The sequence below is a fragment of the Phyllobates terribilis genome, unplaced genomic scaffold (genome assembly GCF_046119375.1).
Source record: "Phyllobates terribilis strain yellow unplaced genomic scaffold, ASM4611937v1 Scaffold_5__5_contigs__length_657084704, whole genome shotgun sequence".
Classification (NCBI taxonomy): Eukaryota; Metazoa; Chordata; class Amphibia; order Anura; family Dendrobatidae; genus Phyllobates; species Phyllobates terribilis.
Window position 1 is genome coordinate 634,748,174 of NW_027362765.1, and position 72,089 is coordinate 634,820,262.

The window sequence follows — 72,089 nt, forward strand, 5'->3', positions numbered from 1 at the left end:
TTGTTATACTTTGTTATGTTTTTCTAAATGTGTTTAGTCCCGGAGTACTAAATTTCACTAGGGGGAATGTGACACCCCAGGGGTCTGGTTGCCACAGTGATAGAGATATTATGTCTGAGAGCAGGTGGGAGGTCCTTTGGTCAGGGATCCTGTGCATGCCACACCTCCTGCCCAGTCTGGGGAGGGGAAGAACTTCCCCTGTTTAAACCCGGGGCTGAGGCAGGGTGAGTCAGACAAGGAGAGTGGAGAAGAGAAGCAGCATAGGAAACAGCAGAGTTACAAGGAGTCAGGGGCTGGCAGCTACAGAGCTCGCCCTGACTAAGAAGATTCTTTACCGGACCCGGAGTCCGAGGCTGTGGGGACTAAATCCTACCCAGCAGCAGAATCCGTCGGGCAGGGGATTTCAGGTCCTCTGGCCCAGAAGCCTGAAGGCACGGTCACACGCGTGGGACCAGCACCGCCATCGTGGAGCGGAAGCCATTAGAAGGCCCCGAGTCACCGGCCATACGGGTGAGCACCACACGGTACACTCAGGGACGTGGGCTACTTACATCAGCTTCTAGCAAGGTAGCCAGAAGAGTACAGTCAGTTTGGGAGGCCTACAACTACGCCTGGCCAGGGGAGATCCCATCTGCTCAAAGACTGACCAGGCCCCGTTTGCTAGCAAGTACTCCGGGAGGGTCTGTCGTTGTTACCAGTAAAGACCCTGAACTACACCGTACCGTCTCTGAGTGGTTCCTGCTACCCCCATCATCCACGTCGGCTGCCCTGAGGCCATACCCCTCCCGTTGGGGGTTATCCTATCACGCTGCACAATCCTACCACCGGCCTCAGCGGTCTGCCCTGCAGCAGCAGCTTCCTGGCTGCACTCAACGGGTGGCGTAGTCATCAACTATTTACTACTAATAGACTGCCGTCTAGTTTGACTCCCTGGGCACGGACCGGGTCACCGCCACGAGATTACAACCCTCCACGGATCCGGCTCCGGGTAAGCTCCCGCGTGCGCACCGCAGCGCGACACAGGCCCAGGGGCGCGTCACTGGCATCCACCTTTATGGTTACCAGCGGATTCTGGATCCATGGTACTCATCTGTTCATATTTTTTCCGTTCAGCCACCAGAATAGAGAAGTCCTTTCTCGCCGTGGTATAGGGATTCTCCTGTTCAGAGACCGTGGAGATCCGTCCCAATTCGTAAGGATGTGGGTCTGTAATGTTCGGGTGTGTGCCTGAGCCCAGGCCAACATCTGAATACAGGAAGTCATAGACCCGAGGACCGACATGGCGTTTCTTAATGATACTGATCTTCTGCTCCTCAGGACATTGATTTTTGCTATTATCATGACCTGTTTTTGTTTGGGCAGGAATGACATCTGGCTGTGAGAATCTAATAGTCATTGAGGTATGGTACTATTGAAATGTTCTGACCCCTGATATAAGCCATGACTTTTGTAAATATTCGCGGGGCTGATGAAATTCCAAATGGGAGAACATTGAATTGATAGTGGACTATTTGATCCCCTTGAGCCACTTCAAATCTTAGGAACCTCCTGTGAAGTGGATGTATGGGGATGTGGTAATATGCATCCTGGAGGTCGATTGTGGCCATGACATGGTCCTGCCCTATCAGAGGGACCGTTGACCTGATGGATTCCATCTTGAATCATTGGTAGTGGATATACTGATTCAGTGAACTTAGATTGATTATAAGTCGGTGTGAGACATTTGGTTTTTTTATTAGGAAGAGCCTGGAATAATGTCCTATGCCTATCTCTCTTGTAGGAACCAGGGATATCACCCCTGAGGACAATAGGTTTGTAAGACCGGATATCAGGGTGGCCTGACGACTTTGAGAGGAGAGCGGTGTTAACCTTATCCTCTCTGGAGGATAGGAGGAGAAATGTATTTTTACTCCAAACTCAACAACCCTCAGGACCCATGGGTCTGAGCAGATTTCTTTCCACTAAGGGAGAAAATTCGAGATGCGGCTCCCAACTGTCCTGACGTCATAGTCTGTTCTGACGTTGGTTTTGGGAGAGAAAAAGATTTTTACCTCCTCTAACTTTTGGGTAGCTTCATCGTCCTGTTTTGCCTTTACCCCTATATTGAGGAGGGACGAAAAGGCCTCTTCCTCACATTCCTAGGTTCCGGGAGGGCCTTCTTCTTGTCTGAGGCCTTCTCTAGAAGATCATCTAGGGCTGGCCCGAACATGTATTTTCCCCTTAAAGGGGATGGAACACAACTTCATTTTTGAGGCCACGTCGCCGTTCCAGGATTTCAACCATAGGGCCCTTCTTACAGAGCTTGATAGCCCAGATGCTCTTGCTGCCACTCTCACGGATTCTGCAGAGGCATCTGCTAAAAGCCCCATAGCCTTCTGTAGAAGTGGTAGGGATGCCAAGATGTCTTCTCTGGGGGTGCCTGAAACTAGGTGTTCCTCCAGTTGATCTAGCCAACAAGCCATTGATCGAGCTACGCCCGTAGAGACTGCGTTGGTGCTCAATAGTGTTGCCGAGGTCTCCCAAGATTTCCTGAGTAGTCCCTCCATTTTGCGTTCCAAGGTGTCTTTTAATTGAGAGAAATCTTCAAAGGGCAGTGTGGTTTTCTTTGCTACTCGTGCAATTTGGATATCCACTCTTGGGACTTCAGACCAGCATTCTGCAGTCTCATTGTCCACAGGAAATCTATCCCTTAACTCTGTAGGGGTATTTAATCTCTTTTTTGGAGATTCCCACTCCTCTAAGACTAAGTCCCTAATACTCTGGTGTATAGGGAGCAATTTTTTCCTAGAACGTAGCCCCCCAAACATCTGATCCTGTACTGTTTGGGGCACTGTTTCTTCCTCAACCTACATAGTTTTCCTTACTGCCATGATGAGTTCCTCCAAACTATCTGATGGAAAATAATATCTCTCTCGTTGGGAGTTATCAGGGGTTGGACTTAGTTCACCTTCCTCTGGAAGATCTTCCGAGATATATATCTCCTCTTGAGAGTCTTTCTCCCCTCTCTCTGGTGAGCTAATCTTCCTCTTTTTGGCTGCTGAGGGAGTAGATGTAGAACCCTGACTAGGTGAGGGCGTAGGGAGAGTGACTGAGGCTAAGGAGGATTTGATCTCCTGGCGTACAATCCCCTTTATCTCCTCCATTAAGGAAGGTTGTTCCTGCCTGATAATCTTCTCCATACAGTCCTTGCATAGGGGCTTTCTATGGGAGGACGATAGTTTTTTTGTACAGATGGGACATCTGCGTGACGGTTTAACTTTTTCTCTAGATGCAGGTTCCTTGTCCCCCTACAAGAGAGGGCAGAAGGGGAGGGGAGCTATAATCACTATTTCCTGCATCTGGGAGATGGACTACCATTGCCATACTTACTGGGACCGGACCGGCGCTGGGCTCTACAGATACAGAGCGAGAAGCTTCAACAGACATGGTTTTGTCTTACCTGTAGATGTCATCCTGTCCAGGGCTTGTTTTATGGGCGACGGGACCAGTGGCTCCCTCTGTTTAGAGGGCTCCTCCCCCGGTGTCAAGGTGAAGATTTCTGATCACCGGCGGCATTCTGCTCTTCTTCACCCATAGTTTTTTGATGCGGTTCACAGTGGAACGCAACTGTCAGAAGTGACGTCATCATCCACCACCCGGCGTCCGACGTCACTTCCGGCGCCACGGCGTGCACTCCACATCCAGGAGGCGGCATCGTCCACGCATACAGAGGGGGAGAGGAGGAGGAGATGGACCGGAGAGCTCAGAGAGGCCTCCGGTCAGAAGATCCTGCAGACCTTGCCCGAGAGCGCGGACTGCAGGAGGGGGTCCCGAATCCGGAGGAGATGGGAGCAGGGCCCTGAGGAGGAGAGGTAAAGACCGCTCGATTATCCCCTGCCCGGCTAGTAGTTTTCCTCCAGTGCCTGTCGGCGGCCCAGCACACCGGGGATGACCTCTTCATCCCTGATAGGGACAGGAAATAACACTGGAGGGAGGATGTGGGAGGGGCTATTTAAAGCTCTTCGTATTTCCTGTCCCTATTAGGGTGGGGTTACATCCTCCTGTGTGCTGTCGTGGGGGGTTATTAGAGGAAATATAATAAAACCATACACTTGGCACAAACACAGTTTAAAGAGGGAGAGGCATATGACAGCCCCTGTCACACCCTTACATCTACTGAGAGGATACTGTAGATTGGGCGTCATTATACTTTCCAACAGGATACTGATCCTAAGCATACCTCCAAGTCCACCAAGGTTTGGTTTCAGAAGAACTCCTGGAATATTCTGAAGTGACCGTCAGTCGCCAAACTTAAACCCCATAAAAAAATCTTTGGTGATATTTGAGCAGACAGTTGCCGTATACCCAAGAATATTAGTGATGTGAAGGCTATTGCCCATGAGGAATCAGGCAAGAGTTCTCAGGAATGCTCAAATCCCACCGTGGACAACATCTGCAAGAAATTTGTATGTTCTCCCCATGTTTGTGTGGGTTTCTTACCACACTCCACAGACATGTAGATTGTTAGTCCCTATGGGGACAGTGCCGATAATGTCTGTAAAGTGCTGTGGAATTAATGGCTCTATATAAGTGAGTAAATTAAATAAATAAAAATAAAGACATCAACTTTGTAGGCGATACTTCAGTAAAAATTGGACGTGGCAAATTTGGAGAAACCACTTGTTATATTAGTAGTGTTCAGCTATGTACAGTAGTTGTTTGGTTTATTTCAAACAGCAAAAAGTTTTAAAATGTAGCTTTTAAACTTAATTTAAAGGGGTGCTGAATAATTTTGATTGTGTTGTGTATTCATCTATAATTTGCTAAACATTTGTGTAAAAATATATTGAAATAGTACAAAGCTAGACAAATTAACACAAGCTATATCAATTCTGTACTAAATATTTTTCAATTCATATTGTTTTATATGCTATTAAAATATGTTTAGCCATCAACTCTATGGAGAACATCTCCCAAAATATATGACAACTATCTATTTCTAGTTAATAATAAGCTACTTCTATAAACAGTCTTATTTAACATACATAAAGAAGATTTGTACTTATGTTTCCATTAGTAGGCAGTAAAATACCTGTGGTAATGGTTTTAGTGTTAACTGATAAAGATTAGTAATGGACCTTCTGAGCAATGAATGAAGCCTTATCTTGAAGGTGGAATATGTTCACGTCACAAACTAGGAAAATTAATTAACGGTGAAGGGTGGAGTTTTAGAGTTAAATACTCACTGAAAACTATTAGGACACAGATCCTCTAGGTATTCCTCAGTGCTCCCATACAAGGTACGCTCAACTTTTTTTCTTATATATCTACACTGATGAGTACCGTAAATCTTTTTTGTGCTACCTTCCCGGAAAAACACTTGGTTCTTCTGTTTAGACTGTTCATTATCGTTTCAGGAACCACACTTATGGCTTTCCCTGCAACAAATGAAGTCTTTATTGTGGGCTCACAGGAAAATACTGTAAGCCTCCCAGTAGAACATATACAAACACCACCATATCATCAAACCTTCTTCAAAGGACAACCAAAAGCTCTAGGGGTGAGTTTACTGATTCCAGTTTAATATTTACCCCTCTCTCACACACACATATACACATTGTATATATCTATTGTAACTTAGTGACTAAACCTGAAAAAGCCTTAGGCTGAGTTCACACGATGCGTTTTTCATGCGTTTCCGCGGCGTTTTTGCAGTTGCGTAAACGCCGCGGAAACGCATGAAAAACGCATGGTAGAAGGGCAGCAATGTTCCCCAATGGAAATCCGCATGTGCTGTGCCCATGATGCGGATTTTTCCGCAGCGTAAACGCTGCGGTCAAAAATCCGCAGCATGTCAATTAATTTTGCGGAAACGCTGCTCTTTTGCCGCCATTGACTTGCATTAGACCGCATGGAATCCGCATCACTGTATATGTTGATGCGCTTTTCATGCGGTCTAATGTGCGGATGGTACCCGGGTGTGGATGAGAGGACTCGCATCCAGACCCAGGTACCATTAAAAAAAAAAGAATAAAATAAAAAATATATATATTCTCACCTTCTGACGGCCCGCGCAGCGCTCCTGCTTGATTCCCCGCACTTCGCGGTTGAATGAAGGACCTTCGCTGACATCAGAGTCATGTGACGGGTCACGTGACGCTGACGTCGGAAGGTCCTACAGTCTTCACTGCCGGCAGCCGGGACCGATGAAGCAGGACACCGGGGGCCATCAGAGGGTAAAGTATAGATTTATTTTTTATTTTTTGACATTCACACACTATATAAATCCATGCCGGCTGCATGGATTTATATAGTGTGAAGTTGACAAGCACTTTCCAAGTGATGCTAAAATCGCTTGGGAAGCGCTTGTCAACCCGCATGCGGAAATGAAAGTGAAGACCGCTTCATTTCCGCATGTCCCTGGCAGGAAACCGCATGTACAATCCGCATACGTTTTTTCCTGCCAGAGAGATGCAGAAACGCTCAGGAAAAAATCCTGAGCATTTCTGCATCGTGTGCACATACCCTTAGTCACCATCCAGTTGTTTGGGGGGTATGCCTAATCTCCTTTCAATAGCCATACTCATGTAATGTAGTGATATATATATATATATATATATATATATATATATATATATATATATATATATACATATACACATACATACATACATACACATACATAGTGGTGTGAAAAAGTGTTTCAGGTCACAAAACAAATGTAAATATTAGACAAAGGTAACACAAGTAAACACAGAATGCAGTTTTTAAATGAAGTTCTTTATTATTAAGGGAAAAAGAAAGCTGTTTGTTTTCATTTATTACTATTTATATCTCACACTAAGTAGACTGTTTACTGAATTCTTCAGATTATTATGGTTATATGGTTATGGTTACCTATTAATGTGTAGGTTTTTGTTTTTAGTTATGTATGTAATAAAATGTGTTTTATATGGAATTATTATTTTTTTTTTGTAATGGGGACTTTTTCCTTTTTTTTTTTTTTTTTTTTTTTACTTATTTTTCGATTCATTTTCGCTGATGTTTTTGACATTATACAAAAATATGTTTTCCATAATTTGTTTCTTAACAGAACATAAAAATTATCTGGGGAATATTTTTTTCTTTTATGCTCATTTTTTCGGTGTAACTAGGGCATAGATACAGGGCTGATTTGGGCCTACCAGTAACCAGCAGCTCTGCAATGCTGGGCAGAGTCTCAGCGTTCATGTGATTTCCATGTCCTATAGAAGCATCGGCAGTGCCAATGCTTCCGTTTATTGCATAGCGCTCACTGAGAAGAGAGCTCTAAGAGAAGACAGAAGTGGTGATAAACTGCTTCTATCTTCTTCCCAAGGTTCCCAGCGGTGTCTGAAGATTGGGGACCAGACCTGCACCTGCTAGATTGCAGGAGCTTTAGCCCTGCACTGTAAATTTACAATGGATGGGTTAAAGCCCAGGACCAAGCTCTGTAAATGTATGGTACCTGGTCGTTATTGAGTTAAAGAAGATACAGTTTTGCTTCATTTCTCAGTTTTGTTGTCATCAGTAAGAAAAAGCCAATACAAAAATAGTGGGCATAAATAATGAGTAAAATAGTATAGACTTTGTTAGAGGTTTGTTCTGTTTTTTATATGCAATGTATCTATGTAAGGATAAAAACATTTAAAGCCAAAGAAAATCTATTACTAGTAGTCACATAAGAATGATGTTAACTGGACCCATGGTCCATGAACCACTATGATGTTAGCAAAATGCAAGAATTACGAAAAGGTGAATTATTTGGGAAGAAAGATATTAAAGTGAACCTGTCACTTCCGCCATGCCCTCCAACCCAGCAGCATTCACTTATTTATGAGTAAATTCCCTTACTAACCAGTCCTGTATAACATTTTTCTGTAAAAATGAGGTTTAAAAAAGCATTTATATTGTCCCCATTTCCTATGCTAAAGAAGGCTTTGACTAGTCGCTGGGGTGTTAGTTGCCCCAGACTAGTCAGCCCTCTTTCCATGTTATCACACCCCTGTGGGCGTGCTAACATAGTTTGCAGGAGCTGTCACCATCATCAGCTCTTGCAAATCTTGGGCACGTGCGCCTCACATTTTGGCAACGTCACTGCAGTCAGGTGTACGCTTCTCGGCTTAAGAGGCGCACTGCGCATGACCGGAAGCCATCTTCTGAACTTCCGATCATGCTCAGTGCGCCTCTGAACCCCGTGATGACATGGAAAGAGGGCTGACTAATCAGGGGTACATACAATGTTTTGATCGCCTCTTATTGCATTTTTTTGCAATGTTGCGACGGACAAAAAAACATAATTCTGGTGTTCTGATTCTTTTTTGTGTTGCGTCATTTCCCGATCTGATTAACTGCTTTTATATTTTGATAGATCGGACATTTCTGAACGCAGCAATACCAAATATGTGTATTTTTTTTATTGTTTTATTTTCAATGGTGCAAAAGGGGGGTGATTTGAACTTTTTTTTATTTTTTTCATATTTTTAAATATTTTTTTTCACAATTTTTACTGACCTCAATAGTCTCCTTAGAAGAGACTATTGCAATTGCTTGTGCTATACATAGAAGCACTGCCACGAGCCAGTGTTCACAGGTAATTCACAATGACAGGCATGGGGGTCTTTTGCAGACCCCCGGTTGTCATGACAGCCCATCGGCGCCCTGCAATCACGTGACAGGGGCACTTATGGGCAGAATTTGTGACGTGCTTCTGACACGTGTTAAATCCCACTGTCAGTGAGGAGCACCGGTGTCAGGAGGAGCACAGCTCTACCCACAGCTGTTAAAGGCATTTCATGGCTGATTAAATCAATGTTGGAGCCAGTATCAAAGGCAGGGTCACGACCTTTGAAGTAAAAATACGTCAAAGGTTGTGAAGGGGTTAAGTCCTCAAAGGCTACATTCCCACAATGAACTTGTGAGTTTTTGATGTTCCAGAATTTCTGCACCTATTATGTAAATTAGCTTACTCACGTTTTTTTTCACTGCGTTTTTTAGTGCGTTTTTTACATGCGTTTTAATCCCATTTTTGACATTGCGATTTTTGTCTCTTGCTGGTGTGTCAGGCTTTAAATAAAGCTGTTTTCTTTTTGATACTCCCTGGTATTTAGCTTTGACAAAACTTTATCGATACAGTCATGTTCAGATTACATGCGTTTTTGGTGCATTTCTGCAGCAGAAACACACTAAAAACAGATATGCTTTTTTTTTTCTTTTAAATATCTTTTTATTCAAGCTTTTAATTTAACATTGAAACAAAATACAAAGTACAGTTTAGTACATCAGCTGATGTTGTGAATGTAGAAGAACACTATAGCCTGAGCACAACTTGCTAAATCAACTGAACTTCTGAACATGAAAATACATTATAACCTGTTACATCAGAAGAGGAAAGGGTGGAAGGAGAAGAGAGAGGAAAAAAATGAGGGGGGGGGGAGAATACTTTATTTTCCATACATTTATTAATTCATGAACATTCCATACATTTTTATGAATTTTACAGGCATGTATAATCCATCATCCAGAAAGTGGTACTTTAAAAATCCCTAAAGTACCCCCAAGATGTTCTAGACAATATCATTCTGTGTGTTGAAACGGCCTAACAAGGTTTATTATTTCATCAGAATCATAATGAAAAGCAATAAGTCTTTTCCAGAGCAGGAAATATGCATTTTTTTACCTGCAGATTTTCCACATTTAATACAATTCTATGGTTAAAAACTCCACTTAAAACTCAGACTACCGACAAGAGTAACTGACATGTTGGGCACAGTGGGCAGGAGATTTCTATAAATCCCATCCACTTTGCTGGAACTGTAAGGTGCTGTATTTTTTACAGTAAAAATATGCAGTATCAAAAACTCAACAAAAAAACTCACCATGGGCACACCGCCTTAGGAGACTATCAAATAATGTAAAAAAAAAAAAGAAACATATAAAAATACAAAAATTGGAATTGCCACCTTTTTTCCATTTCATATTAATACATATATAGGTATTTGTTTTCTCGATGTCCATAAACGTCTGATCAATGAAAATCTATAAATAATTAACTCGATCGTTAAATGATGTAATGAGAAAAAAATCGAAATGCCAGAATTATGGATTTTTTTGATCCCCACAACTCCACAAAAAATGCAGTAAGAAGGAAACAAAACACTGTATCTACCCCAAACTGATATCAATTAAAACTTCAGCCACAAAAACCAAGACCTTCCACGGTTCCATCATCCGAAAAAAAAGAGAAAACTTTAGAGGTCTTGGAACAAAGCGGCAAAAGTAAAAAAATATTTAAGGATATCAGAATTTTTCTTTTACCACTTAAATAAAAGAAAAGATATACAAATTTGTTGTTGCTATAATCCTAGTGACCTCATGAATCATATTGCCAGGTTATGACACAATGATTTTACGACACAATGATTGCCATAAAAACGAATCCAAAAGGCAATAGCAGAATTGCGGGGCGGGGGGATGTGGGAGAGGGTATATGCAATTTCATCCGCACCTGGATTTTTTTCCCATATTCAAGACCTTCAATGGTAAAATGAATGGATTCAAAACTATAATTTGTCAAACAAAAAACAAATACTAATATGACTAAGCGGATGAAAAAATATGCATGTATCAGCCACTATTTGTAGTATCCCAGGCAGGTATGTTTGACTCTGAAATGCTGCAGGGTTTTCAGAAAAAAATACACTTTTAAAAGCTGCCGGAGACTGAGCCGCACTATAGACTAGTCGGACAGGCGGGTTCCTGACATCTTCCCCCTGCCATTGACACTGACTGACAGGTCTCTGCCTGCATGCACGTATACCTGTCACTTCAGATCAGCAGGATTGGAGAAGCCTCCAGCGAGCATGTATCAGATGTCAGGTTCCCTTTAACCCTTTCACGACATATGACATATCTATACTTCTTATGTCATGTCTCACCATTGATGCAGGCTCTGGCACTGAACCCACATTTTTTCTGGCATGAGAGCTGATATGATCAACTGTCATGTGCCCCTAACAGCCGCGGATGGAATCATGATCCACCCGCTGCTGTTAACTAGTTAAATGCTGCTGTCAATCTCTTTAACTCGCTCTTACCGGAAGCGCTTCACTAATCGCGCCCATTGGCGCCCCTGTCACATGATCATGGGGCGGCGATGGGTTGGCATGACAACCTAGGGTCTGCAGGAGAAGTCTATGGATCTCATTGCCGATCTGCTATGAGCGCCACCCCATGGCCGGTGCTCATAGCAGATGATTAATTCTGCCACACATAGCAGGGGTGAAGCCCTGCTATGTGTAGCACAAGCGATCAGAAGATCTCAGCTTCACGTCTCTAATGGAGAATATTGAAGCAAGTGAAAAGTAAAAAAAAAAATGTTATTTAAAAATGAAAAAATATAAAAGTTCAAATCACCCTTCTTTTGCTCCATTCAAAATGAAACAATAAAAAAATACACATATTTGGCATCGGCGTGTTCAGAAACACCCGATCTATCAAAATATAAAAAGAATTAATTTGATCGGAATACAAAGTAACGGGAAAAAAATCAAAACTTCAGAATTATGTTTTTTTGGTCGCCGCAACATTGTATTAAAATGCAATAACGGGCGATCAAAACATCGTATATACCCCAAAATGGCATAATTAAAAATGTCAGCTCAGCACGCCAAAAATAAGCCCTCACCCAGCCCCAGATCCCGAAAAATGGAAGCGCTGCGGGTCTCGGAAATGGCAACTTCTTTTTTTAATTTTTTTTATTTATATTTTTTTTTACACATTTTGGATTTTTTTTCACCACTTAAATAAGAACCTATACATGTTTGGTATCTGCGAACCTGAAAATCTGAAAAACCCAAAAGCAATTGGGGAAATTGCACTTTTTTGCAATTTCACCTCACTTGGAATTTGTTTCCTGTTTTACCGTACATTATATGGTAAAATCAATAGTGTCGTTCAAAACTACAACTCGTCCCACAAAAAACACGCCCTCACACAGCCATACCGACAAAAAAAAAAATGTTATGGCTCTGGGAAGAGGAGAGCAAAAAACAAAAGCACAAAAATGGAAAATGGCGCTAGGGTGAAGGGGTTAAAAAATGGGAAAGAGCGCTGTTTGATATTTGGAGTGCACATTTGTCTGCCTTGTTGCAAATACTAAAAATGTTTCTTTAGCTTCCAATTTTTCATTTTTGCAAGGGCTTTATTTGCAAAGAATGGACAACATGATTTAGATTTCAATTTCTCCCATTTGCAGTGATACCCCATGTGTGGTCGAAAGCAACTGTTTGATTTTTGAAGTGTAAATTTGGCTGGAGTAGATTACGGTAACCATTAGTGTTGAGCGAACATGCTCGACACTGCTCGGTACTCGCCCGAGCATCACGCTACTCGGGATGTTCGGCGAGCACCGAGCATTTCCGGGTTACTCGGGCGGGAGCTCGGGTCTCCGCCCTGCATGTTTGGCGCTCTTTACAGAGCCAATGAACATGCAGGGATTGCCAGCCAGTCACTGTAATGCCACAGCCATGTTGTTTGTGGGCATTACAGTGATTGGCTGGCCGCACAGCGTCACCTCGAGTATTTAAAACCGGGCGCCGCCATCTTGGACACAGTCGCTCCAGATCAGACAGTGTAGGGACAGCGCTGCTGATGTAGGGAGAGATATATCCTGCAAAATAGTTAGTGTAGGGTCTGTAAAGGCTGCCAGGTCAAACAAACAGTCCTTCTCAGGACTAATATCCATCCCAGGTATATCAGGCAGGCAGGCAGGCTGTATAGGAGACGCAGTGGTTATACCAGCAAACACTGCATTACAGTCCTGTGTGCTGCTCCTGTTGCTGAAATTGCTGGACTTAGCTCCAGGTCCCGGGGGCCAGGAAAAATCCTTTTTTTTTATCTAAATCCTCTTTTTTTTTTCCTCCTTCACAATGTACAAATACCCATCTTATTAACCTTTTGGTGCTCACCCCCCCCCCCAAAAAAAAAAGTGTGCCTCTGATTTTTCAGACACAAATATATCTGTTGAAAATAGTCTGGTGTAGGCCAGAGAAATAGAAGTGTGGTTTTGCAATTCTATGGGCCATTTGTATCTAAAAAAAACAGTTTGAGTGTGTCGCTCACTGTTCAGCCGCAAATATATATATATTTTAACTAGCCTGGTATACACCAGTAAATTATTACTGTGGTTTTGATGTTCCACGGTAAAACATCTCTATTATCCTGTTTTTGGCATTTTTTGCTGTATAAAAATAATAATAGTGTCTCCCTGATTTTTCAGACACAAATATATCTGTTGAAAATAGTCTGGTGTAGGCCAGAGAGACAGAAGTGTGCTTTTGCTGTTCCACGGTAAAAAATCTCTATTATCCTGCTTTTTGCATTTTTTGCTGTAAAAAAAAAAAAAAGTAGTGTCTCCCTGATTTTTCAGACACAAATATATCTGTTTGAAAATAGTCTGGTATAGGCCCGAGAAATACAAGTGTGGTTTTGCAGTTCCACGGTACAAACCTCTGTATTATCCACTTTTGGACCATTTGTATCTAAAAAAAACAGTTTGAGTGTGTCGCTCACTGTTCAGCCGCAAATATATATATATTTTAAAAAGCCTGGTATACACCAGTAAATTATTACTGTGGTTTTGATGTTCCACGGTAAAACATCTCTATTATCCTGTTTTTGGCATTTTTTGCTGTATAAAAATAATAATAGTGTCTCCCTGATTTTTCAGACACAAATATATCTGTTGAAAATAGTCTGGTGTAGGCCAGAGAGACAGAAGTGTGCTTTTGCTGTTCCATGGTAAAAAATCTCTATTATCCTGCTTTTTGCATTTTTTGCTGTAAAAAAAAAAAATAGTGTCTCCCTGATTTTTCAGACACAAATATATCTGTTGAAAATAGTCTGGTGTAGGCCCGAGAAATACAAGTGTGATTTTGCATTTCCACGGTACAAACCTCTGTATTATCCACTTTTGGGCCATTTGTATCTTAAAAAAACAGTTTGAGTGTGTCGCTCACTGTTCAGCCGCAAATATATATATATTTTAAAAAGCCTGGTATACACCAGTAAAATATTACTGTGGTTTTGATGTTCCACGGTAAAACATCTCTATTATCCTGTTTTTGGCATTTTTTGCTGTATAAAAATAATAATAGTGTCTCCCTGATTTTTCAGACACAAATATATCTGTTGAAAATAGTCTGGTGTAGGCCAGAGAGACAGAAGTGTGCTTTTGCTGTTCCACGGTAAAAAATCTCTATTATCCTGCTTTTTGCATTTTTTGCTGTAAAAAAAAAAAAAAAATAGTGTCTCCCTGATTTTTCAGACACAAATATATCTGTTGAAAATAGTCTGGTGTAGGCCAGAGAGACAGAAGTGTGCTTTTGCTGTTCCACGGTAAAAAATCTCTATTATCCTGCTTTTTGCATTTTTTGCTGTAAAAAAAAAAAAAAAATAGTGTCTCCCTGATTTTTCAGACACAAATATATCTGTTGAAAATAGTCTGGTGTAGGCCCGAGAAATACAAGTGTGGTTTTGCAGTTCCATGGTACAAACCTCTGTATTATCCACTTTTGGGCCATTTGTATCTAAAAAAACAGTTTGAGTGTGTCGCTCACTGTTCAGCCGCAAATATATATATATTTTAAAAAGCCTGGTATACACCAGTAAATTATAACTGTGGTTTTGCTGTTCCATGGTAAAAAATCTCTATTATTCAGGTTTTGGTAGTTTTTTCCGTAAAGAAAAACAGTAGTGTCTCCTGACTGTTGTGACACAAAAATATATCTGTTGAAAATAGTCTTGTGTAGGCCCGACATCCCAGTGTGGTTTCGCAGTTCCACGGGTCAAATCGCTGTACTATCCAGTTTTGGGCCTTTGGTATCTAAAAAAAAAGCAGTTTGAGTGTGTCGCTCACTGTTCATCCGCAAATATCTCTATTTAAAAAAGTGTGGTATACCCCAGTAAACAATAACTGTGGGTTTCCTCTTACACGGTTCTAATCTACTGTTTATTACCCTTTTTCCATTGATAGTGCAAGTGTAAGCTATTTTACTTCATTTAGAATGGGCAAGGCGCGTGGCAAGGGACGTGGAAGTGGACGTTCTGGTGATGGTTCGTGCAGAGGACGGGGCCGTGGCCAAGGTGAAAATGTGCCACAACCAACAGCCACATCTTCTCGCTCCCACTTCTTGACCGAATTACTAGGGAAGCACAGAACAACACCAGTATTGAGAACTGATCAGTGTGAACAGGTTATTAATTGGATAGCAGACAATACTGCCAGTTACCTGGGCACCACCACCTCCGGTCTGTCTTCCACACGGTCAACTCTTAGTAGCCGTGAGTCTCGACCACATACTCCTCCTCACCCTGATGCTCCTTCCTCCCACCATGCCGAGTGTCGTCAGACAGCAAGTGATCCCACACTTGGACACTCTGAAGAGCTGTTCACTGGTCCATTTCCATATTTGGGCCCCTCGCCTGATACGCTTGAAGTGGTGGAAGAGGAGATCCCATGTTGCGATGCCCAAATATTTGAACAGCCACGGCCACAGGAAGTCGACGTTGGCAATCTGTCACAAGAGGTGGACGATGACGAGACACAATTGCCAGGAAGTGAGGAGGAGGATCGTGGTGCACAAGTGGAAGAGGAGGAGGTGGTGGATGATCTAGTAACTGACCCAACGTGGAAGGAGGACATGCAGAGTGAGGCCAGCAGCACACAGGGGGAGGGAGGCAGAGTACCCCAACAGGCAGGAAGAAGCAGTGTGGTGGCCGCAGACAGAAGGCAGGCAACCGTTCCCCGTAACACCAACACGAGGGACGTTGCCAGTACAAGCGGTAGGTCTTCCAGAGTCTGGAATTTTTTTAAAGACTCTGCTGATAACCCCAAAAAGGCCATATGTTCCACCTGCCATGCCAGCATCAGCAGGGGTGACAAAACTAGAAGCCTGACCACCACCAGCATGATCAGGCACATGGCAGCAAAGCACCCGACTTTGTGGGGCGAAACCCAGGGTCCACGACCAGTGTCAGCGGGTGTCACCACTGCTTCTTCCACTGTTGTGTGTGCAATAGAACCCCCTGTTGTGTGTGCAAGGCAATCCCCTGTCCATACTGCATGTAAAGATGCCCCCTCCTCTCAGTCTTCACTTGTTATGGCAGTTTCTCAAGAAACAGCATCAACGTCCACGTCCACGTCCCACCGCAGCGTTCAATTGTCCATATCCCAGACCTTTGAACGAAAGCGGAAATTCGCAGCTAACGCCCCACAGGCCACAGTCCTAAATTCGCACATTTCACGACTGCTTGCATTGGAAATGCTGCCTTTTAGGCTGGTGGAGACGGAATCCTTCCGCAATCTTATGGCGGTGGCCGTCCCTCGGTACTCGGTCCCCAGCCGACACTATTTTGCCCGGTGTGCCATCGCCGCACTACACAAGCACGTGTCCCAAAGCATCTGCCGTGCCCTCAACAAAGCAGTTACTGGGAGAGTCCACCTGACAACGGACATGTGGACAAGTGCTTGTGGCCAGGGACGGTACATCTCTCTGACGGCACACTGGGTAAACATAGTGGAAGCCGGGACCCAGTCGGACCTTGGGACGGAACACATCCTCCCCACACCGAGGATTGCGGGCCCTATGTCAGTCAGAGTTGCCCCCACAGTGTACAGCTCCTGCGCATCCTCCTCCTCCTCCTCCTCCTCCTCATGTTCAGCCTCCATCTCAGATATCACCACATCAGTTACAAGCTGGAAGCATTGCAGTACTGCCTCTGCCAAGCAGCAACAGGCTGTGCTGAAACTCATAAGCTTAGGTGATAAACCTCACACTGCTTGTGAGTTGTGCACAGCTGTGAAAGAGCAGGCAGATCTGTGGCTGAGACCGCTGAACCTACATCCCGGCATGGTCGTGTGTGACAATGGCTGTAACCTGGTGGCGGCTCTGAGGCGAGGTGAGATCACACACATACCATGCCTGGCTCATGTGCTTAACCTCGTGGTTCAGCAGTTTCTTAAATCGTACCCCGAGTTGCCAGATCTGCTCGTGAAAGTACGCCGCCTGTCAGCTCATTTTCGCAAGTCGGCTACAGCTTCCGCCGCCCTTGCTGTGTTGCAGCAGCGTTTGCAGCTTCCGGCACACCGACTGGTGTGTGATGTCCCCTCACGTTGGAACTCTACCCTCCACATGTTGCAAAGGATTTGTGAGCAGAAGAGAGCAGTTGTGGAGTACCAGCTGCAACAAGGCTGTCGATATTCAGGTCAGACTCCACACATAAGACCTCAGGAGTGGACCTGGATGTCTGACATATGTACCATCCTGACAAACTTTGAGGAGGCCACCAAGATGGTGAGTGGCGATGACGCCATCATTAGTGTCAGCATCCCACTTGTCTGTCTTTTGCAACGCTCTCTGCAGAGAATTAAAGAGGAGGCATTACAGCCAGAGTATGATGAGATGGATCAAGAAGCCGTAGCGGGCAATTACACACAGCCCAGCCTCATCTCATCCCAACGTGCATTGGGGGACAATGAGGGAGAGGAGGAGGAGGAGGATGAGGAGGAAGAATAGGAGCTGCTATCATGCGTTGTAGACGGTAGTACCTGTACAAGTGTCATACCGTCGGTTCAGCGTGGGTGGCCTGAGGACAGGGGGGAGGAGGAAGAGGAGGAGGAGAGCATGGTCAGTCGTCATCTTGGTGAGGACACGGAAATCTTGCCCATTACCAGTCTGGCACGCATGGCTGACTTTATGTTACGCTGACTTAACCGCCCCCTGAGGAAGTCACTCGCCCCCCGAGGAAGTCACTATGATGAAACGTACGTAGGGGAATGAGGGAGACCGCTGTATCCTGGTGCCTACTACATGACTGCTTTGTGGAAGTGGTGGAGGCGGAGCCTGCCGTGTGCTGCAAGAGTTGTGCTGTGTGTGGAGAGAGCTCCTGGGAAGGGAGGAGAGCCAGGCGGAGGTGACCGAGCGGACCGGGAGGACCAGTAGGAGGCGACCGGAGGGACGAGCGCAAGAGAGCGCTGTGGCAGCGTGCAGTGCCGGCCAGCGGAGGGTGCCAGGTGGTGGTGACCAGGAGGTGATCAGGAGGACCGGTAAGAGGCGACCGGAGGGACAAGCGCGCTGTGATAGCGTGCAGCGTCCCTAGAGGAAGTGAGTGAGGGGCAGGAGGCCGCGATAAGCGGCCCTACTGAACCCAAGTGTGTACTGTACTGTATTGTATTTGTATCTGTATTGTAATTGTATTGTATTCCCTAGTCCATATTTAATTGATTACCCCCCGTCCATATTTAATTGATCACCCCCATCCATATTTAAATTGATTCCCCTGAACACCCCTGTCCATATTTAACTGATCCCTCTGACCACATTAAATTGACCCCCCCGTCCTCATTTAATTGATCCCCGACCACCCCCCGTCCATATTAAAGTGATCCCCCTGACCACATTTAAATGATTGACCCCCCCAGCCCATAATTGAGTGATCCCCCTTGTCCTATTTAATAGATTCCCCTTGTCCACTTTTACTCATCCCCAGTTCCTATCTATTTGCCTTATCCCCCACCATATTTAATTAACCCCTGTCCATAATTAATTGATTGATTCCCCAGACCACAATTAATTATTTCCCCAGTCCATATTTATTGATATTATTGATACTTATTGATCCCCAGTCCTTAGTTAATAGACCCACCGTCCATACCTATTTATTTGCTTTACCCTCCATCCTATTTAATTAAACCCCCTGTCCATAATTAATTGATTGATTCCCTAGTCCACAATTAATTATTTCCCCAGTTCATACTTATTGATCCCAGTCCATAGTTAATTGACACACCGTCCATACTTAATTAATCCACCTGACCCACTCAGCTGATCCCCGTCCATACTTAATTGATACTTAATTGATCCCCCGTCCATACTTAACTGATCCCGCGCCGATATCTAATCGATACACTTGCACATCCCTAATTGATCCCCGTCCATACACCTATATATAAATAATTGTGTTTTGTACTTGTACATATATACTGACTGTATCCCCATATTTAGAATGACGTCCATGTTGGCCGGAGCCGTGCAGTGTACATCTTGCGCAATGTATGCATTCCCTGAGCTACCGCTCAGGGATCCATACTGCTGCGAGAGATGTGAGCATATCGTGCACTTGGAAGCCCAAATCCTGGATCTAAGTGCTCAGATAGCGGTACTGAGGAGTATCGACAACATGGAACGGAGTTTGCTGCTCACCGAGCAGACACTCAATGGGTCAACACTGGGGGTGGAGCTTAGTGGGGAAGCGCAGGCTGAACAGGCAGGGATCTGGGTAACAGTTAGAAGGGATAGAGGGAAGAAGTATAGGAAGGCTGGTTCAGAACCGGCATTATTGGAGCACGACAGATCCTCTGACCGCCGGGGGAGTGTATGCTCCAGTAATGAGGGGGAGGGGGGAAGTGTAGGGCAGGCTAGACAGGTCCTGGTAGTGGGTGACTCTATTATTAGGGGGACAGACAGGGCAATCTGTCACAAAGACCGGGATCGCCGAACGGTGTGCTGCCTCCCTGGCGCTCGAGTCCGGCACATCGCGGATCGGGTTGACAGGTTACTGGGTGGGGCTGGCGAAGACCCAGCGGTCATGGTCCACATTGGCACCAATGACAAAGTGAGTGGTAGATGGAGGGTCCTTAAAAATGATTTCAGGGATCTAGGTAGGAAGCTTAGGGCAAGGACCTCCAAGGTAGTTTTCTCAGAAATACTACCAATCCCGCGAGCCACACAGGAGCGCCAACGGGAGGTTAGGGAGGTGAATAAGTGGCTAAAGAGTTGGTGCAAGGCAGAAGGGTTTGGGTTCATGGAGAACTGGGCCGACTTCGCTGTCGGCTACAGGCTCTACCGTAGGGACGGGCTGCACCTCAATGGGGAGGGTGCAGCAGTGCTGGGGAAGAAGATGGCTAATAGGTTGGAGGAGTTTTTAAACTAGAGACGGGGGGGGGAACCAAGGAAATAGGTGGGATGTGAGGCAAGCAAGGGGGAAGGGGAGAAGTGAATATAATGAGGGTGGAGAGGGGGGTGGGGATAGTACAGTTAGATCGTTAGAGAAGAATAGGATGCTAAATAACCCCAAAGTTTTATCTTGCATGCTGACCAACGCAAGAAGCCTGACCAATAAGGCGGATGAGCTGCAGGCGCTTATATCGGAGGAGAGGTATGACATCGTAGGTATAACAGAGACTTGGCTAGACGATAGCTACGACTGGGCGGTAAATTTAACAGATTATAGTTTATTTAGAAGGGACCGGAAACAGGGGAAGGGCGGAGGAGTCTGCTTATATGTAAAGTCACATCTAAAGCCCAGACTAAGGGAAGATATAGGAGAGGGAGAAGAGGGGGTCGAGTCCATGTGGGTAGAGATAGAGGGGGCAAAAAATAATAATAAAATATTACTGGGGGTCTGCTATAAGCCACCCAATATAACAGAGGAGAATGAGAAACTGCTATTAGGACAAATAGACAAAGTAGCAAAACATAATGAGGTGATTGTAATGGGGGACTTCAACTACCCGGATATTGACTGGGAAACAGAAACCTGTAGATCGCAGAAAGGAAAAAGGTTCTTGAAAAATATCAAGGATAATTATCTCTCCCAACTAGTGCAGGAACCAACGAGAGGGAAGGCCGTGTTGGACTTAATATTGACTAATAGGCCTGATAGAATAACTGAGGTACAGATAGGGGGGCACCTAGGTAATAGTGATCATAATATTATCAATTTCAAAATGCCCTTCAGTAGGGTTATCAATAAGGGAACAACTAAAACATTAAACTTTAGGAGGGCGAAGTTTGATCAGCTGAAAGAAAACCTTCAACTTATAGACTGGGACAAAGTTCTTAATCAAGGAAATACGAATAGTAAATGGGAAACCTTCAAAATAATTCTGAATACTCAGTGCGAGAGGTATATACCGTATGGGAATAAAAGGGCCCGAAATAAGAGGAAACCAATATGGTTGAACAAGAACGTAAAAGGGGCGTTAAATAGCAAAAAAGAGGCATTCAAGAGATTAAAACAGGAAAACAGTAAGGAAGCACTAATGTGTTACAAGGAAAAAACGAGAACCTGCAAAAAACAAATAAAAATAGCAAAGGAGGAAACAGAGAGACGTATTGCTAGGGAAAGTAGATCAAATCCCAAACTGTTCTTTACGTATATAAATAGTAAAAGGATTAAATCGAATAATATTGGACCGATAAAAAGTGATGAAGGCAAAATCATAGAGAAAGATGAGGATAAAGCTAATCTATTAAATAAATTTTTTTCGTCAACTTTCACAAAGGAAAAAGAACTAACAGGCGAAATGAGAAGTGACAAACTTAATCCTCCACTAAGTATGACAAATCTAACCCAAGCTGGGGTACAGAAACGCCTCAGTAACATTAAAATAAACAAATCACCAGGACCTGATGGCATACACCCACGGGTACTAAGGGAACTAAGTAATGTGATAGACAGACCGTTATATCTTATATTTAAGGACTCTGTTGAGACTGGGTCTGTACCACTTGATTGGCGACAGGCGAATGTAGTGCCAATATTCAAAAAGGGAGCGAAAAGTGACGCCGGAAACTATCGGCCGGTGAGTCTGACGTCCGTTGTGGGCAAAATTTTTGAAGGCTTTATTAATGAGGCAATCATGGAGCATCTTGATGCTAATAATCTATTAACCCCGAACCAACATGGATTCATGAGGAATCGCTCCTGCCAAACAAACCTGATTGACTTCTACGAGGAGGTTAGCTCTCGAGTAGATCAGGGGGAACCAGTGGATGTCGTGTATCTCGACTTCTCAAAAGCGTTCGATAGCGTGCCACATAATAGGTTGGTATACAAAATGAGAATGATGGGGCTGGGGGAAAATGTCTGCAAGTGGGTAGCTAACTGGCTAAAGGATAGAAGGCAGAGGGTGGTTATAAATGGAATATACTCAGATTGGGTAAGCGTCACTAGTGGGGTACCACAGGGGTCTGTACTAGGCCCAATGTTATTTAATATCTTTATTAACGACATGGTCAACGGGATAAATAGTAAAATATCAATATTTGCAGATGACACAAAGTTATGTAAAACAATTAATACAAAAGAGGACAGTGCAGACCTACAGAGGGATTTGGATAAGCTGGGTAGGTGGAGCATTAAATGGCAAATGAGGTTTAACGAGGAGAAATGTAAGGTCATACATATGGGAAGGAAAAATGGAAGTCACCAGTACTCACTGAATGGGAAATCATTGGGGAATTCAGAGATGGAGAAGGACTTGGGCATCTTGATTGATAGCAAACTAAATTGGAGTGCCCAAAGTCAGGCCGCTGCTGTAAGGGCAAACAGGGTAATGGGATGTATCAGAAGAGGTATAGCTGCAAAGGATGAGAACATTGTTCTTCCACTGTACAAAGCACTGGTCAGACCACACTTGGAATACTGTGCTCAGTTATGGGCCCCAATATATAGAAAGGATATAAATGAGCTTGAAAAGGTACAAAGGAGGGCAACAAAATTAATAAAGGGAATGGAGGGACTGCAATACCCAGAGAGGTTGGCAAAACTAGGACTATTCAGCCTGGAAAAGAGAAGGTTGAGGGGGGACATAATAAATGTGTACAAATATGTTAGGGGACAGTATAGAGACCTTGCCCGGGATTTGTTCAAAAGGAGGGATATTACGGTAACAAGAGGGCATTCACTAAGACTGGAAGAGAAAAGGTTTCAGCACCAGCATAGGAAGGGGTTCTTTACGGTAAGAGCAGTGAGAATATGGAATTCACTGAGTGAGGAGACGGTAATGTCAGATTCACTAAACCAGTTCAAGCGGGGACTGGATGCATTTCTAGATACCAGGCAGATTTCTGCATATACTTAAAAATAAAATAAAATAGTAGGTTGATACAGGGATTTATTCTGACTGCTGGTTTCAGAGTCGGGAGGGAATTTTTCCTCAGGTGAAGATTGGCTAAATCATTTGGGGTTTTTGCCCTCCTCTGGATCAACTTTAGCAATTACAGAACTAACAGGTCGAACTTGATGGACGCAAGTCTTTATTCGGCTTTACTAACTATGTAACTATGTAACTATGTGACCCTCGCATTGTCAAAATGTTGGTGACAGTCATTACTGGTTGGTGACACTTGTAGACCCCCGCTACAAGGAGAACTTTCACTCTCTTATTCCTGAGGTGGAGAGGTCTACAAAAATGGGGCAATGCCAGAAGGCCCTTGCTGCAGAACTCTTAAAAAAATTCCCATCTGAACACGCTAGCGGCAGAGGTCACAGTTCGTTGCCCAACCAAGGCGTACAGGCGAGAGAGATGCAACTCCAATCCAGCAGAGGCAGGGGAACACTGTCAATGTTCTGGGACAGTTTTCTGACACCCGCCCAGCTTACAGGCCCCGAGGCGAGGGGTACTCTCACAAGGAGTGGAAAGTTTCAAAAGATGGTGAGGGAGTACCTTGCCGATCGTACCAGCGTACTCCGTGATTCCTCTGTGCCTTTTAATTATTGGGTATCCAAGCTGGACACTTGGAATGAACTCGTTCTGTACGCCTTGGAGGTCCTGGCCTGCCCTGCCGCTAGCGTGTTATCGGAGCGTGTTTTTAGTGCCGCTGGGGGAATTATAACTGATAAGCGCACTCGCCTGTCAACTGACAATGCTGACAAGCTGACCCTTATCAAAATGAACAAGGGCTGGATTGGGCCAGACTTCTCATCACCACCGAATGACAGCAGAGTAACATAAAGTCAAATCCACTGTGTTATTTCGGGAGGTGTATTCACATGCACCGCTTCACACCCACACATGGGTATACGCTTCCTCGTTTCGGCTGTTTAATCTTCTTCTCCTTATCCTCAGCCTCCACCACCACTATACCACCAGGGTGCCAGCATTGCAAGTTCCTCCGTCCTAATTTTTGGCAGCTTTTGCTGGGACAGCATAAGCAAATACCATGGGACACCCACTCCCCAATAATGGGACTTATGTTTGTTATATGCTGTACTGCATGGCTCTTGTAAGGGGCATTGCAAGTTGCTCTGTCCTTATTTTTGGCAGCTTTTGCTTGCAAGGCATAAGCAAATACTATGGGATACCCACTCCCCAATAATGGGACTTATGTTTGTAATATGCTGTACTGCATGGCTCTTGTAAGGGGCATTGCAAGTTGCTCCGTCCTAATTTTTGGCAGCTTTTGCTGGGAAAGCATAAGCAAATACTATGGGAGACCCACTCCCCAATAATGGGACTTATGTTTGTAATATGCTGTACTGCATGGCTCTTGTAAGGGGCATTGCAAGTTGCTCCATCCTAATTTTTGGCAGCTTTTGCTGGGAAAGCATAAGCAAATACTATGGGAGACCCACTCCCCAATAATGGGACTTATGTTTGTAATATGCTGTACTGCATGGCTCTTGTAAGGGGCATTGCAAGTTGCTCCATCCTAATTTTTGGCAGCTTTTGCTTGCAAGGCATAAGCAAATACTATGGGACACCCACTCCCCCATAATGGGACTTATGTTTGTAATATGCTGTACTGCATGTGACGCGCCCCCTGGGCCGTGTGTACACGTGTGTGGGATACCCGGTGCCGGGTCTCTGGGGTCTGTAGTCTCCGTGGCGGTGACCCGATGCCGTGGCTCAGGCTGGTCAAACCAGTGGCAATCTTTCTTAGGTTTTGAGGTTAATTGTCCGACTGCGCCACCCGTGGATTGCGGTCAGGGAGTACCACCGCTGCGAGGCAGACCGCTGAGGCTGGTGTTGTGTGCGCAGCATAAAATGGGATAACTCCCATCGGGAGGAGTATAGCCTCAGGGCAGTGAGTGTGGATGATGGGGGTGATGGTGCACGAGCGCAGCAGGAATGACTCAGAGTTTTTGCAGTGCAGTTCAGGGTCTTTACTGATGATTATAAGGTAGACCCTCCCGGGAGTACTGGTTAGCATAAGAGGCCTGGTCAGTCTGTGAGCAAGCAGGAGTTCCCCTGGCCAGGTGGAGTTGTAGGCCTCCCCGTCTGTCTGCACTCTTCCTGGCTACCTTGCTGTAAGCGGGTAGAAGTAGCCCACGTCCCTGAGTGTACCGTGTAGTGCTCACCCATATGACTGGTGACTTGGGGCCTTCTATTATCCTCCGCTCCACGACGGCGGTGCTGGTCCCTTGCTTGTGACTGAGCCTCCGGGCTTCTATGGCCAGAGGACCTGAAATCCCCTGCCGGCTGGTTTCTGCTGCTGGATATATAAGTCCTCACAGCTTCGGACTCCTGTGTCCGGTTCCTATTGTCTTCTGCCAGGGCGAGCTCTGCTCAGCTTCCAGCCCCACGTCTTGAGCTCCTAGCTCCTACAGAGCTCCTTGCTGTTACTTTCCCTTGCTCTCACTCTGACTCTGACTGTTCTCTGTTCTCTGACTTACTCAACCCCACCCCTGATCCAGTTTATAAGGGCAGAATTCTCCCCTCCCAGGACTGGGGCAGGAGGATGTTGCATATTTAAGGGATCCTGACCAGGAAACCTCCCACTTGCTCTCCGACGTAATCTCTATTACTGTGGTGACCAGACTCCTGGGGTGCCACACATGGTTCTTGTAAGGGGCATTGCAGTACCTCATAATTTTTGGAAAGCATTCCATTCACTGCTTAGGCCAACAGTGCACAGGAGACCCAGTTGCTATAAATGGAAAAAAAGGTTTAGTTAACGCCCTCTGACCTCCATGTCATTTCCAAGGGGCATTGGAGTGCCTCGAAATTTTTGGTAAGCATTGCACTCACTGTATGCCCTATAACTGTGTAGCCGAACCGCTCCTTTTGTTACAACCGGAGGAGTCTGATAGTCCGGTGGGCTCGGCCAATGCTGCCCTAAAGCAGGCCAGGCTAAGAAAAGTGTGGGAAAGGTTACCGGTACAAATAGGGGTGGCTGGGGACCGAGTATGGACACCCGGCCACCCCCTGGAGGCTGGGGAGCAAGCGGGGACACCCGGCCACCAGGCGGCTGGGGACTGAGTATGGATACCAGGCCGCCGACACAGCCATGGCGTGGTGGCCAGATTCCGCCTCCACATGCCTAAAAGGCCCAATTTAAAGTGCAAGCAAGCAGTATGGTATTGCAGCCTGGGGGTGGGTGGGTGGCAGGCTGCATACTTGCGCTTGCATTGCAAGGAATGGGAGAGGTACAATTGAACACTGCCCTGGGACAAGGACTTGAATGGGGATAGTTGCAAGTCTGCAACGACAGCTGCAAGGTGGGAGGCATCTTCGCATGTACCATGAACAGGGGTTTGGCATGCACACACTACAGCGGAATAGGCTCTCCTTCCCACTAAATGCACTGGGGAGGGCACAGGTAATGTTTTGGTATACGCGCTTAATCTTATGTATAAGGCACACCAGGACAAATAGGGGCGGCTGGGGAATAAGTATGGATACCTCGCTGCCGAAGCAGCCATGAGGTAGTGGCCAGCTTCGGCCTCCTCTAAACTAAAAGGCCCCATTTCAAGTGCAAGCTAGCAGTATGAATTGCAGTCTGGGGGTGGGTGGGTGGCAGGCTGCACACTTACACTTGCATTAAAAGAAAACAAAGCAGATGCTAACTTCTGTCATCATCATCATGCTCCTCACCTTGGCACTCTCAACTCCACCGATGGAGAAGTCAGGGCCCACCGGAGGAGTCTGGTTCTCTGGTGGGCTCGTCCAATGCTGCCTAAAGCAGGCTGGGCTAAGAAAAGTGTGTGGGGGGATGTTCCAAGGAGAAATGGGGGCGGCTGGGGACCGTTTATGGACACCCGACTGCCCCCAGGCGACTGGGGACCGTGTGGACACTCGGCCGCGGGGCGGCTGGGGACTGAATATGGACACCCGGCCGCCGGGCGGCTGGGGACTGAGTATGGATTCCAGGCCGCCAACACAGCCATGACGTGGTGGCCAGATTCCGCCTCCACATGCCTAAAAGGCCCAATTTCAAGTTCAAGCAAGCAAGCAGTATGGTATTGCAGCCTGGGGGTGGGTGGGTGGCAGGCTGCATACTTGCGCTTGTATTGCAAGGAATGGGGGAGGTACAATTGAACACTGCCCTGGGACTAGAACTTGCATGGGGATAGTTGCAAGTCTGCATCTTCTGATGCGGCAAGGATCACTTATGATGGGCACACTTTTAGACAGTGACCTGGGAGTCAGAGATGCTTCCAGGGGTCTTCCCCATGCTGTTCCCATGTCTTTTCAGCACTTTATGCATGTGTCACACAGCACATGGCCAGATAAGGTTGTAAAATGTTAAAATGACATTTCCCGGTGAATGCATTTGTCATAGTTGAAAGCAATGCAAAAGTGCAAAAACGCATAAAAAATGCTACTTGTGAACATAGCCGAAGGTGTGGAGGAGTATTTTTGTTTTTGGTCATTTATTTTAACTTATACACAAGTCTTTTCCCTGGAAAGGATGTTCCTTAACATATTTCACAGGAAAAAAGTTTCACTTTCGTTTTATTGTGAGCCTGTAAAAGTGGCTTAATACCTCTGACCACGTTGTTGACAGCAGTGACCTGGGGGTCAGAAATGCTTCCTGGGGCGATCCCCATGCTGTCCCCATGTCATTTGAGCACTGTCACTATCGTTTTGGGCACTTGTTAGGCTTTTAAAAGACTGCCGGGGGTGCCACCGCAAAAATGCTCGAGTCTCCCATAGACTAACATTGGGCTCGTTGCTCGGGTCGAGCACCCGAGTATCACGGCGAGCTCGGCCCGAGCTTCGAGCACCCGAGCATTTTAGTGCTCGCTCAACACTAGTAACCATGTCACATTTGCCAAGTCCATGAGGTGTCAGAATAACAAAAAATCCCCACAAGTGACAACATTTTGGAAACTCAACCCCTTAACAAATTTATCTAGGGGTGTACTGAGCATGTTTAACCCATAGGTATTTCACAGAATATTTATATCAGAGGCCCATAAAAAAGGATTTTTTTCCACTAAAAAGCCCCCAAATTTTTCATTTTTACAAGGGGTAATAGCAGAAAATGAACTGCAAGAATGGTTACGCAATGTATGCAAAAAGGGACAAAAAGGGACAATATTCCACATACAGGTGCATCTCACTAAATTAGAATATCATCAAAAAGTTAATTTCAGTTCTTCAATACAAAAAGTGAAACTCATATACAGTGAAGGAAATAATTATTTGATCCCTTACGGTTTTTGTAAGTTTTCCCACTGACAAAGACATGATCAGTCTATAATTTTAAGGGTAGGTTAATTTTAACATTAAGAGATAGAATATCCAAAAAAAATCAAGAAAATCACAGTGTATAAATTAGACAATTTTTTTTGCATTTTGCAGTGAGAAATAAGTATTTGATCCCTCTGGCAAACAACACTTAATACTTGGTGGCAAAACCCTTGTTGGCAAGCACAGCAGTCAGACATTGTTTGTAGTTGATGATGAGGGTTGCGCACATGTCAGAAGGAATTTTGGTCCACTCCTCTTTGCAGATCATCTCTAAATTATTCAGATTTTGAGGCTGTCGCTTGGCAACTCGGAGCTTCAACTCCCTCCATAAGTTTTCTATGGGATTAAGGTCTGGATACTGGCTAGGCCACTCCATGACCTTAATCCAATAGAGAGGAGATGATGAAAAGCTGCACTCACCATTCATGTAAAAATACAGGTGGTCCACCTCCTCCCTGCACTCCCTGCTTTACATTCATTTTATCCGAATATGAAATAAAGGACTCTTATTTTTACATAAACGGTGAGTGCAGCTTTTCATCATCTCCTCTCTATTGGACTATTGTTTCTGCATTTTAAAGCTGGCACCGCAAGTTTATGCGATGTGTATTTGCCGTTTGATTCAAGTGCGGTCATTATGCATTTAGAAGGTGGTGCAGGCTCATTCTCCATTTAGTTACACTCCATGACCTTACTGTGCTAATTTTTGAGACACTCCTTTGTTGCCTTGGCTGTATGTTTTGGTTCATTGTCTTGCTGGAAGACCCAGCCACGGCCCATCTTCAATGCTCTTACTGAGGGAAGGAGGTTGTTGGCCAAAATCTCAAAAAACATGACCCCATCCATCTTCCCATCAATACGGTGCAGTCGTCATGTCCCCTTTGCAGAAAAGCACCCCGAAAGTATAATGTTTCCCCCACCATGATTCACGGTTGGGACAATGTTCTTAGGGTTGTACTCATCCTTCTTCTTCCTCCAAACACGGCGAGTTGAGTTAATGCCAAAGAGTTCAATTTTTGTCTCATCTGACCACAGCACCTTCTCCAAATAACTCACAGAATCGTCCAGGTGTTCATTTTCAAACTTCAGACAGGCCTGCACATGAGCCTTCTTGAGCAGAGGGACCTTGCAGACACTGCAGGATTTTAAACCTTTAAGGTGTAATGTGTTACCAATGGTTTTCTTGGTGACTGTGGTTCCAGCTGCCTTGAGATCATTAACAAGTTCCTCCCGTGTAGTTTTAGCATGATCTCTCACCTTCCTCATGATCAAGGATACCCCACGAGGTGAGATTTTGCATGGTGCCCCAGATCGATGTCGATTGACAGTCATTTTGTATTTCTTCCATTTTCTTACTATTGCACCAACAGTTGTCTCCTTCTCACCCAGCATCTTACTTATGGTTTTGTAGCCCATTCCAGCGTTGTGCAGGTCTATGATCTTGTCCCTGACATCCTTAGAAAGCTTTTTGGTCTTGCCCATGTTGTAGAGGTTAGAGTCTGACTAATTAATTGAGTCTGTGGACAGGAGTCTTTTATACAGGTGACTATGTAAGACAGCTGTCTTTAATGCAGGTAACGAGTTGATTAGGACCGTCTAACTGGTCTGAAAGACCCAGAACTCATAATGGTTTGTCGAGGATGAAAAAAAATGTATCTAGTTTATACAATGTGATTTTCTTGATTTTTTTTTGGGTGGGGGGGGGATATTCTATCTCTCAATGTTAAAATTAACCTACCCCTAAAATGATACACTGTTCATGTCTTTGTCAGTGGGCAAACTTACAAAAACAGCAAGGGATGAAATAATTATTTCCTTCACTATATTATGTAGAGTCATTACAGAGTGATCTATTTCAAGTGTTTATTTCTGTTAATGTTGATGATTATGGCTTATAGCCAATAAAAACACAAAAGTCATCGTCTCAGTAAATTAGAATACTTTATAACAACAGCTTGAAAAATGTTTTTAAAATCTGAAATGTTGGCCTACTAAAATTTATGTTCAGTAAATGCACTCAATACTTGGTCGGGGCTCCTTTTGCATCAATTACTGCATCAATGCGGTATGGCATGGAGGCTATCAGCCTGTGGCACTGCTGAGGTGTTATGGAAGCCCAGGTTGCTTTGATAGCAGCCTTCATTAACTCAGTAAATTAGAATAATTAACAAAAAACACCTACAAAGGCTTTCTTAGCATTTAAAAAGGTCCCTTAGTCTGCTTCAGTAGGCTCCGCAATCATGGGAAAGACTGCTGACTTGACAGATGTCCAGAAGGCAATCATTGACACTAAGTAAATGCAAAGTAAATTTTGCATTTAATTTGGAAATCAAGGTCCCAGAGTCTGGAGGAAGAGTGGTGAGACACACAATCCAAGCTGCTTGAGGTCATGTGTGAAGTTTCCACAATCAATGATGTTTTGGGGAGCCGTGTCATTTACTGGTGTAGGTCCATGTGTTTTATCAAGACCAAAGTCGGCACAGCCGTCTACCAGGAAATTTTAGAGCACTTCATGCTTCCCTCTGCCGACAAGGTTTTTGGAGGTGGAAATTTCATTCTCCAGCAGGACTTGGCAATTGTCCATACTGCCGAAAGTACCAATACCTGGTTTAAAAACAACAGTATCACTATGCTTGATTAGTCAGCAAACTCGCCTGACCTTAACCCCATAGAGAATCTATGGGGTATTGTCAAGAGGAAGATGAGAGACACCAGACTCAACAATGCAGACGAGCTGAAGGCTGGTATCAAAGCAAGCTGGGCTTCCATAACACCTCAGCAATGCCACAAGCTGATAGCCTCCATGTCACGCTGCATTGATGCAGTAATTGATGTAAAAGGAGCCCCGACCAAGTTTTGAGTGCATTTACTGATCATACAATTCAGTAGGCCAACATTTCGGATTTTAAAAACATTTTTCAAGCTGTTGTTATAAAGTATTCTAATTTACGGAGATAATGACTTTTGTGTTTTCGTTGGCTGTAAGCCATAATCATCAACATTAACAGAAATAAACACTTGAAATAGATCACGCTGCTTGTAATGACTCTTATAATATATGAGTTTTTGATGATATTCTAATTTAGTGAGATGCACCTGTATGTGTTCAGAAACCACTGTTTAGGCATGCACAATTCCCTGGTAAACCACAGTTTTGTGCCTGTCTAAATAGGATACCACTGGAACAGAGGCCAGAGAGAGTCCAAAGTTACTACATTTGCCTCTTTATAGTGAATGGTTCCATCAGCAGTTTGGTCTGAATCATGATTTTTAAAGATTTAGATGGAAAACCTGACATAGGTCCTCAGGGTAGAGCAAATAATAAATGTGAACTGAGTCTTATTGCGATCTTTGGGAGGCAGAATGAACAAAAAACAGCAGTTCAAGAATTCTTTTTATTTATTTGTATTTTCGATGTTCACTGGACGTTATATATGATTAGACAACTTTATTCTGTGGATCAGTACAATTACAGTGATTGCAAATTTATATATTTTTTTGTTGTGGCTTTGCTAAGTTTTCACACTAAAAACAAAGTAAAAAAAAAAGTTATTTCATCACCATATACTCAGCTATAACTTTTTTATTTTTCCAATGACAGAACTGTATGAGGGCTTGTTTTCTGAAGGATAACTTGACATTTTTACTAGTGCCATTTTGAGGCACATAACAAATGTTGATTGCTTTAAATTCAGATTTTTTGGATACAAACTGAGCAAAAAAAAACAATTCTGGAGTTATTTATTTATTTTTTGCTGTTTACCGCAAAGCTTTATTCTTCTTGGCTTTGCTTGTCGCAGAGTGCATCTTCTTACAGTCACCACTGTACTTACGAGAGCTTCACTCAGCAAGATATCTTGAGTAAACAGTATTTACTTCATACTGTTTAAACATGAGATACAATTCAGTGTCACACAGTCCGTGTGCTGCTGACATAACACATTCAGGGAAAAAAAGAAACAGGAAGTAAAAACAACCAACAATTGAGAGCTTTCCTCCCCTCATTACAGCAAGCATATAACTTTACACACTATCACCATCTGCTGTCTAGTTAGTATAAAGTCCTCCTTACACTTATAATAAGTTCTAATCTGTTGCATATGCCTACACCCTTTCTCAACAGTAAGGACTTATTCAATCAAACCCAACTTTTTTATTAGTCTCTGGTGTTTGTCAGCATTCAACGCCTTCGTGAAGATGTCTGCTGTCATTTCTTCAGTAGGACAATACTCTAACTTCAAGACTCCTTGTTCCTGATGATCTCTCAAGAAATGATATTTCACATCAATATGCTTGGTTCTTGGATTGACTCTTTCCATCTGAGCAAGAACAAGACAGCCTTGATTGTCCTCTTTCAGTTTTGTTGGTTCCAACTGTGGTTGTCCTAATTCTGTGAACAATTGTCTTAACCACAGTACTTCTTGACTCGCATGTGCTGCGGCAACATATTCTGCTTCTGTTGAAGACAGTGTCACAATTGACCGTTTCTTACTTGTCCAACTTATTGGTCCACCTGAGAGAAAAAAAATATGTCCACTGGTAGATCTTCTGTCAGTTGGATCTCCAGCCCAATCTGCATCAACATATCCTGTTAAAATGCAATTATCACTTGTGGGTAATTTCAGCTTAACATTGCTAGTTCCTTTCAAATAATGCATTACTCTCTTCATGGCATTCCAATCAGCTTTATTTGGTTTTGATACCTTTCTACTTAGGATTCCTACTGCTGTTGCGATGTCTGGTCTTGTAATGGTCGCTAGATACAGTAGTTTTCCTATTGCTGTTCTGTATTCTTCATTATTTGGTAGCATATTTTTTCACTGTTCATCTCTTTGAGATAATTAGTTTCCATTGGAGACTTTACTGGTTTTGCATCCTTTAATCCAAATTTTTCTGTTATGTCTTGAATCATGTGATTTTGATTCAGTAGGAAACTTCTGTCTTCTTCTCTTTCTACCTGTATTCCTAGGTACTGTTTTATATTTCCCAAGTCTTTGATTTCGAAATGTTGCTTCAGGATTTTTAGAATGTTTTCTTTATCCCTTTCTTGTTTAAAACAAATCAAAATGTCATCTACATATATGAGTACATAAATCCATCTATTAATCAGCCTTTTTGTGTACAAGCTTGGATCAGCTTAGCTTCTTTGAAATTTTTCATTTGTAAGTGCTTCCGTGATTTTGTCATTCCACGCTTTAGCTGTTTGCTTTAAACCATATATGCTTTTCTGTAGTTTGCAAACTTTGTTTGGATTTCTTTCATCTTTGAATCCTGGAGGTTGTTCCATGTAAATGTCTTCTGTTAAATCTCCATTCAGAAAAGCTGTCTTTACATCCAGATGTCTCAGTTCCATCTGTTTCATTGCTGCAACTGTAAGTAAAGTTCTTATTGTAGTGTGTTTGACAACTGGAGCAAATGTCTCATCATAGTTGTCTCCATATTTTTGAGAATACCCTTTAGCTACGAGTCTTGCTCGGTATCTTTCAGCTGTGCCATCTGTTTGGTATTTTACTTTAAAAATCCATTTACATCCTATGGCTTTTCTTCCTTCTGGTAAATGTTAGTGTCCATGTAATGTATTTGAATCATGCTTGGATTTAATTTCTGTTTCTGATGCTTCTATCCATTTATTAGCTTCTTCTTCAGGAGTTTTAGATATGTCTTCCCAAGAGGTAGGCTTATAGATTTTTCTTATGCTTGTCTTGTATGAGAGACGTTTTGGTGGTTTTCCTTTGTTCTCTCTCATTGAACGTCTTGGTTCTGTGACTGTTTGTAGCTGTGATTCTTCACTTTCAGTATTTTGTTCTTCATTAATTTCTACTTCTTTCTCATCAGATATTTCATCAGTTATGTCACTATTGTTTTACTCATTTTTTGTTTCAACTGAAATCATAATGTCTTCATTTAAATCTTCAATGAATGTCACAGTGTTACTCACCGTAACTCTGTCTGTTTTGGGATCTAGGATTCTATATCCTTTGCAATTTTCACTATATCCAACAAATATTCCTTCCATGGATCTGTTTTGAAGTTTGGAACATTTTTCTGTTGGAATGAATATAAAAACTTTACATCCAAAAACTTTTAAATGATTGACACTTGGTTTCATACCTTGCCACAGTTCATATGGAGTTTTCGTCAGTTTTCTGGAAAAAAGTCGGTTCTGTAGATATGTAGCTGTCATTGCTGCCTCACCCCAATATTTCTCTGGTAGTTTGGAATCAGTCAGCATGCATCTTATCATTTCTGTTAGAGTTCTGTTTTTCCTTTCTGCTACTCCATTTTGTTCAGGTGTGTATGGAACAGTTTTCTGGTGTTCTATTCCATTTTGTCTTAAGTAGTCTTCTATTCTGTGACCTGTAAATTCACCTCCATTATCACTTCTGATAACAATTGGCTTCCTTTGAAATTTGTTACTTGATCTTGTTACATAGTCCACAAGTTTATCAAAAACTTCACTTTTGTTCTTAATTAAGTATGTTACTGTGTATCTTGAGTAGTCGTCTATAAAAGTCAACATGTATCTATTGCCTCCAGATGTAGTCACTTTCATGGGTCCACATACATCAGTATGAACCAAATCAAGTGGTCTTTCACTTTTCATCTCACTTTCTTTTGGAATAGATATCCTTGTGACTTTGGATTTTATACAACATTCACATCTTACGGTAATTGAGCAATCTGATATCTTTAAATCTTTTGTCAATTCTTTTCTCTGTAGTTCCCTTATACTGTTAGGGAGTCTATGTCCTAGACGTCTATGCCACATGTGAATACAGTTTTTGTGATCATGTGTACATACCTTCATCTGTTCCTTTGGTGTGTCAAAATGATATAATTGTTCATCTGCCTTGACTTTGGTTATCACTTTGTTTCCTGCAATAATTGCACACTCATTGTCTTTGAATTTTACTGTAAGTCCTTTTACTGTTAAATGTTTCACAGATAATAATCCGCCTTCCAATTTTGTAACATATAACACATCCTGTTCAAGTATTTTTGAATCTTGTCCGAACTTGTTTGAACAATTTAGCATACCTTGTCTGATACCTTCTGCGGTTATTTTGCTTCCATCTGCAAGATAAATGGCTTCTTTCTTATCTAAATCGAGATCAGTAAAGAAATTCTTGTCACTTGTCATATGACTTGATGCTCATGAATCAATAAACCAACCAAGTGATGATTTCTTGTCTGTTACTTTAAATGTGCCATTCCAATTATTCTCACATGAATCAGAAATTGTGTTTTTTACTTTCTGTGTATGCTTTTCATGTTGTAATTTTTGTTGTTCTGCTTTCCATATGGTACAGTCTTTCTTTAAATGACCTTTTTTCTTACATCTGAAGCATTCTCTTGTCTCTTTATTATAGGGTTTTTTTAAATTCTGTAGCTTTAAGAGCATTTTCACTGTCCTTTTCAGTAGAAGAATTATTTCTTTGTTCTTTTCTTCTCTGATATTCATCTATTAGTCTTGTTTTCACAAAATCTAATGTAATGTCAGTTTCTGGTCTCGTCTTAAGGGCATTTATCAAGGCTGTATACGAATCTGGTAAACTGCACAATAATATGGCTGCTACATGACTATCTTTAATGTCTTCACCAATAGATCTTAGCTGTGAAATCACTTCCATCATTGAGAATATGTGCTTCTGCATGTCGTCATTTGCACTCAATCTCATACTGTAAAGCTTTCTTAATAAAAATAACTTGTGATTCAAGCGAGGTCTTTCATACAGTTTTCTTAATTCTTCCCACATTCCTTTAGCTATTTCTTATATATTAATTGAGCATCATCCACTAATAAGCTAATGGTGGCTCTCACTTGTCTATTCTTTTTATCCCATGTCTGATTATCTTGATCTGGTCTTTCTGTAACAATTACTTCCCATAAATCATCCTGAGATAACAACATCTCTACTTTGAATTTCCATAACTGATAATTTTCACTATTCAGTTTAGCTACTGTGAATTTCAGTTCTGTGTTACTCATCATCTTTATATAGTCTTACTTGTTTAGAGAGTTGTACTGAAGATATTCTCCTGTTTTTTCTTCTTGCTGATAGTTCCTGTATGTCCTGTCTGTGTTGAATTCTCTGTAATTATATCCAGCTCCTGGGATCATGAATTCCTCTGTCACTCTGTATCTGGATTTATTTCCTTCTGTTTACAGAGCTTATCTGTGTGCTCCGTTATCTGGGGTTATAAACCAGGATCCTCTTGTAGTGCAGGCCTGTAGTGTCTGGGCTTTAGTGTCTGGGTTCCGGCCTTGGCCCATAACCTGTCGCAGAGTGCATCTTCTTACAGTCACCACTGTACTTACGAGAGCTTCAATCAGCAAGATATCTTGAGTAAACAGTATTTACTTCATACTGGTTAAACATGAGATACAATTCAGTGTCACACAGTCCGTGTGCTGCTGACATAACACATTCAGGAAAAAAAGAAAACACATGAAGTAAAAACAATCAACAATTGAGAGCTTTCCTCCCCTCATTACAGCAAGCATATAACTTTACACACTATCACCATCTGCTGTCTGGTTAGTATAAAGTCCTCTTTTCACTTATAATAAGTTCTAATCTGTTGCATATGCCAACATTGCTGCCTTCAGTCTGAATCTACAATGTACACTCTGCAATCAATAAAGATGGAGAACTCTAGTTCTGTTAATTTTGATCAAAGTGTGTATGCCCATCTGCCAATCACAAGGCATCCTCTTTTAGGCCGGTTTCACATGTCCGGATATTTCCGATACCGGAAACACCGGTACCAGAGATATCAGTGTCCTATGTGTCCGAGTGTGTCACACGTGTGGCAACCATATGCCGCCCGTGTGCCACACAAGGAACACACGGACCAGCGCCTGAGAATCAGCGTTACAGTTAGCGCTGTTCCCTCCCAAGCCCCAGTTCTGAATGTTGCCCTCATCTTGGTTCCCTGCCGGCGCTGCCATCAAGACCAGCAGGGACAATGATGAGGATAGTGGTAGTCTGCTCCTGCAGTGTCACCATCTGTAAAAATAAGAATAAAATAATAAAATCCATATACTCACCTCTCCTAGGTGTCCCCCGCTGTAATCCTCTGACCACTGACACCGAGGAGCCGGGGAGAATGAGCGGCTCCCGGGCTACGCTCAGTGAGTGACTGGACACCGCTCCTGAGCTGCAGCTTCGGAGCCGCTCATTCTCGCTGGCTCCTCGGCATCAGTTGTCAGAGGATTACAGTGGGGAGACACCTAGGAAAGGGGAGTATATGTATTTTATTATTTTATTCTTATTTTTACAGATGGGGACACTACAGGAGCAGACTACCACTACCCTCATCATTGTCCCTGCTGGAGCTGATCACGGCACGTGCAGGGAACCATGATGAGGGCAACATTCAGCACCTGGCACTTAGGAACAGTGCTACCTGTAGCGCTGAATCCCAGGCGCCGGTCCGTGTCACACTGATGACACACGGATGTCATTCGTTTATGTTCAGCGTAAGCCACTTTTGCGGACCGTATATTCGCAAAGAAACGGACATGTTAGTGTGTGGAGCACACAGACACATGGTCCATGGAAGCACTGACAGGTGCGCAGACCCATAGATTTTAATGGGTCTGTGTGTGTCAATGACACCGGTACGTGTGAAAACTGCCACCACTCGTACCAGAGATACTGACTAGTGTTGAGCGAGAATGTTCTATTAACCCTTTCGCCGAGTGTGCTCGGGCCGAGCTTCGAGTATTTACAGCTGCTCGGTGATAAGGTTAAATCGCTCCCGTGTGCATGATTTGCGACTGTTTGACAGTTTTACTACATGTGAGGAATGTCTATTTCTTACACATTCCTCACATGTAATAAAACTGTCAAACAGTTGCAAATAATGCACATGGGAGCGAGTCAACCTTATCACCGAGCAGCTGTAAATACTCGGAGCTCGGCCCGAGCATACTCGGACAGAACATACTCGCTCAACCCTAATACTGACGTGTGAAAGAACCCTTAGATGGGACACTATACTAAAGACACACCTCTCTGTGTGCCTTGGCCTCAAATGAACTGAGGAAAATTAGGAGCCAGCTATACGTTGCTTTACGTAAAAACCTGGGCCGGCAAACATCTAAAGGATGAGCAGGTGCATTGATTTTTAAGTCAGTTTAAAAATCATTATCTGCAGCACTTCATCCCACTTACATGGGTGATTTATTGCCAATTAATTGACATTCTATAAGCACTGAACGTTCATTTTTTGCTCATAGAACTTTGTATATAGCCTATAAGTGATTGCTCAATGGGCTGGACAATGCTGTATAACCCTGCCATTAGTTTCTTTCAAGCAAGGCAAACTTTAGATGAGTTTTTGACTGTTGTGTATTTCTGTGACCATTGTTACCAAAACTGAAACACTGATTGCTCATAAACCAGTATGTAAATGTATGATGCCAAACTCTTCTTTTAACCCATTGCAGGCTGTTCAGATCTCTTTGGGCTTTGTACAAATCTTAGTGGGCACTGTGCTGCTCTACACATTTAATGCCTATACTTCAGTGACAGCTTACAGCTTCATTGTTTACTGGGGAGGAGCATGGGTAAGTAAAGATCCCACCTCTTTCATGGCTTATTATTTTGAGATATCATTGTTAATATATTTTTTTTTTATAAATATTCATTGTATTTTGTATTATTTCTGAAAACTAATTGAAGAAAATTGGGTTATCAGTGATCACCAAAGGCAAACTGGTTGTTATGGCAGTACCTAAGCGACCATGACCAAGCAAGGTCCACAACTAAGGGTCCATTTACACTGCAAAATTATCATGAAAGAGCATTTCTGGGGACACTTGTATCACAATAATCTAAGCAGGCTGTTGAGCACCCAATGAGCAAGCAGAATGTTTGTTTGTTGGGTGGAATGAACTTTTGTGCTGCACAGAAGATCATCACCCTCAGCAGCACATTGAAACAAACATCATAGAAAACAGAACCAGAGCTGCCAAGAACAATGGTAGCCGAGGGCGCACTGAACGATCTATTACAGATTGTTCACTGTGTAACCAGGCTTTTAAGCGACTGCTGATCAGCAAACAAGTTACTTATCACGGTTCGTTTAGGGTAGTCAGTTTCATCACTCTTTGGTCTTCCCATCAATGGAACTGATGTTCTGTTGACAATATATTAGACATCAATTATATGTCTTTGCTCTGGTTATGTCCTAAATGATTTTGGTACATGGTCTGCTAATTACTGCTAGCATACGCTAGCACCATGTCAATGGTGGGTGTCTGACTACTAAGACCCTCATGATCCTGAGAATGAGGTGTCCACAAAGCTGGTTCAGCACTGAGACTCATGTACAGTGTCTCTCTAAGGCAACATAACTACTCAAGTGAATAGGTCTGTTACAAGAAACTCTACTGGCGACCTTTAGTGGATAATTAATTGGAGAGCAGCGCAAAAGGGAATCCCTCCATTATGACCTCATGTCATATTAGAACACTTTACAATGGGTTTGCAATACTTTTCCATAGGGTCTCCTCCCCCTCTTTGTTATAACAGCATTTCACATTTTAATGTGCTAACATTCTAGGTTGCACTAATTATGATGTGTTCTTAATGGACCAATTTGTTTGCTATTGCCATATGCTATTTTTTTAGGATTTGTAAACTGACTGCCAATGATTATTTCGTCACAAATTAGAACTGTACCTTATATTTTGTTCACTGCAGTACATTATTTCGGGATCAGTGATGGTCGCAGCTGCAGACAAAACATCTCGCAGTCTGGTGAGTGTTCTTTTTCCATCAAATAAGCAAATAAGAAAAGAGATAGCAAGAAATTTATGAGCTACAGTAATAGCTAGCTGCCATTTAGAGGCTTCTGTCATGGAAACTGTCCACTGCAACTTTGCGCATTAGGCCACGTTCACACTTTCAGTATTTGGTCAGTATTTTACCTCAGTATTTCTAAGGTAATATCAGGAGTGGAACAGTCAGAAGAAAAGTATAAGGTTTCTTACACACATCAGTGTGTCCGGTACGTGTGGTGACAGTTTCCACATGCACTGGAGACACACGTAGACCCATTCAAATTAATGGGTGTCCACGGACAGTTTGCACGGGCCGCAAAACATCCCACACTGATGACACACGGATGACATCTGCATGACACGTACCGACGCTTAGGAATCAGCGGTACAGTTAGCGCTGTTCCCAAGCGCCGGGTGCTGAATGCTGCCCTCATCACTGTTCCCTGCTGGCGCTGCGATCAGCGCCAGCAGGGGATAATGATGAGAGTAGTATTCTGCTCCCGGTGTCTCCACCTGTAAAAACAAGAATAAAATATAAAAATCCATGTACTCACCTGTCCTATTACAGCGAGGGACACTTAGGTGAGTATATGGATTTTTTTATTTTATTCTTATTTTTACAGGTGGAGACACCGGGAGCAGACTACTACTCTCATCATTGTCCCCTGCTGGTGCTGATCGCAGCACCAGCAAGGAACAATGATAAGGGCAGTGTTCAGCACCCGGCTCTTGGGAACAGCGCTAACTGTACACTGATTCCCAAGCACCGGTACATGTGCTCTTGATGTGGCACGGTTGTCACACATGTGCCACACAGGTGCACACAGACACCTCCGGTACTGGTTTTTCCAATACCGGAAATATCAGAATATGTGAAAGAGAACTAATAGAAACACGTCACCACTTCTGTATTACTCACCAAATCCTGGTTTTGGCTTATAAATACTGAGGTAAAATACTAACCAAATAATGAAAATATGAACATGGCCTTATTATGTCTACCATACCAAATGACATGAAGTATTCTGCCAGCAATGCGGAAGTGTCCAAAAAAGTGCAGTAAAGCTATGTTCACATGCAGCATTTTTTCCAACATTTTTTGCTGTGTTTTTTTATGCAAATTAAAAATTGTTTTTTAGCAGTGCTAGCAAAAGCTACGATATTTCAGATATTTCATGCACACTCTTGGTTTTTTTCCTGAATGAATTTGAGAACTTCAATGTTTTTTAAATCTGCAACATGTCAATTCTTTCAGCATTTTCTCAGTATTTTTTTTCACCTTAGAAAGCAATGAGAAAGTGATAAAATGCTAAAACAAAAGTTTTAGCTGCTTTTATGATGCATTTTCAGTGAATAAAATTAACTTTATTAAACATTTACTGCAGACAAAGCACACATGTAATCTGTACCCAAAAAGCGCTGCAAAAACACCATGAAAAATGGCCAAAAAAACATGCATTTTGAACACTGTTTTGCTGCGAAAAGAGCAGGTTTTGGCTGCCGAAAAAAAAACTGCAAAAACACTGCATGTGAACATACCATAAGAGTATGTGCACAAGAGAAGAATTTGTTGCAGACGTTTCTGCTGCAAATACTGGTGTTGGCAAGAAAAACACATTTTTGCCAAATTTTGTATGCATTTTTGCCATATTTTTTTCATGCGATTTCCTCATTCATTAGAATAGGTGAAGAACGCTGAAAAAAGCGCTGAAAGAATTGACAAGTTGCAGAAAAGAAACTACTGCAAATCTGCAAGGAAAAAATAAACAAAGTGTGCAAGAGATTTCAGGAATCTGATTCACTTTGTTGGTTCTAGGAAATCCTTCGTTATTTGTGACCAAACTGTGTGAAAAAAAAGTGGACAAAAATGCAGCAAATAATTCTATCATTTTATCCCTATCTTTGTTCCTGCTATAATAATGCCCATACAAATGTGCCAGCCAAAAAATTACTAATCTGCAGTACTCCCCTATTAACATGATTTTACAATTTAATTACAGAAGAAATCTATACAAAACTAAACATTAAGTAACTTTGTATCCAACAAAAGGAAAGATTAGACTTGCCATTACTATTGCTTTGCCTCCTTTCTTTCTACTTTTCTTGGTTCCTAGCCTTCTGCATTCCTCTGTCCACTGCTTCCTTCTGCTTCTCACCACTGGATGCAGTACCATATGTGGTTATGGGCCCCTTCAGCTGATCAACTCCATAGCAGCTGATATGTTTGTTACCCCATATTACAATGATCTCTGCTGCTTCTATATGGCTTCATGCATGACCTGTACATTTAGTGCCAGTGATGGGAAAAGATGCCTTCGTGTGATATCAGCAATATTCTGATACCCCTATAAACCCACCAAATACTTAACCCCTTTCTGACATGGGGCGTAATAGTACGCTCCACGTCAGATCCCCTTGTTTGGTGCGGGCTCGAGCGCTGAGCCCGCTCCTTTCCGGGCACATGCCAGCTGATCTATACAGCTGACATGTGCTCACAACAGCCGCGGGTAGAATCGCGATCACGTCATTGGCCCCACCCATCGGCGACCTCGTCACATGATCGTGGGTCGCCGATGGGTTGGCATGACAACTTGGGGTCTGGAGACCCCTGTGGTTGTCACTGCCCCTTGAGAAAGCAGCTGTATTGGCCGTGAAACGCGCGTTGGTGATCTATCACCGCCACCTGGTCCACAATTATCTACCCAATGCCAGGGTAAGATCACCCCCTCTTGTTGAAATGCACCTGAATCAACATAATCTTTTCTGAACTTATTATGCTGATCCTTTGCGGTCATGGTGGGCACAAAATAAAATAAAAAGGGTGGGGGGGGGTTTCTCTGTCCACTTTGCCTGCACTGCACTTTGTTCCATAGTAACCACCATCAGTGTGGCTTGTTCTTGTGGTCCTATCTGCCTTGCTGTCTCTTTTTTATGTCACACTATATATATTTTTTGTACTTTGTGATAATGTTCTCTAGGAGCTGGTACTATTCTGTGAATCTGAGTGTCATTCAGCACCATTTTCATCAAAGCCTATATTTAATTTTGGCCTATTGTCTATTTAAAAAGTAATTTTTGTAGTTTGTTTTCGCTATGGCCACTAGGGCATTCATAATAGATATACCTCCTTGTTAGGCAGCTCAGTTTTCACCATTGCGGTGTAAACTAAGGTGTTTTACTATTTCTCACTGAAGAGAGGGGTTACCATGATAGATGTCGGCTTTGTTATATTTATTGGACTATTGAAGGGTCTATTCACACCTTGCCCAGACTGTAAAATTGTGGTATAAATATTTGAAGGGGTCCTGTCAGGTGATTCATGCATCCCAAAACATTGGCAGAATGAATTGCAGCCTGGCTCCATGATTATAGCCAGTTACAGTACAGACCAAAAGTTTGGACACACCTTCTCATTTAAAGATTTTCTGTATTTTCATGACTATGAAAATTGTACATTCACACTGAAGGCATCAAAACTATGAATTAACACATGTGGAATTATATACTTTACAAAAAAGTGAGAAACAACTGAAAATATGTCTTATATTCTAGGTTCTTCAAAGTAGCCACCTTTTGCTTTGATGACTGCTTTGCACACTCTTGGCATTCTCTTGATGAGCTTCAAGAGGTAGTCACCAGAAGTGGTTTTCACTTCACAGGTGCGCCCTTTCAGGTTTAATAAGTGGGATTTCTTGCCTTATAAATGGGGTTGGGACCATCAGTTGTGTTGTGCTGAAGTCTGGTGGATATACACCTGATAGTCCTACTGAATAGACTGTTAGAATTTGTATTATGGCAAGAAAAAAGCAGCTAAGTAAAGAAAAATGAGTGGCTATCATTACTTTAAGAAATGAATATCAGTCGGTGCGAAAAATTGGGAAAACTTTGAAAGTGTCCCCAAGTGCAGTTGCAAAAACCATCAAGCGCTACAAAGAAACTGGCTCACATGAGGACCGCCCCAGGAAAGGAAGACCAAGAGTCACCTCTGCTTCTGAGGATAAATTTATCTGAGCCACCAGCCTCAGAAATCGCAGGTTATCAGCAGCTCAGATTAGAGACCAGGTCAATGCCACACAGAGTTCTAGCAGCAGACACATCTCTTCAACAACTGTTAAGAGGAGACTTTGTGCAGCAGGCCTTCATGGTAAAATAGCTGCTAGGAAACCACTGCTAAGGACAGGCAACAAGCAGAAGAGACTTGTTTGGGCTAAAGAACACAAGGAATGGACATTAGACCAGTGGAAATCTGTCCTTTGGTCTGATGAGTCCAAATTTGAGATCTTTGGTTCCAACCACCATGTCGTTGTGCGACACAGAAAAGGTGAACGGATGGACTCTACATGCCTGGTTCCCACCGTGAAGCATGGAGGAGGAGGTGTGATGGTGTGGGAGTGCTTTGCTGGTGACACTGTTGGGGATTTATTCAAAATTGAAGGCATACTGAACCAGCATGGCTACCACAGCATCTTGCAGCGGCATGTTATTCCATCTGGTTTGCGTTTAGTTGGACCATCATTTATTTTTCAACAGGACAATGACCCCAAACACACCTCCAGGCTGTGTAAGGGCTATTTGACCAAGAAGGAGAGTGATGGGGTGCTATGCCAGATGACTTGGCCTCCACAGTCACCAGACCTGAACCCAATCGAGATGGTTTGAGGTGAGCTGGACCGCAGAGTGAAGGCAAAATGGCCAACAAGTGCTAAGCATCTCTGGTAACTCCTTCAAGATTGTTGGAAGACCATTTCCGGTGACTACCTCTTGAAGCTCATCAAGAGAATCCCAAGAGTGTGCAAAGCAGTCATCAAAGCAAAAGGTGGCTACTTTGAAGAACCTAGAATATAAGACATATTTTCAGTTGTTTCACACTTTTTTGTTAACTATATAATTCCACATGTGTTAATTCATAGTTTTGATGCCTTCAGTGTGAATGTACAATTTTAATAGTTATGAAAATACAGAAAAATCTTTAAATGAGAAGGTGTGTCCAAACTTTTGGTCTGTACTGTATATTATTCTCGAAAACACTTCGGCATTTTAGAGAAAGCATATTTTAAAGATCATAACTTGAGACCAAACTTATCATACTCCTCTTCCCAGCACTGCTGTAGGTGATTGACATCTCTCTCCCTACCGTGTACATAGGGAGAGACCTGCCAATTACCGTGAGCAGCGCTGGGAAGAGCCGGCTGAGAGATGGAGAACAAGCAGAATACATTACTAGATAAAGTACAAACACTGGCTAGAATAAGCAGATCTGAGATCATACTACTAATTACATTGTCTGTAAAGTTTTCAAATTTCTATTTTTTTCTTTCTTATCATTTTAGGTTAAAGGAACTTTAGCCACAAATGTGATCAGCAGTCTAATCGCATTGTGTGAAGTGTCATTGGTCATTATAGATATAGCTCATACATATTATTATAGGTATGGACCATGTTTCACAAATCCATGTTCTTTGTTTCAAGATACCATCCTGGTAAGTGTTCTATTTCCCTCAATATTATTATAGTTTCCTGTCTCATTTATGCATAGTGAACTTTGGAAAGAGTTATAAAGTGGAAACCAGTAACTGTCATAAAAAAGCATACACTTTAGTAAGAGGAGAGGTAGTCACAGAAGTCATTCAGAAGCCAGGTCAATCTTTCCACCAGTGTGACATATAATGTTCTACAGTATTGATCTACAATATTTCATAGATATGATAGATGTTTGAAAAATGAATTGATGTCTTAGTAATGTATGTTTTGCATCATGTCAGAAGCCACACATAATATAGAACCACCATTCAGTCCTGTGATTAGCTGCTACTGTATATATGCCTGTATTTAGAACTCCCCAGCAATCAGATGTTATCAGTGATGAAAATGCACTTAAGGACCCGTCACACATAACGAGATTGCTAGCGAGATCGTTGATACGTCACGGTTTTTGTGACGCAATAGCGATCTCGCTAGCGATCTCGTTATGTCTGACAGGTAGCAACGATCAGGCCCCTGCTGTGAGATCGCTGATTGTTACAAAGCTTCCTGGACCATTCCTGGGTCGTTGCGCTCCCGCTGGGCAGTGTGCATCGCTGTATTTGACACCTTATCAACGACCTCGTTAGCGATTCAGAACTGAGACACGTAGGCGTGCACAAATTGGACTTTTCCGCGCCCCTTGTCCCCGATTGGTGGTCGCTACAGCGTTCTCATTTTCCGCCGTGCATAAAGAAGGCAACAGAATAGCGATTCCATCCTTTGTTTCTGACCTCGTGCTGGATTGCAGATCCTAGCAGAATTCTCCGGGCTGTTGATATCCTTTCATTCGACTGAGTCCTGATTTTGCGGATCATTGTAGCGACCAAGGCCGCCCAATCAGAACGCAGTAGCGTCCACCAATCCGAGATGAGGGGGCGTGGAAAAGTAGTTTTATGCACGCCTTTGTGACACAGTACAGTCCCTATCAAGGTGTGGATCGTTGAAATAGCTGCTGTGTGAAAGCGTCCCAACGACCGCTGAAATCGTTAGTTAGATCGCTGGGGCGGCCGAAATTGTTGGGAAGTTCTGCATGTTTGACAGCTCCCCAGCGATCACGAAACGACTCTCCAGCGATCCCAAAACCGTGACGTAATAACGATCTCGCTAGCGATCTCGTTATGTGTGACGGGGCCTCTAGAGTGAGGCCATGTGTGGCATTCATGTCATTGTTGAGAACCACAGTGGCTAATTGCCATTGTGAAAAACTGGGCGGTTTTAAATTGCCTATTAAACAATTCTTTGATTTTGTGGGGTAACAGCTGTTTCAACCAGAAAAAGATGCCGCCATAGCAATCGCCACATCTGACACCCTTATATGTTTCTCCTGCAGCTAACCATTCATGTCGTCTCTGGGCGAACTGGGTTCACCAGAGCGAGAGCCACACTGTGCTAGAGGCTCTCTGCTGTGGTCATAATATATGATATTCTAGTGCCCTAATCAGGCATATGGAAACTTACAGAGACATAATGTTATATAAAATGATAGGCACCTCTATGTATGCACAGTATATATCTTTATATATATTGTAGGGTTTTGTACTCACTCAGCTGTGTTAGAGGTAGGCACAGGATACTGTCTCTTTAAAATATCCAAGTCAGGTTTATTCAGGCTTCATAATCTACACTTTCAAAGTAAATACAACACAGCCTTGTCCGGCACAAAGTTACGAAACAGTAAAAATAAACAGTCCATATAGTACTGTGGTTACAGTCAGTGTTCTGCAGCACAGACACGCTGGAGGCCTCCACACCTCCAGCCACAGACACTGAATGAGACACTCGGTCTCCATTTTATACACACCCTGGGGTGTGTCTAATGCCCACTTGATGTGGCCAAACATTCCTTCTCCACTATGGAGTAATTTCTCTCACAAGACATTAGCTTCCGGCTTAAATACATTATGGGGTGCTCTTCGCAATTCACTCTTGTGAAAGGACCGCACCCAGACCGACATCTGATGCATCCGTCTGGACCAAAAACTCCCATGAGAAATCCAGTGGCACCAACACCGGCTGTTTACACAGGGTTTGCTTGAGTTCCTGGAAGGCCGTCTTGGTTTCTGGAGACCACTTAGCCATAGCCGATTTTGTCCCCTTAAGGATGTCTGTCAAAAGGGGTGGCTGTCATGGCGAAGTTAGGGATGAATCAGCAGTAGTAACCCACGATGCCCAGGAACGCTCTCACCTGTTTTTGTGAGAGGTTGTGGCCAACCCCAGATCACATAAATTTTATTTATTTGGGGATTTTTCACGCCTCTTCCTACGACAAAGCTCCAATATCTGGCCTCCTCCATGCCCATGGCACATTTCTTCGGGTTGATGGAAAACCCCGCCTTCCGTAGAGCATCGAATAATGCCTGGACTTTGCTCAGATGGCTACCCCAATCCTGGCTTTGGATCACGATATCATCCAGGTAGGCTGCTGCATACTTCTTGTGGGGAGATAGAATTCGGTCCATGGCTCTCTGGAAGGTAGCTGGAGCTCCTTGCAACCCAAATGGCATTCTGGTGTATTGGAAACACCCATTTGACGTTGAAAAGGTCGTCTTCTCCTGGGCCTCTTGGGACATAGGGATTTGCCAATACTCCTTTGTGAGGTCAAGGGTGGTAATGTACCTGGCCGGCCCTAGTCTCTCAATTAGTTCATCTACCCTGGGCATAGGATACGAATCAAACTTAGAGACATCATTCAGTTTCCTATAGTCATTGCAGAACCGCCATTCTCCATCTGGTTTCGGCACTAAGACTATGGGACTGGACTAGCCACTCTTGGACTCCTCGATGACTCCAAGATTCAGCATGCGCTTCACCTCCTTCGAGATTACCTCTCGGCGGGCTTCAGGAATCTGATATGGCTTCATATTCACTCGGACATGAGGCTCCGTAAGCACCTCATGCTCTATGAACTGGGTATAGCCCGGTAGATCCGAGAACAGGTCCCTGTCCCGCTGCAGCAACTCTCGGCATTGTTGCTTGTGGGCACATGACAGCGACTCTGGCACCTTGACTTCCTCCACGTCGATTTCAATCTTCGCCATCAGATATGGAGCTTCCACCAGCTCCCTGTCTCGCCATGGGTTAATGAGGTTGACGTGGTACACCTGGTAGGGTTTCCTTCTCCCAGGTTGGTGGACCCTATAGGTGATATCACCAAGCTTTTCAACCATTTCATAGGGGCCCTGCCACTTGGCCAGGAACTTGCTCTCCACCGTAGGTACCAGCGCTAATACTCGATCCCCAGGGTTGAAGTGTCTCACCCTCGCTGATCTATTGTACACCCTCAATTGTGCCTCTTGTGCTTTGAGGAGATGTTCTTTCACAATGGGCATCACCTCTGCAATCCTCTCTTGCATCTGGGCCACATGTTTGATTACACTCTTGTAGGGTGTAGACTCCGCCTCCCATGTCTCCTTTGCTACGTCCAGGAGTCCGTGGGGGTGTCGCCATATAACAGCTGTAGGGATGGTACTCACTCAGGTGCGGTTTGAGGCAAACAGGAGGCATGTTCCTTTAATTGTTCATAATGGTTTATTAGCTTCATAAACCATTCAAAATGAAAATGCAGACAAAACAGCCTTTAGTGCAGGCAAAGCAAAGATAACAGTCCTTTTTTTTCAAGGTCTCTGAACAGCAAGCTCGGTCATCACACAGGCTGGTGTAGCCTCCAGTGTCCTGGCTTGATCTGGAGACAAAACATACACAGGAGGCCTTCTCCCTCCAAGCACACAGACCATGGACCAAGCAACAGCCTCCATTTTATAGGCTGTTAAACACACCCAGAGGTGAGGTATGTGGGTTTCTGGACCCGTTCATTCTCTCCTAGCAACCCGTAACCCTGCTCTCAGGTGCTACAATTAGTTCTCTTAGTGCATGCGTGCACTAGAGAAAATACTCTGGGTTACATCACAGAGACCAGCCATATCTGTGATACATACTTCCCATCGACCATGCAACCATTAGCCACCTTACATACCTTCCCCCCTCTGCCTAAAGCCATGGGGCTTGACACCTTCTACTGCCATACAGGGGATTCTCGAGAGGGCATCGGCATTACCATATAGCTTCCATGCTCTATGTTCTACATGGAAGTTAAAATCCTGTAGGGCTAAAAACCAGCGGGTGACCCTGGATTTTTTTCCGTCATCCATCTTAGTGGGGCATGGTCGGATACTAGTCTAACTTTCGACCTAAAAGGTAGTACTGTAACGTGTCCACCAACCACTTTATGGCCAAGCACTCCTTCTCTATGACTGAATAATTTCTCTCGCAGGAGGACAGCTTCCTACTCAGGTAGAAAACAGGGTGCTCCTCCCCATGTATCTCCAGGGAAGGGACTTTCCAAACAGACATCTGAGGCATCCGTTTGGAGTATGAACTCTTTCTTAAACTCGGGGGCCACCAGAACCGTTGCTTACACAGCGCCACCTTCATTTGTTGAAAGGCCGATTGTACATCTGCAGTCCACTTGGCCATAGCCAGTTTCATCCCCTTAAGGAGGTTAGTCAGAGGTGCGGCCATCATGGTGAAGTTTGGGATGAACCTCCTGTAGTATCCCACAATCCCCAGGAAGGCTCTAGCCTGCTTTTTTGACAGCGGTCTCGGCCAGGTTTGGATTGCATCCACTTTATTGATTTGGGTTTGATCTCGCCTCTACCAAACACATAACCCAGGAATTTGGCTTCTTCTTTCCCCATGGCACATTTCTTTGGGTTTATTGAAAGTCCTGCCTTCCTGAGAGCATCAAACACCGCTTGGTATTACTAATATTCTTTTGCTGTTAGCATGCTGCTTTTTATCCAGTAAAACTTGCGCTGAAGCTCCAATACATGTGTGAACCTAGTCTTAGCATAATGTTGTTTTTGTGGATTACTCATGCATTTACTATTTTATTTTAGGTCATCCGCTTGATCACTCTTATCCACCTAATATTGATCACGTTTCTGCAGTTCAGCATGTCTTCCTCAGCCGTGGCATTTAGTATTCTCTCACTAAAACAGAAGACTCCGACTGTACCCCAGGTATTGTACCTGTCTGTAACCATGTTTAGTTATACTTGTTCTGTAGCTTGCTGTCTTGCTAATGATCATTATGTACTGCTGTATGTACACCATCCTGACATTATTTATTAAAATCAATACATTTTTAACATGAATGCCATCTAAACATAAGACATGAACTATTTAAAGGAAAAGTAATAAAAGACAAAGTGCCTCTTAAAGTAATATCCTTCTTCCTCTCTTGATTGTCCTATATAACATTCTTATGCTATGTTCCAGGAGACAGCCATATTGCCCTACCCTCTTTCCCCCTACAGTGCTTGTCTATATTATTGAGTAGGCGTGGATGGCTCAGTCTCCAATAAGCAAGCAGAGAAGTACACCAGAGACTACTGGACACTCCTAATCCACATATGAACCTTGGTACTTCTGCTCATCTCCCCTTTTTAGCTAGTAGTCCCAATTATAAATCCTTCGTTCCTAATGGTATAAGTACAGGGGCGGATTACGGGTGGCCAGGGCCCCAATCAGTTTAGGGTACATGGGCTCCCCAGCACCTGATGTATCAAGTGACATGTCGCATGATATTTTTGGGAGGTTATGTGACCGGTCACATGATGAACACACAGGTGCTCATGTGCACATCTTTAGGCGCCAATTTTTTTCCCTTACATACAGCACTAAACATAGCAATAGAGGATACCATGTAATAAGGGACTGGGCTATACATAACAAAGGGAATGCTATGGAGGAAAGAATTTTTTTTCTCTTATGTACAGCACTGAACATAGCAAGAGAAGACCCTATATACTGTACTAAGGGACGGCGCTTTACATAATAACAAAGTTTCTTTTTCAAACAAAAGTATTACTCCAATCATCTCTATGCAAATAAAGCTGCATTTACACAGAAAGATCATTGTTGAAGAAGCGTTCTGATATATGAGGATATGATATATCCTTTCAGTGTGAGCAGGCTGCCGATCACCCAATGAATAAGCCAAACTCTCGTTCATCAAGTCAAATCCTTTTTTATGCAGCACAAAAGATCATCATCCTCTGTAAGCAGGACTCGCACTGCCGGGAACAATGGTCATGGTTTACCGATCAGTAGTCATTAAGTTCCACTGATCACGAGTGTAAACCTTTGAATATTGCAGATAGAGAAATATTTGCAACCAGCAACTTACCGCTGATGTCTCATCTAATTACAGCCATTTTCTTTGTTTCTTCTCCATCTAGTCAAATCTTCTTGTCAGCAACCTAAAACCATGATGTGGCCACTGCAGAGTTTGCCGCACTGTTCACCGCGCTCCTGAAAACAAAATGCCACTTTTATATGTCCCTCATTTTATATATATATATATATATATATATATATATATATATATATATATAAAACCGGGAAAAGCATGCTCCAGCACACGTAGTGCAGAGAGGTTTAATTGGGCGTATCAGGGCCGGTTTTTACGAGTAGCCACAAGAGACGGGAGGGATTCGTTGCTCACATATCCCCACCCCAGGGCATGTGTATAAATTGGAGACCGAGTGTCTCATTCAGTGTCTGTGGCTGGAGGTGTGGAGACCTCCAGCGTGTTTGTACTGAAGGACACTGCTTGTGAGTGGGCGAACCCGCAGTACTGCTTGGACTGTTTGCTTTGTTGTTTTGTTACTCTGTGCCAGACAAGGCTGTGTTTTGTTTACTTTTCAAGTGTGGTTTATAAAGACACAATAAATCTGAAGTGGACATTTTTAAACAAACTGTATCCTGTACCTACCTCAAGCAGCTGAGTGAGCACCAAACCCTACAATTGGTGGAGAATGCAGGCAAGAATGCCAAGGGGCAGTGTGACTGCTACAGAAATCCGTTTATGTCCTGGGTGAAGGCAGCCAGCCAGCAAGGGACATCCGGCAGCATGTAGGCTCTGATAAAGCAACTGGTGTAGGCTAACCTCCAGCAGCATCAACAGCAGCAGCTGTGGCAACAGCAGCAGGCGCAGTAGCAGTGGCAACAGCAGCAGATGCAGCAAGTACAACACAAGCAGCAGATGGAGCTCCTGGCCAAGGTGATCCGCAGCAGGGCAACCGCCCCACCCCCAATTCCAGGTGATGACTCTCGCGTGAGGAAAACCGTAAGAAGAGCATTAAAAAACATTACCCTGGGTGATGACGTCGGGGTGTTCCTGACGGTCATTGAGAGGGTGGCAGAGTGGGTGAAATTGCCTCCAGAGCAGTGGGCGGAGGTTTTGGCACCATATTTAACAGGCGAGCCGCAGAAAGCCTATTATGACTTGACCTTGCAGGACGCAAAAGAGTATGTCAAATTAAAAATGGAAATCTTGGCGCGCTTAGGAGTGACTCTGCCAGGGCGCAACGGTTGCACTACTGGGCCTTTTGCAGTGACAAACCTCCCCATTCCCAAATGTTCAACCTCCTACACCTGGTCCAAAAGTGGTTGCAACCTGAATCTTCTTCCCCATCACAGATGTGCAAGTGACTGCTCTGTTAGACTCAGAGAGTTTGGTAACCCTAGTAAGGGAAAAAGGTCTGCGTCCGTTGTATTCATGGGGATGCTAGGACTACCCTGTGGCCTGAGTGGTCATAGACACAAACTGTGGCGCCGAGTCCCATGGGGTGGGCATAGTCAAGAACCTGTTGCACCATGTTATGATAGGGCGGGACTTTGCCTTGTTTTGGGACTTGTGGGAGAAAGGGAGGAAGCCAGGTTGTCCGGACAACAACCAGGTTGCTCCTAAAGAAATATCATTGCAGGCCCCAGCCGACAGGTTTCCTTTTTGTGTACTTGTTGGGGATGAGGATAAGGCAGCATCGCCGGAGGCCAACATCCCTGAGCTGGAGGTGTCCGGGGGAAACTTTGGAACCGCCCAGCTCAGAGACTTATCTCTAAGAGGGGCGCTTGATAATGTCACTTTCCTGAATGGTTTTTGTCAGGGATCCCCACAGCGACGACACCGGGGAGATCACTCAATATCTCACCGTGCCGTCACTATGTCACGGATTTCATCCAGAATTGCGAGCACACGATCCAGACTACTCGCTTTGTGGGTATCGGCAAGCGACCAGTGAGCATATGGCGTCACACCGCTGGTTTCCAAAACATGGAATACGTGTTTATGCCCTCCGTACGGTCACTGTCATCTTCACGATAGCCCAATTATTATTCATCTCTGCCACCACCGGCCCAGTTTGAAATATAATACAGGCCTGGCTGGACGCCTGCGTTTTGGTAGCGTATATGGCTTCGGGGGAGGGAACGATTACAGGACAAAAGAAACAGAACTATAACATTTTATATTTAAGCCAAAAGGGAGGCAGTGTTTAGGAAAAATATATACAAGGATGTTACAAAGGAGATATTAAAATACATAAGCAGTTACATAAAATAAACAGGATTAAAGAAGACTGTTCTTTACATATATAAATAGTAAAAGGATTAAATCGGATAATATTGGACCGATAAAAAGTGATGAAGGCAAAATCATAGAGAAAGATGAGGATAAAGCTAATCTATTAAATAATTTTTTTTCGACAACTTTCACAAAGGAAATAGAACTAACAGGCGAAATGAGAAGCGACAAGCTTAATCCTCCACTAAGTATGACAAATCTAACCCAAGTTGGGGTACAGAAACGCCTCAGTAACATTAAAATAAACAAATCACCAGGACCTGATGGCATACACCCACGGGTACTAAGGGAACTAAGTAATGTGATAGACAGACCGTTATATCTTATATTTAAGGACTCTGTTGAGACTGGGTCTGTACCACTTGATTGGCGACAGGCGAATGTAGTGCCAATATTTAAAAAGGGAGCAAAAAGTGACGCCGGAAACTATCGGCCGGTGAGTCTGACGTCCGTTATGGGCAAAATTTTTGAAAGCTTCATTAAAGAGGCGATTACGCAGCATCTTGATGCTAATAATCTTTTAACCCCGAACCAACATGGAGTCATGAGGAATCGCTCCTGCCAAACAAACCTGATTGACTTCTACGAGGAGGTTAGCTCTCGAGTAGATCACAGGGAACCAGTGGATGTCGTGTATCTCGACTTCTCAAAAGCGTTCGATAGCGTGCCACATAATAGGTTGGTATACAAAATGAGAATGATGGGGCTGGGGGAAAATGTTTGCAAGTGGGTAGCTAACTGGCTAAGGGATAGAAGGCAGAGGGTGGTTATAAATGGAATATACTCAGATTGGGTAAGCGTCACTAGTGGGGTACCACAGGGGATTGTACTAGGCCCAATGTTATTTAATATCTTTATTAACGACATAGTCAACGGGATAAATAGTAAAATATCAATATTTGCAGATGGCACAAAGTTATGTAAAACAATTAATATAAAAGAGGACAGTGCAGACCTACAGAGGGATTTGGATAAGCTGGGTAGGTGGAGCATTAAATGGCAAATGAGGTTTAATGAGGAGAAATGTAAGGTCATACATATGGGAAGGAAAATGGAAGTACTCACTGAATGGGAAATCATTGGGGAATTCAGAGATGGAGAAGGACTTGGGCATCTTGATTGATAGCAAACTAAATTGGAGTGCCCAAAGTCAGGCCGCTGCTGTAAGGGCAAACAGGGTAATGGGATGTATCAGAAGAGGTATAGCTGCAAAGGATGAGAACATTGTTCTTCCACTGTACAAAGCACTGGTCAGACCACACTTGGAATACTGTGCTCAGTTATGGGCCCCAATATATAGAAAGGATATAAATGAGCTTGAAAAGGTACAAAGGAGGGCAACAAAATTAATAAAGGGAATGGAGGGACTGCAATACCCAGAGAGGTTGGCAAAACTAGGACTATTCAGCCTGGAAAAGAGAAGGTTGAGGGGGGACATAATAAATGTGTACAAATATGTTAGGGGACAGTATAGAGATCTTGCCCGGGATTTGTTCAAAAGGAGGGATATTACGGTAACAAGAGGGCATTCACTAAGACTGGAAGAGAAAAGGTTTCAGCACCAGCATAGGAAGGGGTTCTTTACGGTAAGAGCAGTGAGAATATGGAATTCACTGAGTGAGGAGACGGTAATGTCGGATTCACTACACCAGTTCAAGCGGGGACTGGATGCATTTCTAGATACCAGGCAGATTTCAGCGTATACTTAAAAATAAAATAAAATAGTAGGTTGATACAGGGATTTATTCTGACTGCTGGTTTCAGAGTCGGGGGGGAATTTTTCCTCAGGTGAAGATTGGCTAAATCATTTGAGGTTTTTGCCCTCCTCTGGATCAACTTTAGCAATTACAGAACTAATAGGTCGAACTTGATGGACGCAAGTCTTTATTCGGCTTTAAAAACTATGTTACTATGTTACTATGTTACTCTATAAAGATCGCTGCAATGATTCAATATAGGTGGAGGAGGGGCTCCCCTGTTTGATTTGAGCGTTATCAAACGCGACCCGTTGCTTATAATCCTTATACCCCCATGGCAATGAGTGCTTCTCTATTGTCCATGGGTTCTCTTATACCTAAGGGGAGATCTGTCCACACGCCCCTTGTGGTGACATCATGTGGGCCGGTCTCCAGCCTGTACATTTTTATTAAAAATGCTAACTTCTGCAATAACTCATCGCTCGTTGATCGCAGAAGCTTGCAAACGACGCCATTTTTCCGTTATGATTTTACCTTAATTTAGAGACCACACATCGCAGAGCTGCAGTCTGCTATTCTGGTGGTTTTGCGCTACAGCTCCCTGATTCTGCTTACAGCCATCTCATGCCACACATTTCCCCAGTGGAGACCCACAGACCCTCCTGGGAGGGTTTAATTTAGGGCAATTATAGTTTCCAGACTATGTGGGTCTCCTCTGGGGTAATGTGTGGCATGAGATTTATGTGCCCCCCCCCCTCTTATGTGACCCTACTTTATCCATTTTGTATATGGCTTTTATCTGGAATCCCAACTACCTGCACAGGACAACCAAATGGTGAGATTGTTCCTTTTATTACTTTTATGTTCATTTGAATTTCCATATTTGTGTATGTTCCTTCAACTTGCTCCTTTTGTGATGACAGGGTGTGCACGTGTGAGGACTCATGGGTCACTTTTTCTTAGTTGTTTGTTAAATGTTTGTCTTGTATGTTTTTTGATCCCCCTGGTTTTATACCTATATCAATTAAAAGCTATGTTTTAATAATTTACTCACTATCTGCTGAGATAATGGTGTCAGACCATGTCCCACTAAGGTGGATGAGCGAGAAGAAGGGGAACAATGCTCGAGTGACCAGGTAGTTCTTCCATGTAGAGCATAGGCCTGGGAAACTGCAGGGCAATGCTGACACATTGTCGAGGGTCCACTGTTTCTTAGTGGAAGGTGCCAAGCCCCCTGGCTTTGAGCAGAGGGGGGGTATGTAAGATGGCCACCGGACATGTCATTCAGGGGAGATATGTATTGCTGAGGTTGGTAGCTTCAGTGATGTAAAACCAGGAAAAGCATGCTCCAGCACACGTGCTGAGAGGGTTAATTTGGCGTATCAGGGCAGGATTTTACGAGCAGCCACAAGAGACGGGAGGGATTAGCTGCTCACATATCCCCACCCCAGGGCGTGTGTATAAAATGGAGACCGAGTGTCTCATTCAGTGTCTGTGGCTGAAGGTGTGGAGACCTCCAGCGTGTTTGTACTGAAGGACACTGCTTGTGAGCGGGCGAACCCGCAGTACTGCATAGACTGTTTGCTTTGCTGTTTTGTTACTCTGTGCCGGACAAGGCTGTGTTTTGTTTACTTTTCAAGTGTGGTTTATAAAGACACAATAAACCTGCCGTGGACATTTTTAAACAAACCGTATCCTGTGCCTACCTCAAGCAGCTGAGTGAGTACCAACCCCCTGCAATATACAGTGGTGGCCAAAAGTATTGGCACCCCTGCAATTCTGTCAGATAATACTCAGTTTCTTCCTGAAAATGATTGAAATCACAAATTCTTTGGTATTATTATCTTCATTTAATTTGTCTTCAATGAAAAAACACAAAAAGAATTGTCCTAAAGCCAAATTGGATATAATTCCACACCAAACCTAAAAAAGGGGGTGGACAAAAGTATTGGCACTGTTTGAAAAATCATGTGATGCTTCTCTAATTCGTGTAATTAACAGCACCTGTAGCTTACCTGTGGCACCTAACAGGTGTTGGCAATAACTAAATCACACTTGCAGCCAGTTAACATGGATTAAAGTTGACTCAACCTCTGTCCTGTGTCCTTGTGTGTACCACATTGAGCATGGAGAAAAGAAAGAAGACCAAAGAACTGTCTGAGGACTTGAGAAACCAAATTGTGAGGAAGCATGAGCAATCTCAAGGCTACAAGTCCATCTCCAAAGACCTGAATGTTCCTGTGTCTTCCGTGCGCAGTGTCATCAAGAAGTTTAAAGCCCATGGCACTGTGGCTAACCTCCCTAGATGTGGACGGAAAAGAAAAATTGACGAGAGATTTCAACGCAAGATTGTGCGGATGGTGGATAAAGAACCTCGACTAACATCCAAACAAGTTCAAGCTGCCCTGCAGTCCAAGGGTACAACACTGTCAACCCGTACTATCCGTCGGTGTCTGACTGAAAAGGGACTGTATGGTAGGATACCCAGGAAGACCCCACTTCTTACCCCGAGACATAAAAAAGCCAGGCTGGAGTTTGCCAAAACTTACCTGAGAATGCCTAAAACGTTTTGGAAGAATGTTCTCTGGTCAGATGAGACAAAAGTAGAGCTTTTTGGCAAAAGCATCAACATAGAGTGTACAGGAAAAAAAAAGAGGCATTCAAAGAAAAGAACACGGTCCCTACAGCCAAACATGGCAGAGGTTCCCTGATGTTTTGGGGTTGCTTTGCTGCCTCTGGCACTGGACTGCTTGACCATGTGCATGGCATTATGAAGTCTGAAGACTACCAACAAATTTTGCAGCATAATGTAGGGCCCAGTGTGAGAAAGCTGGGTCTCCCTCAGAGGTCATGGGTCTTCCAGCAGGACAATGACCCAAAACACACTTCCAAAAGCACTATAAAATGGTTTTAGAGAAAGCACTGGAGACTTCTAAGGTGGCCAGCAATGAGTCCAGACCTGAATCCCATAGAACACCTGTGGAGAGATCTCAAAATGGCAGTTTGGAGAAGGCACCCTTCAAATATCAGGGACCTGGAGCAGTTTGCCAAAGAAGAATGGTCTAAAATTCCAGCAGAGCATTGTAAGAAACTCATTGATGGTTACCGGAAGCGGTTGTTCGCAGTTATTTTGGCTAAAGGTTGTGCAACCAAGTATTAGGCTGAGGGTGCCAATACTTTTGTCTGGCCCATTTTTGGAGTTTTGTGTGAAATGATCAATGATTTGATTTTTACTTCATTCTCTTTTGTGTTTTTTCCTTGCAAGCAAATTAAATGAAGATAATAATACCAAAGAATTTGTGATTGCAATCATTTTCAGGAAGAAACTGAGTATTATCTGACAGAATTGCAGGGGTGCCAATACTTTTGGCCACCACTGTACAATGTTTTGATCGCCTGGTATTATATTCTTTGTGTTGTTGCAGCAGCTGAAAAAAACGCAATTTTGGCATTTTGATTTTTTTCTCGCTGGACTAATTTATTTATGTCAGGGTTTCACAGAGACGACACCGGGACATCTCCCTGACATCTCCCCCTCTTTGAGGTGGTGTAGGGGCTGTTTACAGATCACCCCTTAAGCCCACTTCCTGACTCACCCTTCCTGCTGATCCGACAAGCCGTGGGCCCAACTCGCCCAGTACCCTGACCGACTGGGGATCCAGCTTTACGATCACCCTGACCGGTTCGGGATACATTTTCCCCACACCTCTGAGAGGCTACGGGTACCTTCCTCCCATACACCTGACAGACAGGGGGACACACCTTTCTTTTACCTTGCGTGGTTGTGGGGCCTACCCTTCTCCGTCGTAACACTGCTCAGAGGCACGGGACCACTTTCCCTATGATCCCCGTGTTTCTCCCTGTCCTTTCCCATTACCCCTGGAGCCATGCTAGTCATGGGGCAGCTATCACTGACCATGTCACCATCTGGCATGACACTGGTCACTGGTAGGTGCCCCACTGGTCACCCGCATGGGACAACCCACTTCCTGGTGCCCGTGCCTGCTCCCCTTGCCCATTGCACTTATGCTGACTCGTTTTCCTCAGCAGTGTCATCCCGTGGGGTGAGGTGGCTGAGTTCCCCTTTACCACAACACACAATTTTATTATGCATTATATTGACATTGACAGTGGCATTACATGACATATCAGATCTGGGAGGGTTGTCAGTCATGTATCGGGCAACCAACTGTCCCAGATTAGTCCCCAATAGCACATTAGTGGGGAGATTCTCCGACACCCCCACTTTCCACAACCCCATCCCCGCACCCTAGTCCAGGAAAACTCGGGCCATCGGTATGGTACGACGAACACCTCCAAACCCGGTGACAGTCAGGGTCTTCCCAGGAATGAGTTCCTCTGGTAACACGAACTCAGAGCGGATGAGGGTACGTTCTGCGACAGTGTCCTTAATGGCAGCAGTAATGGTGTTGCCCACAGTAACCAGTTGTAAGTTCTCATGGGCCTGCCCAACCGCCCCACCCACAAAAAGAATGGCTGCAGTAGGCCCTGGAGCCTCAGGTGTGGGGTCCATCTTCTGCCTCTCCAGGCAGACAAGGCTGATGTGACCCCTTTGGTCACCAGTATTGCACTTACGGGAGTCAGACGCAGTTCGGGTGCTGGAAGATGGGGCAGAACCCGCTGAGGGCGGGCAGGCTGGAACACTGGGGGTGGTTGTAGGCTTACCCCCTCTCCAGCTGCGGCTACCGACTTCTGCACCTCTGGTGTGCAGTTGGCCTCATAGGCATCTATGATCTGGGCTGCTTTGGTGGCTTCCTTTGGCTCCCGGTCAAGCACAAACTGTCACACTTCCACTGAGCACAGACGAAGAAACTGGTCCTTCACCATCAAATCCTTCAGGTCCTCGAAGGTGGCGACTGACAGTCCTCGGAACCACTGCTCAAAGTTGGTTCTGAGCCCATCCACCACATCACTGTAGCTATCATGTGGTCCATGTTAGAGGGCTCTGAACTTTTTCCAGTAAACCTCCGGAGTCAGCTGGTACTTTTTTATCAGGGCTCACTTGATGGCCTCATACTCTCCATCTTGGTCTTGAGGGAGAGAAGCAAACACCTCCAGAGCTTTTCCTTTGAGCCCTGGAGTTAAGTACCGGGCCCACTAGTCAGCAGGCAGCTGATACTGTCTGCAGGCTTTTCCAAACCCTCATAGAAATGTGTCCAAGTCCCCATCCTTTTCCATTACAGGAAAATGCTCAGAATGGGGTTTAAAGCTGTTGGTCCTGTTGCACTCATGGGTCTGTGTGGAGAATGGCTCCTTCTGAATCCGGGCTAGCTCCAGCTGGTACTGTCACTCCTGCTCAGCAGCCTGTTGGTCAGCTTGGGCCTGACACTCCTCTCGGTCAGCTTGGGCCTGGTGCTCAGCAGCCTCTTGGTCAGCTTTGGTCTGTTGCTCTGCTCGCTCCTGGAACTTCAGGATCAGCTGCAGTCCATCACGATCGTCTGCGGCGAGCTGCTCCAAGGCTATCTGCAGGTGGGGGTCCACACTACCCTGGCTGCGGGTCTGGCTGGCAATCACAGGTGGAACCCCTGCAGCAGCGCCATCCGGGCCTTGGCTGGCCGCACCATCATCAGAGCTCTGCTGTTGGACTGGCTCTGCGGCACATTGCAACAGTTCAGCAATCATTTGGACCTTGTTCTTGCCCATGGGGTCAATCTGTCTCAGCTCAAAGAGGGCAGTGAGAGTGACCTTCGACTGCTGGGTATACCAGGGCTCTCCACATGTAGCCATCATTGCCAAATAAAAGATAGGACAGAAAAACAAGAGAAGGGAGGGGATAGAACTGCTACACGTACAGTAATGTCCCAGATACAAAATATTAAACACTGAGTCTAATTTCTTAAAACTTTGCATAGAATTCTTGCAAGAATTGAGCAAGTTTTCGGGGACAGGAATGAATGCTCAATCCAGCCACTGATGTTCTGTAATATTCCACCGCTTGCCATCAATTTGTCATGGTTTCACAGAGATGACACTGGGGAGTTCACACAATATCTCACCATTACCATCACGCTGTCAGGATTTTGTCAGGGATCCGCAAGCACACGGCCCCCACTACTCACTACTTAGGTATCGACAAGCAACCAGTGAGCATATGGCGTCACACCTCCGGATTCCAACGCATGAAATATGTGTATACCCCTTCCCCCGTATGGTCACTGTCAGCTTCACAATAGCCCAATTATTATTATTCGCTGCCACCACCGTCCAGATTTAATATATAATACAGGCCTGGTCGGACACCTGTGTTCTGGTAGCGTATATGGCTTCGGGGGAGGGAATGATTACAGGACCAAAGAAATAGAACTATTAAGTTTTAGATTTAATCCGAAAGGGAGGCAGTGTTATGAAAATATATACAAGATTTTACAAATGGACATTTACAATACAGAATAGACAGTTACATAAAATAAACAGGGACAAATCAGTATAGCTGGAGGAGGGGCTCCCTAATTTGATTTGAGCGTTATCGAACGCGATCTGTTGCTTAAAGTATCTACACCCCTTGGCAAAAAATAATAATCTATCCTCCGTGGACTCTTTTATGCCTAAGGAAAGATCTGCCCACACACCCCCTGTGCTGACATCACGGGGCTGGACTCTAGCCTGCACATTTTATTTAAGATAGCTGGTTTTTGGGGATAACTTATCACTGGTTGATCCCAGAAGCCCAAAAGTGATACCATTTTTTCTATTATGATTTTACCTTCATTTAGAGACCACACATGGCGTAGCTGCGATCCGTTATTCTGGTGCTCTTGCACTACAGCTCCCCATAAGAGGGGCTTACGGCTATGAAAAAATAAGTATCTTGTTCCTTGGCTGACCCTGCCACTAAAAATATGGGTCCCCTTATTATAAGAATTATGGAACTGGAGGTATTCCATATTTCGCATCGGTGCCGGACGTCCTGGGGATCTCTATTAAATTCCCTTTTTAGTCCTGGGAAGCAAGCTTCAACAGCTACATGTAAATTGATCGAAAGCCGGTGTCTAATCATCCCCTGCCACTGCCAGGGAGAAAGACCCTCGCATTTTAATTAGGTTATAGCTTTACAAGTCACTTCTGCTGTAGGTGATAATTTGCAGAGAGACAGATGCTGGATTGTCAGCTCTTCTCTTGTGACAAATGGTAGATAAGGGAGGGATGAAGAGGGATTTGGGAGAAATGGTTCATATTTTCTCAATATCTGCCTGACAATTAAATATTTTGATACAATGGACTTATCAAATATTAAATATATGTATTTTTTTATTTTTAATGGGGAAAAGGGGAGTATTTGTACTTTTATATATTTTTTAAAACATTTTTTTTCACTGTTCACTGTATTTGGTAGTCCTTGAAGGGGATTGCAACCTGCGATCGTCTCATCGCTTGTGCTATATACAGCAATGCCACAGCATTGCTCTATATAGTAAAAATTACAGTCTCCTATGAATGCCAGCCACAGACTAGCTTTCAGAGGAGTATCGTGATGACAGGTCTTCAGCAGACTCCTGGCTATCACGGCAGTCTATCGGTGTCCCTCGAGTGGTTAAAACAGCATGTCCCTCAGCACGCTGTAAATTCCGCTATCACAAATTGACAGCAGTATTTAATAGGTTAACAGCCACTAAAAACTATGCTTTATCATCATACCGCCAAACAAAAAGTGGAATAATCGCGTTCAAAAAGATGAATGTAAATAAAAATGGTATCACTGAAAATGTCATCTTGTCCCGTCAAAAAAAAAAACATACACCTTCATCAGCGAAAAAATAAAAAAGTTATAAATCTCAGAAAAAAGAGATGCAAAAATAATTATTTTTTCTACAAAATTGTTTTAATTGTGTAAAAGCGCCAAAACATAAAAAAACTATATAAATGTGGTATCACTGTAATCCTAATGACCCGAAGAAAAAGCTGCCTTATCAATTTTACCATATGCGGGACAGCATAAAAAAGAACCCCAAAAAACAATTCCTGAATTGTTGGTTTTTGTTTATTCTGCTCCCCAAAGATCGGAATAGAATAGAATCAAAAAATGTAATGTGCCCGAAAATGGTACCAATAAAATCGTCAACGGGTCCCGCAAAAAACGAGCCCTCACATGACTCTGTCAGCGGAAATATAGAAAAATTATAGTTCTCAAAATATGGTGATGCAAAAACAAGTCTATTAGTGTGTGAGAGCAGCCAATCATAAATACCTGATATAAATCTGGTATCGCTGTAATCGCTAATTACCGCACGAGGAATGGCATAAAAAAATAAAACAAATTCTTCATCTGCTGTTGATTCGTTCATTCTGCCTCCCAAAGATTGCAGTAAGGCTCGGCTCACATTTATCCTGCACTCTGTCCTGAGAGCTTACACCGGGTTTTTTGTGTAAATCTCTGAACTACGTGATTCAGACGGAACCCCCAGTGAAACATTCCCTAAAATGAGGCAGATGTAGGCACTGTGGACGCCGTCTGCCCTGTGATCCGGTGGTGTCCATCTTTTTAGGTGTGCATAAAAGTGCCGTCAGCCACAGTTTTGTGCACCTCTGAAAAAAAGGACAACGTTGAACAGAGGCCAGACGGACTCCCTAATAACCTTGCTGCCTCATTATAGTGAATGGATCCCTCAGGGCTTTCATCTGAATTACATAACTCAGAGATTTAAATGAAAACCCCAATATCAGTGCTCAGCATTGAGCACAGGATAAATGGAACATTTTACATAACATTTTGAATCACAATAAAAGCTTCGACTCAATTCACAAAAAAAGCAAGTCCCCACTCAGATACGTCATCTATAAATTAAAATACTGGTGGCTTCCATGCTAGTGGTAGTGCAGAGGCTCTGGAAAAGCGAAATGGCCCTTGCCACCCAAAAGAAATTCAGCAAATTCTGTACTCCCAAATTCAAATGCCCCCCTCCCTTTTGAGCCCCATATTGTGCCTAAACCACAGGTAGCGTCCATATGTTTGGCATTTCTGTAGCGATGAGACCCCATCTAATTTACGCGTGCATGTCTCCAGAAGCATGACATACTGATCACTACAACTTACTGGTCACTACAACAGCAGTTTGCAATTTTCACTCAGCAACATCCACTGCTGCTTGTTTCTGAAAAACACCCATGTAATTAAAATCCACACCACACCTGCAGATAAAATCCCAAAGAGGTATAATTTCCAAAGTGTGGTCAATTGAGAAGGGATTCTGCTCTTCTAGCACTTAGGGGCTCTGTATATGGCGTCCGCAAACTATTCTAGAAAAATCTGTGCTCCAGGAGGCAAATAGCACTCCGTCCCTCCTGAATTCCGCCATGTGGCTAAGCAGTACTGTACAGCCACATATGGGGTAGTTTTACATTCAGCAGAAATTGTGTAGCAAATTTTGGTGCCATTTGTACCCATTTCCAGTGTGAAAATATAAAATCTGGGGCTAAAACATTTTTTTTTCTGGTAAAAATGTAATTATTCTTTCTTCACAATAGCATAAAACTCTGGGAGGCACATGTGGTGTCAGTGACGTGCCCCCAGGGCCGTGGGGTACTCGGCAGTCGGGCCTAGGGATGCCGGTATGGGGGATATCACGGTGGCTGGCCTGGTCCGTGACCCAGGGCGGTCAATAAAAAGGGGGAATTATTTATAGGGGATTTGGAAAGTGTTCGTGACGCCACCTGTGGATTACGGCTAAAGGGTTCCGCCGCTGCGGAGCAGTCCTCTGGAGCTGGTGTTACGGCAGCAGGGATGGTGTGGTTCTCCACAGGTAGAGCTAGCTCGAGGGCAGTGTAGGGGTGAATGGTGGATGCGGGTGAGAGACGGCAGGACGGTCCCGGAGGAAAGACGGATACTCACACGGGGGTAAGCTTCAGTACTTTTACTGGTGATGATGCAGGCACGGTCCAGGGTACTCCGGATGAAGGGCGCACTTTTGGACTCTCCCCAGTGAGCGGATATAGGGCCTCCTGATTAGTGTTGAGCCACCCCCGTAGTGTTCGAGTTCGGTTCGGTTCGTCGAACACCCGTATGTTCGCCGAACTGTTCGTCGAACTGTTCGTCGAACACCTTCGAACACCGTTAAAACCAATGGCAGGCAAACAAAAACACATAGAAACACATAGAAAACACATAGAAAACACTTCAAAGGTGTCCAAAAGCTGACAAACTGCTCAGAAGACACAACTAACACATGGAAAAGTGACAAGTACATATAGTCATGCGAAAAGAAAAGAGGTGGAGGAGTAAAAGGAGGGGGAGACACAGATATAGGCATGTCATGCCCTTCTAAAATCAAGAAATGCTGGAGTAAAAATCTAAAATCAGCCTACCAACACCCAGACGTCGTGACAAAAAAATTAAAAAAAGAAATATCTTTAGGTAGAATGGCGGTTCCATTCAGAACACTTTCCTTACAAGACGTAGTGGTATCCCCGTTGTGAGTTGTGCCAAAAACGGAACCCAATACATTCGGACTAATCCACCATTTGTCATATCCAAGGGGCAGGTCCGTAAACGACAACATCGACGCGGAACCAAGTACAGTAGTATATACTGTACATCCTTTGACAAGGCAATCAGGCGGATCAAGAAGTTGGGAAGGGTCACCCTAATGGCCAAAACAGACATTGATGCGGCGTTCGGGTTACTTACTACCTGTGCCTCCGAATAGTGTCCACCTATTGGGCTGCTTCTGGGAAGGAGCATACTATATACATCGCTGTTTGCCCATGGGGTGCTCCAGATTCTGCTCACTATTTGAGGCGTTTAGTTGCTTCCTCGAATGGGTTGTAATGGACATTTCTAAGGGGGCACATATTATCCATTACCTCGATAACTTCTTATGCCTGGCCCAAAAGATTCGCCACAGTGTGAATACACGTGGTAGTCCACCTGTGAGAAGGAGAGAGCTGGAGGGAGAGCGGACACCACAGAGCCGAGGGGTTAGATGGGGAACGGAAGAAGGAAAGAGGGCGAGGGAGGTAAGGGAGTACAGTGGAAGGCCGACCTGAGCTCCCCCACTTTCCTGCTGGGCGGGGAACAGCCCTGGGAAGAAAAGCCACTTGCACATCCCTTTGAGGTTACGGGTGCGAGCGGGCAGAAGGACTACGCTGGAGTGCGAAGCCGACACGGCCAGTCCGTTCCTGCCCGTGCGACCTCCATGTCGCTGGGTTTGTGCCAGAGCCGCGGTGGACCCTGACGGCCAGACCCCCTCTCCCAATACTGGTGCCTGTCCGCTGGTGGGTCGAGCCCCCCTGCGGTGGGGGGGGGGAAACATCTGCAGAAGAAAGACCATCTTCCAGCCAAACTAAGATGTCTACTTCTTTTCGTGGACAATGTGATACGATCCCTTTCTTATGGACACACCCATCGCTACAAATTCCAGATGAGGCACAAAAACAGCAGGTGCTTCAACAGATATCAAGTGCTCCTTCAAGTGGGCTCTCTTCCACCTCAACTTCAACATCACAAATACTCCAGTCCTCAGAGGTGTCACCCCAATCGCACTTGCTTCCTCACAGCTCCCAAGTCTCCAGCTGCCCATCTGAGTATGGGGTAACACAGATGGTTGAGTCTGCACAGCTGTTTACTCATACTATAGCCTGGGAAACGGATGTCTGCTCCAGACCTTCTGTTAATCCAGACGAGGAAATGATCTGCACTGATGCCCAGAATCTTTATGAGTCGGATACAGGACCAGATGAAGAAGGTTCTGAGCATAATGTAGACCCTCGTTCCCAAACTGTAACTCCTGTTGGTGGAGACAATGATGAAGATGATGATGAAACTCAAATACCTGATTGGAGCGACAACTTAACTTTTCGGTCAGGGCAGGAAGAGGTTGGCTCTGAGGCCGACGGGTGTGAGAACACACAGGGTGATGATGACGAGGTTGGAGATCCCACTTACTGTCAACCCACAGTCAGCCAGTCGATGAGGTCAGCAGAGGAGGTGGAGGAGGATGTGACTAGCCCAGGGGATGGGAATGACTCGGTACCCGGGCCTTTGCCTGGCCTTGGAGATGTCACGGTGGTTGGCTCCCGGGCCCGTACTCTGGGGTCACTCTTTAAAAGGGTGGATAATTGTTAATTTTATAAGAGTTCGTGACACCACCTGTGGTATCTGGTGAGAAGCACCAGCGCTGCAGCAGTCCACTGAGGCCGGTGATAAGGCAGCTCGATGGCATAGCTCCCCACAGGTGGAGCTAGGCCTCAGAAAAGTGTATGCAGAGGGAATGCAGGACAGGCGAGACCCAGCTGGGTCAGAGCAAGAACGGGAGTGGACACGGTAGTCACTTCAGTACCTTTTACTGGTGGAAATTCAGGCACATCCCGGAGCACTGTAGGGTGAAAGGTGCATATTAGGATCCTCCCCAATGAGCGGGTGTAGGGCCTCCTGTTTCTTGCCTCTGCGTAGTAAGTTTCTGATCTGCCTGGAGCTAGGCCTAACTTTGTCTCTGTCCTGCGCTGGCTGACCTTGTGGTAGTGCCTTGTCTTGGAGTTCACACTCCCAGTATGCGGGGCCTAAGCGTCTCCTGGCTCTGTTACGTATCAGCACCTTAGCGATCCTGGGACTTGTAGTTCTCCAGGGATTCCGGTTATGCCTTACTGGGTCATAGAGATCCCGGTAAGCTCGGGTCCGGTGTCCGGTAAATGCTTCGGGGTGAGCAGGTTAAGCTCTTCTGACCCTATGTACTAACTCTCCACTCTCCACTCGCCTTCGGCCTACTCGGGCCCTCACTAGGCTATACACACTAACAGCAGCTTGCCGCGCTTCACCGATCTTATGGCGCCGGCACACCTTAAGCTCTAACTGGGCTCCCGGAATCTAGCTAGCAGGAGCCTCGTGCTCCACTGCTGAACTATTAACTGAGTTCTCTAGACTAGACTGAGCTCCACTGCAGACTGACCTCTCTTAGGCTTCTGACTCGCCCCCTGGGCCGTGGGGCACTCGGAACCGGACTTCAGGGCAATGCTGGGAGTAGCAGTGGCGACCCGGTTCCGTGGCTCAGGGTGGTCAGACCAGTGGTAGTCTGATATGTGCTGTAGGTAATGTCCGACTACGCCACCCGTGGATTGCGGTCAGGGCTAACCGCCGCTGCAGTGCAGACCGCTGGGGCTGATATAAATGTGCAGCACTGAATAGTTCAACTCCCCACGGGAGGAGTATGGCCCCAGGGCAGAATATATAATGGATGATGGAGGGGATGATTCCGACCGCGATAGCCAGGAAACGGAGGCCTCTTAAACAGTTCAGGGTCTTTATTAGAACAGGTAATATGACCCAGAAACAGGCCCGGCTAGGAGGGGGCCTGGATGTCTGAGAGCAAGTGGGAAGCTGGCCCTGGTCAGGGTGAGGGTGTAGGCCTACCGTGCTCTCTGTGCTCCTTCTGGCTATTTCCCTCCTTGTAGTGTAACTGCCCACGTTCCCGAGCTCACCGTGTCCTCTCGCCCGTATGGCTTGCAACTTGGGTCCCTTTCTACTCCCGGCCTGGTACGGCTTTGCTGGTCCCTTCTGCTGTGGCGGAGCCTCCGGGTTTCTTAGGCCAAGGAACATACAGTCCCCGGCGGACTGGTTATCTGCTGTAGGACGTGGAATCCTCACAGCCTCAGACACCAAAGTCTGGTAGATTAGTCTCTTCGTCTGCCAGGACAGGCGCACTTCGCCTCTTGTCCCTGGCTCGTGGCTCTCCTACTGCCACACGTCCTCTTAGGCTGCAACACAACTGTCTGTCCCTGCTCTGGGACACTTCTCTATCCAGAGACAGGTTGTCCAGTTCTCCCTAACCCTGCCCCCAGCTCCAGCTTTTATAGGGGCAGCCTGCTCCCCCTACTGGTCTGGGACAGGAGGTGCTGCTTCCTAATGATCCTTGACTAGAGGACCTCCCCCTTGCTCTCAGACACAGCTTTATTATATTTGTGGCATCCAGGCCAGGGTGACACATTCCCCCCTAGTAAAATTTAGTACTCCGGGACTAAACAAGAAACAAGAATAATATGCATGACCATAAAACATTAGTAGGCAAACAACGCACAGGTTGAGTTCTTAAGGTCACAGTTTGGTCTGTGACCGGGTGTCCATATCACCAACACAACGGGGAGCTTTAACCAGGTGGAGGTCTGTCCTAGCCCCAAGTCCTTTACAGTCTTAGTTCATTCCTTGGTCAGGCTCCGAACGCAGTCCATACAAAGTCCCGGTTATTAAAAGTCCATAACCTTTGAGTCCGTACGGTAACTGTAAGAAACTGAAACACACAATTACCAATCATGCATGTAACTTTGCAAACATTTCAACACTTGGCAACAGGGTTATTTACAGTTTTAGTGTACCCTATATTCTCCAGCGAGCGGGTATCTGCCCCTTTGTGCTCCTGGTTGACCTCCTTAATCCACTGTCTGGTGGTGGACCGACCTGGCTTTCCCCACTACCGTGAGGGGTACAACTACCAGCTTGGTGTACAGGTAGGGCAGGCAGCTGTCTGCGGGTCCTTTGGCTTACCGCAGGCATGGCAGGCTCACTGTCAGCAGAGGGTTGATTCTCCTGGGCTCCTGGTACAGGCTCTTCTGCCTCTGGAACTGCTTGGCTTCCTCTGGAGCATCCGGATCTAAGCGGGCGTCTTCCTGGGTCAGCAGATCTTTCACCAGGCGGATTGCAGGGTCACTATCTTGGGTCTCGGCCCAGCTGTGGTGAGGTAGGGGATTGATCATAACAGTTGTTAAATCTTCCTCTTTCGTGCGGTGGGAGTATTGAGCGGCCCCATACCGGTGAAATGCGGGGAGTTCTACCTCCTCCAGCTCTTCTGGGTCTTCGTCACCTTCAGGTAAGTGAGGCATTCTCGACAGGGCGTCAGCGTTGGCATTGGTTTTGCCTGCCCGGTACTTGATCACGAAGTCATAATTGGAGAGACGGGCCATCCATCGCTGTTCCAGGGCACCAAGTCTTGCACTGTCTAGGTGTGTTAACGGGTTGTTGTCCGTGTACACAGTGAACTTTGCGGAGGCCAGGTAATGCTTGAAGCGTTCCGTTAGGGCCCACTCCACCGCCAAGAATTCTAGCTTGAAGGAGCTGTAATTCTCCGGGTTCCTCTCGGTGGGCCTCAGTTTCCGGCTGGCGTACGCGATCACCCTTTCTCTGCCCTGCTGGTTTTGTGACAGTACGGCTCCCAGTCCCACATTACTGGAGTCTGTGTGGAGAATAAAAGGCTGGCCATAATCAGGGTAGGCCAGGATCTCATCCCCTGTGAGGGCCATCTTCAACTGGCGGAAGGACTCCTCTTCTGGTTTATCCCACTTGAAGGGTGGCTTTTGGCTTCTGGACTTAGAATGTCCTATCAGGAGGTCCTGCATAGGAGCTGCCATCTTAGTGAACCCGGGGATGAACCTTCGGTAGTAGCCTACCAACCCGAGGAACTGCCTCACTTCTTTGATGTTCGAGGGGCTTGGCCAGCTCTTGATTGCCGTGACCTTGTCAGGGTCGGAGGCTACTCCTTCCGCACTTACCACGTGCCCTAGGTACTGGACCTTCGGTTTCAACAGGTGACACTTCGATGGTTTCACCTTCAGGCCATAGCCTGCCAGGGCTTCGAACACCTCGGCCAGGTGCTTTAGATGGTCCTCGTAAGTCTTCGAATAGACGATCACGTCGTCCAGGTAAAGGAGGACCGTCTCGAAGTTTTGGTGCCCTAGACAGCATTTCATCAACCTCTGGAAGGTCCCTGGTGCGTTGCAGAGCCCGAAGGGCATACAGTTGAACTCGCTCAGTCCCATCGGGGTGGTGAAGGCGGTCTTCTCCTTGTCAGCCTCTGCCACAGGAACCTGCCAGTACCCGCTAGTAAGGTCCAAAGTAGAAAAGAAGTTAGCTGATTTTAGTGCGGCTAAAGACTCCTCTATTCTAGGCAGCGGATATGCGTCTTTGTGGGTGATACAGTTGATTTGTCTATAGTCCACGCACATTTTCATGGTGCCGTCTTTCTTTTTTACCAGAACCAGAGGGACTGCCCAGGGGCTACAGCTATCTCTAATGACCCCAGCCTCTTTCATTTCTCTTAGCATGCCCTTGGCATTCTGATAATGTGCAAGGGGTACAGGCCTGTGTCTCTCTTTTATTGGTGGGTGGCTCCCCGTGGGGATATGGTGTTCTATCCCTTTTACTCTGCCGAAGTCTAGCGGGTGCTTACTAAAAATTCTCTCGTACTCCTGTACCACCCGGTAGAATCCTTGTTTTTGGTGCAGGGGAGTGGAGTCAGCACCCACATGGAGTTTCTGGCACCAGTCCTCCTTTTGTTTCTGGGAGCCATTACCCTCCACCTGTGGAGATGGAGGCAAAGGCTCCACGGCCCTGATAGCTTTGTGTTCGACAGCAAACAGTTTGGAAAGTGTAGCGTACCTGGGTAAGTGTACC

General features: G+C 44.6%; 1 protein-coding gene across 1 annotated transcript; it reads left to right on the forward strand.

Annotated features, from left to right (window-relative positions):
- The first annotated feature begins 5,170 nt into the window (after positions 1 to 5,170).
- On the forward strand, positions 5,171 to 51,688 carry LOC141271677 (membrane-spanning 4-domains subfamily A member 8-like). The gene is made up of 7 exons (XM_073681715.1): positions 5,171 to 5,279; positions 5,397 to 5,539; positions 38,718 to 38,837; positions 39,976 to 40,032; positions 45,386 to 45,535; positions 50,474 to 50,596; positions 51,542 to 51,688. Exons 2-7 carry the CDS (start codon positions 5,408 to 5,410, stop codon positions 51,686 to 51,688), a joined length of 729 nt encoding a protein of 242 aa, XP_073537816.1. The 5' UTR covers positions 5,171 to 5,279; positions 5,397 to 5,407.
- The last annotated feature ends 20,401 nt before the right edge of the window (positions 51,689 to 72,089 follow it).

Bases quoted from the DNA above. Each gene is read 5' to 3' on its own strand.
- LOC141271677 (XM_073681715.1), top strand. From the start codon at position 5,408: ATGGCTTTCCCTGCAACAAATGAAGTCTTTATTGTGGGCTCACAGGAA. The intron at 5,540-38,717 runs GTGAGTTTACTG...AACCCATTGCAG, and splicing joins GACAACCAAAAGCTCTAGGG to GCTGTTCAGATCTCTTTGGG. The intron at 38,838-39,975 runs GTAAGTAAAGAT...TGTTCACTGCAG, and splicing joins TTTACTGGGGAGGAGCATGG to TACATTATTTCGGGATCAGT.